The 72089-nt window shown below is 45.9% G+C and overlaps 4 protein-coding genes and 1 non-coding gene across 5 annotated transcripts; 3 read left to right on the forward strand and 2 right to left on the reverse strand.

The window, feature by feature from the left end:
* The first annotated feature begins 21678 nt into the window (after nucleotides 1–21678).
* LOC125533420 lies at nucleotides 21679–21865 on the forward strand. Its single transcript, XR_007294296.1, has one exon. It is a non-coding gene; the product is annotated as a U2 spliceosomal RNA (small nuclear RNA).
* A 115-nt stretch (nucleotides 21866–21980) lies between these two features.
* LOC125543845 (nuclear pore complex protein NUP43-like) lies at nucleotides 21981–25912 on the reverse strand. Its single transcript, XM_048707327.1, has 5 exons — nucleotides 25195–25912; nucleotides 24263–24332; nucleotides 22557–22791; nucleotides 22397–22470; nucleotides 21981–22308 (listed from the first exon to the last, which is right to left on the reverse strand). Exons 1-5 carry the CDS (start codon nucleotides 25779–25781, stop codon nucleotides 22234–22236), a joined length of 1041 nt encoding a protein of 346 aa, XP_048563284.1. The 5' UTR covers nucleotides 25782–25912; the 3' UTR covers nucleotides 21981–22233.
* A 4552-nt stretch (nucleotides 25913–30464) lies between these two features.
* LOC125532593 (BTB/POZ and MATH domain-containing protein 2-like) lies at nucleotides 30465–32051 on the forward strand. The gene is made up of 3 exons (XM_048696596.1): nucleotides 30465–30582; nucleotides 31002–31219; nucleotides 31260–32051. The coding sequence occupies exons 1-3, from the start codon at nucleotides 30465–30467 to the stop codon at nucleotides 32049–32051; spliced, it is 1128 nt and encodes a 375-aa protein (XP_048552553.1).
* Nucleotides 32052–46273: 14222 nt separating this feature from the next.
* LOC125543850 (putative clathrin assembly protein At2g25430) lies at nucleotides 46274–48503 on the forward strand. The gene has a single exon (XM_048707335.1). It carries the CDS (start codon nucleotides 46419–46421, stop codon nucleotides 48249–48251), a length of 1833 nt encoding a protein of 610 aa, XP_048563292.1. The 5' UTR covers nucleotides 46274–46418; the 3' UTR covers nucleotides 48252–48503.
* A 6212-nt stretch (nucleotides 48504–54715) lies between these two features.
* On the reverse strand, nucleotides 54716–56238 carry LOC125532594 (BTB/POZ and MATH domain-containing protein 1-like). The gene is made up of 2 exons (XM_048696597.1): nucleotides 56202–56238; nucleotides 54716–55770 (listed from the first exon to the last, which is right to left on the reverse strand). Exons 1-2 carry the CDS (start codon nucleotides 56236–56238, stop codon nucleotides 54716–54718), a joined length of 1092 nt encoding a protein of 363 aa, XP_048552554.1.
* Between the last annotated feature and the right edge of the window lie 15851 nt (nucleotides 56239–72089).

Raw genomic sequence — 72089 nt, forward strand, 5'->3', positions numbered from 1 at the left:
CAAAATCCTGAGATATTAGGACGTCCTAAATAATTTGTATATTGATCTACTGCAGTTGGAATCAGTATTTTATCGCTCTCTGGTAAAAAATGAAAATTATTCTCGTGAGCGCATACTTTCTGTTTTTTTAGCAAGATCAAATAACAATCATCCAAGCAGATCCTAAAGGCTTTACTTGGCACAAACACTAACTAAAACATAAAAAACAATCATAACAGAGGATAGATGATTTATTTATTACTAAACAGGAACAAAAAGCAAGGAACAAAAATAATATTGGGTTGCCTCCCAACAAGTGGTATCGTTTAACGCCCCTAACTAGGCATAAAAACAAGAATAGATCTAGGTATTGTCCTCTTTGGTATGCAATCCATATGTGGCTCTCATAATAGATTCATAAGGTAATTTAATTTTCTTTCTAGGAAAGTGTTCCATGCCTTTCCTTAACAAAAATTGGATCTAATATTTCCTTCTTTCATGTCAATAATTGCACCAATCGTTCTAAGGAAAGGTCTACCAAGAATAATAGGACATGTAGGATTGCAATCTATATCAAGAACAATGAAATCTACGGGCACATAATTCCTATTTTCAACAATAAGAACATCATTAATCCTTCCCATAGGTTTCTTAATGGTGGAATCCGCAAGATGCAAATTGAAAAAACAATCATCAAATTCACAGAAACCTAACACATCACACAAAGTTTTTGGAATCGTGGAAACACTAGCACCCAAATCACATAAAGCATAGCATTCATAATCTTTAATCTTAATTTTAATAGTAGGTTCCCACTCATCATAAAGTTTTCTAGGGATAGAAACTTCTAGTTCAAGCTTTTCTTTACGGGATTGCATTAAAGCATTAATGATATGTTTAGTAAAAGCTTTGTTTTGATCATAAGCATGAGGAGAATTTAGCACGGATTGCAACAAGGAAATACAATCTATCAAAGAGCAATTATCATAATTAAATTCCTTGAAATCCAAAATAGTGGGTTCATTGCTATGTAAAGTTTTGACCTCTTCAATCCCACTTTTATCAATTTTTGCATCAAGATCTAAAAACTCTGAATCATTGGGACGCCTTCTAACTAAAGTTGACTCATCTCCAATCCCATCTTTAGTAACATTCATATTGGCAAACAAAAAATTTAATAGGATACACACCAATCACTTTTAGATCTTCATCTTTATTATCCTCTAGATCTTCCGGTTTAGCTGCCATCTTATTAACTAAGGTGGCTTGCTTATCCGAAATTTGGCCTACTAAATTTTCAAGATAGGAAAACTAAGATTTCAAACCATAGAATTCCTTAGACATATCATCAAGCTCTTTATTCATGTACTCCATAAAACCTTTTTGCTCTTTAAGCTCGTTTCTGAAGAAATTATTATGCTCAAATTGCAAAGACATAAAGCTTCTAAAGTTGTTCTCAATTTCGTCCAACCTTCTAAAGTGAGGATCAACGCTTTTAGGCAAGGCCAACAAGGCAAGCAGACACACAAGAGACAAGCGAAAGAAGGCGAACGGAAAAAGGGCGAACAAAAAAGAGGCGAATAAAACGGCAAGAGGGAAGTGGGGGAGAGGAAAACGAGAGGCACATGGCAAATAATGTAATGCAAGGGATAAGAGTTTGTGATGGGTACTTGGTATGTCTTGGCTTGGCGTAGATCTCCCTGGCAACGGTGCCAGAAATCCTTCTTGCTACCTCTTGAGCATGTGTTTGTTTTCCCTTGAAGAGGAAAGGGTGATGCAGCAAAGTAGCGTAAGTATTTCCCTCAGTTTTTTAGAACCAAGGTATCAATCCAATAGGAGACTACACGCAAGTCGCCTAGTACCTACACAAATAAACAAGAACCTCGCAACCAACGCGATGAAGGGGTTGTCAATCCCTTCACGGTCACTTACGAAAGTGAGATCTGATAGAGATAATAAGATAAATATTTTTGGTATTTTTGTTGTGTAGATTGAAAAGTAAAGATTGCAAAATAAACGGCGACATAAATAGCTAGTTGACGGGAAAATAATATGATGTAAAGTAGACCCGGGGGCCATAGGTTTCACTAGTGGCTTCTCTCAAGATAGCATATATTACGGTGGGTGAATAAATTACTGCCGAGCAATTGATAGAAAAGCGCATAGTTATGATGATATCTAGGCATGATCATGAACATAGGCATCACGTCCGTGTCAAGTAGACCGAAACAATTCTGCATCTACTACTATTACTCCACACATCGACCGCTATCCAGCATGCATCTAGAGTATTAAATTCATAAGAACAGAGTAACGCATTAGGCAAGATGACATGATGTAGAGGGATAAACTCAAGCGATATGATATAAACCCCATCTTTTTATCCTCGATGGCAAGAATACAATACATGCCTTGCTGCTCCTGCTGTCACTGGAAAAGGACACCGCAAGATTGAACCCAAAGCTAAGCACTTCTCCCATTGCAAGAAAGATCAATCTAGTAGGCCAAAACCAAACTAATAATTCAAAGAGACTTGCAAAGATATCAAATCATGCTTATAATAATTTAGAGAAGAATCAAATATTTTTCATAGATAATCTTAATCATAAACCCACAATTCATCGGATCTCGGCAAACACACCGCAAAAAGAATTACATCGAATAGATCTCCAAGAACATCGAGGAGAACTTTGTATTGAGATCCAAAGAGAGAGAAGAAGCCATCTAGCTAATAACTATGGACCCGAAGGTCTGTAGTAAACTACTCACACATCATTAGAGAGGCTATGGTGTTGATGTACAAGCCCTCCGTGATCGAATCCCCCTCCGGCAGATCGCCGGAAAAGGCCCCAGATGGGATCTCATGGGTACAGAAGGTTGTGGCGGTGGAAAAGTGGTTTCGTGGCTCCCCTGGATGTTTTTAGGGTATAAGAGTATATATAGGCGAAAGAAGTAGGTCGGTGGAGCCACGAGGGGCCCACGAGGGTGGGGGCGTGACTGGCCCCCTGAGGCACGCCGCCCTACCTCGTGGCCGCCTCGTTGCTTCCTTGACCTCCACTCCAAGTCTCCTGGATTGTGTTTGTTCCAAAAAAGATCCTCGTGAAGGTTTCATTCCGTTTTAATTCCGTTTGATATTCCTTTTCTATGGAACACTGAAATAGCCAAACAACAGCAATTTGCACTGGGCCTTTGGTTAATAGGTTAGTCCCAAAAATAATATAAAAGTGCATAATAAAGCCCATTAAACATCCAAAACAGATAATATTATAGCGTGGAACAATCAAAAATTATAGATATGTTGGAGACGTATCAGCCATATCATATCACTTATATTGATTGCATGTGATGTTTATCCTTTATGCATCTTATTTTGCTTAGTACAGAGGTAGCATTATAAGATGATCTCTCACTAAATTTCAAGGTATAAGTGTTCTCCCTGAGTATGCACTATTGCTACAGTTCGTCGTGCTGAGACACCACGTGATGATCGGGTGTGATAAGCTCTACGTTCACATACAATGGGTGCAAGCTAGTTTTGCACATGCAGAATACTCGGGTTAAACTTGACGAGCCTAGCATATGCATATATGGCCTTGGAACACTGAGACCGAAAGGTCGAACGTGAATCATATAGTAGATATGATCAACATAGTGATGTTCATAATTGAAAGCTACTCCATCTCACGTGATGATCGGACATGGTTTGGTTGATATGGATCACGTGATCATTCAGATGACTAGAGGGATGTATATCTAAGTGGGAGTTCTTAAGTATGATTAATTGAACTTAAATTTATTATGAACTTAGTCCTGATAGTATTTACATATCTATGTTGTAGATCAATTGCTCGCGCATAGCTTCCCCGTTTTATTTATGATATGTTCCTAGAGAAAACTAAGTTGAAAGTTGATAGTAGCAATGATGTGTACTAGGTCCATGATCTAAGAAATATCATCATTATTGCACAGAAGAATTATGTCCTTGATGCACCGCTAGGTGACAGAACTATTGCAGGAGCAAATGCAGACGTTATGAACGTTTGACAAGCTCGGTATGATGACTACTTGATAGTTTAGTGCACCATGCTTTATAGCTTAGAATCGGGACTTCAAAAATGTTTTGAAATGCCATGGAGCATATGAGATGTTCCAAGAGTTGAAATTGGTATTTCAGACTCATGCCCGAGTCGTGAGGTATGAGACCTCTGAAAAATATTTTTGCCTACAAGATGGAGGAGAATAGCTCAACCAGTGAGCATGTGCTCAGAATGTCTGAGTACTACAATCACTTGAATCAAGTGGAAGTTAATCTTCTAGATAAGATAGTGATTGACATAGTTCTCTAGTCACTATCACCAAGTTACTGGAACTTCGTGATGAACTATAATATGCAAGGGATGACGACAACGATTCCTCGAGCTCTTCGCGATGCTGAAATCGGCGAAGGTAGAAATCAAGAAAAGAATCAAGTGTTGATGGTTGACAAGACCACTAGTTCCAAGTAAAAGGACAAGGGGAAGAAAGGGAACTTCAAGAAGAATGACAAGCAAGTTGTCACTCCCATGAAGAAGCCCAAAGCTAGACCCAAGCCTAAAATTGAGTGCTTCTACTGCAAAGGAAATGGTCACTGGAAGCGGAACTGCCCAAATACTTGGCGGATAAGAAGGATGGCAAAGTGAACAAAAGTATATATGATATACATGTTATTGATGTGTACTTTACTAGTGTTCATAGTAGCCCCTGGATATTTTATACTGGTTCAGTTGCTATGATTAGTAGCTCGAAACAGGAGTTACAAAATGAAAAAGGACTAGTTGAGGGCGAGGTGACGATATGTGTTGAAAATGATTCCAAGGTTGATAAGATCACCATCGCATAGTCCCTCTACCTTCGTGATTAGTATTGGAACTAAATAAATATTATTTGATGTTTGCGTTGAGCATAAATATGATTGGATCATGTTTATTATGACACGGTTATTCATTTAAAGTCGGAGAATAGTTGTTGTTCTGTTTACATGAATAAAACCTTCTATGGTCTTACATCCAATGTAAATGGTTTACTGAATATCGATCATAGTGATACACATAATATTGATGCCAAAAGATACAGAGTTAATAATAATAGTGCAACTTATTTTGTGGCACTGCCGTTTAGGTCATATTGGTGTAAAGCACATGAAGAAAATCCATATTGATGGGTTTTTGGAATCACTTGATTATGAATCACTTGATGCTTACGAACCATGCCTCATAGGCAAGATGACTAAAGACTCCGTTCTCCGAAACAATGGAGCGAGCCACTAACTTATTGGAAATAGTACATACTAATGTATGCGGTTCGATGAGTGTTGATGCTCGTGGCGGGTATCGTTATTTTCTGAACTTCACAGATGATTTGAGCAGATATGGGTATATCTACTTGATGAAACATAAGTCTGAAACATTTGAAAAGTTCAAAGAATTTCAGAGTGAAGTGGAAAATCATTGTAACAAGAAAATGAAGTTTCTACGATCTGATCGTGGAGGTGAATATTTGAGTTACGAGTTTGGTATTCATTTGTCGCAACTCACGCCATCCGGAACACCACAGCTTAATGGTGTGTCCGAACGTCGTAACCATACTTTATTAGATATGGTGCGATTTATGATGTCTCTTACCGATTTACCACTATCATTTTGGGGTTATGCATTAGAGACAACTGCATTCACGTTAAATAAGGCACCATCTAAATCTGTTGAGACGACACCATATGAACTGTGGTTTAGCAAGAAACCTAAGGTCTCATTTCTTAAAGTTTGGGGCTATGATGCTTATGTGAAAAAGCTTCAACCTGATAAGCTCGAACCCAAATCGGAGAAATGTGTCTTCATAGGATACCCAAAGGAAACCGTTGGGTATACCTTCTATCACATATCCAAAGGCAAGATTTTCGTTGCTAAGAATGAATCCTTTCTAGAGAATGAGTTTCTCTCGAAAGAAATGAGTGGGAATAAAGTAGAACTTGATGAGGTAATTGTACCTTCTCTCGAATTGGAAAGTAGTTCATCAGAGAAATTTGTTCCTGTGATGCCTACACCAACTAGAGAGGAAGTTAATGATGATGATCATGAAACTTCGGATCAAGTTACTACAGAACTTGGTAGGTCAACCAGAGCACGATCCGCACCAGAGTGGTACAGTAATCCTGTACTGGAAGTCATATTACTAGACCATGATGAACTTACGAACTATGAGGAAGCGATGATGAGCCCAGATTCCGCAAAATGGCTTGAGGCCATGAAATCTGAGATGGGATCCATGTACGAGAACAAAGTATGGACTTTGGTGGACTTGCCCAATGATCGGCAAGCCATAGAGAATAAATGGATATTCAAGAGGAAGACGGACGCTGATAGTAGTGTTACTATCTACAAAGCTCGAATTGTCGAAAAACAGTTTTTGACAAGTTCAAGGTGTTGACTATGATGAGATTTTCTCATTCGTAGCGATGCTTAAGTCTGTCCGAATCATGTTAGCAAATTGCCACATTTTATGAAATCTGGCAAATAGATATCAAAACTACATTCCTTAATGGATTTCTTAAAGAAGAGTTGTATATGATGCAACAAGAAGGTTTTGTCAATCCTAAAGGTGCTAACAAAATGTGCAAGCTCCAGCGATCCATCTATGGACTGGTGCAAGCATCTCGGAGTTGGAATATACGCTTTGATAAGTTGATCAAAGCATATAGTTTTATACAGACTTACGGTGAAGTCGTTTTATACAGACTTGCGGTGAAGCCTGTATTTACAAGAAAGTGAGTGGAGCACTACAGCCTTTCTGATAAGTATATGTGAATGACATATTGTTGATCGGAAATGATGTAGAATTTTCTGGAAAGCATAAAGGAGTGTTTGAAAGGAGTTTTTCAAAGAAAGACCTCGGTGAAGCTGCTTACATATGGGCATCAAGATCTATAGAGATAGATCAAGATGCTTGATAAGATTTTTCAATGAGTATATACCTTGACAAGATTTTGAAGTAGTTCAAAATGGAACAGTCAAAGAAGGAGTTCTTGCATGTATTGCAAGGTGTAAAGTTGAGTAAGACTCAAAACACGAACCATGGCAGAAAATAGAAAGAGAATGAAAGTCAATTCCCTATGCCTCAGCCATAGGTTCTATAAAGTAATGTTATGTTGTGTACCAAACCTATTGTGTACCTTGCCATGAGTTTGGCAAGGGGGTACGATATTGATCCAGGAGTGGATCACTGGACAACGGTCAAAATTATCCTTAGAAGACTAAGGAGATATTTCTCGGTTATGGAGGTGATAAAGAGTTCGTCGTAAAGAGTTATGTCGATGCAAGCTTTTACACCGATCTGGATGACTCTAAGTCTCAATCTGGATACATATTGAAAGTGGGAGCAATTAGCTAGAGTAGCTCCATACAGAGCATTGTAGACATAGAAAATTTTGCAAAATACATACGGCTCTGAATGTGACAGACCCATTGACTAAACTTTTCCCACAAGCAAAACATGATCACACCTTAGTACTCTTTGGGTGTTAATCACATAGGTGATGTGAACTAGATTATTGACTCTAGTAAACCCTTTGGGTATTGGTCACATGGTAATGTGAACTATTGGTGTTAAATCACATGACGATGTGAACTAGATTATTGACTCTAGTGCAAGTGGGAGACTGAAGGAAATATGCCCTAGAGGCAATAACAAAGTTGTTATTTATATTTCCATATATCATGATAAATGTTTATTATTCATGCTAGAATTGTATTAACTGGAAACTTGATAGATGTGTGGATACATAGACAAAACAAAGTGTCCCTAGTATGCCTCTACTTGACTATCTCGTTAATCAAAGATGGTTAAGTTTCCTGACCATAGACATGTGTTGTCATTTGATGAACGGGATCACATCATTAGAGAATGATGTGATGGACAAGACCCATCCGTTAGCTTAGCATAATGATCGTTTAGTTTTATTGCTATTGCTTTCTTCATGACTTATTGCAACTCCCGAATACCGGAGGAACACTTTGTGTGCTATCAAATGTCACAATGTAACTGGGTGATTATAAAGATGCTCTACAGGTGTCTCCGATGGTGTTTGTTGAGTTGGCATAGATCAAGATTAGGATTTGTCACTCCATGTATCGGAGAGGTATCTCTGGCCCTCTCAATAATGCTCATCACTATAAGCCTTGCAAGCAATGTGACTAATGAGTTAGTCACGGGATGATGCATTACAGAACGAGTAAAGACACTTGCCGGTAACGAGATTGAACTAGGTATGATGATACCGATGATCAAATCTTGGGCAAGTAACATACTGATGACAAAGGGAACACCATATGTTGTTATGCGGTTTGACCGATAAAGATCTTCGTAGAATATGTAGGATCCAATATGAGCATCCAGGTTCTGCTATTGGTTATGACCGGAGATGTGTCTCGGTCATGTCTACATAGTTCTCGAACCCGTAGGGTCCGCACGCTTAACGTTCGATGATGATTTGTATTATGAGTTATGTGATTTGATGACCGAAGTTTGTTTGGAGTCCCGGATGAGATCACGGACATGACGAGGAGTCTCGAAATGGTTGAGAGGTAAAGATTCATATATTGGAAGGTTGCATTTGGACATCGGAATGGTTCCGAATGGTTCGGGAATTTTTCCGGAGTACCGGGAGGTTACTGGAACCCCCTGGGAGAAGTATTGGGCCTATTGGGCCTTATTGAAGGAGAGGAGAAATGACATGTGAGAGGGGCGCCCACTTGCCCAAACCGAATTAGACTAGGGAGGGGGCGGCCCCCCTCTTTCCTTCTCCCTCTCTCTCCCTTCGCCTTTTCCCTCTTCGGTGGAAAGAAGGAGGGGGGATCCTACTTGGACTAGGAGTCCAAGTAGGACTCCCCCTTATGGTGCGCCCCCCTAGGTCGGCCACCTCCTCCTCCCCCTTTATATACGAAGGCGGGGGGCACCCCAAAGGCACAACAGACAATCTCTTAGCCGTGTGAGGTGCCCCCCTCCACAGTTTACCACCTCGGTCATGTCGTCATAGTGCTTAGGCGAAGCCCTACGCCGGTAACTTCATCATCACCGTCGCCACACCATCATGCTGACGGAACTCTCCCTCGTCCTCAACTGGGTCAAGAGCTCGAAGGACGTCATCGAACTGAACGTGTGCTGAACACGGAGGTGCCGTACGTTCGGTGCTTGGATCGGTTGGATCGCGAAGACATTCGATTACATCAACCGCGTTACTAAACGCTTCCGCTTTCGGTCTACGAGGGTACATGGACACACTCTCCCCTCTCGTTACTATGCATCTCCTAGATAGATCTTGCATGATCGTAGGATTTTTTTTGAAATACTATTTTGAAATACTATGTTCCCCAACAGGGATTGCATTTCGTGCAATAGAGCGACAACCATAAGGCTCCTGCCAGTTGCCGATAACTTTTACAAAACATGATCATCTCATACAATAACGTATATCACATCATGTCTTGACCATATCACATCACAACATGCCCTGCAAAAACAAGTTAGATGTCCTCTACTTTGTTGTTGCAAGTTTTACGTGGCTGCTATGGGCTTCTAGCAAGAACCGTTCTTACCTACGCATCAAAACCACAATGGTGATTTATCAAGTTTGTCGTTTTAACCTTCAACAATGACCGGCCGCAGTCAAATTCGGTTCAACTAAAGTTGGAGAAACAGACACCCGCCAGCCACCTTTATGCAAAACTAATAGCATGTCTGTCGGTGGAACCCGTCTCATGAACATGGTCATGTAAGGTTGGTCCGGGCTGCTTCATCCAACAATACCGCCGAATCAAAATAAGACATTGGTGGTAAGCAGTATGACGATCACCGCCCACAACTCTTTGTGTTATACTCGTGCATATCATCTACGCATAGACCTGACTCGGATGCCACTGTTGGGGAACGTAGCATGCAATTTCAAAAATTTCCTACACTCACGCAAGATCTATCTAGGAGATGCATAGCAAGGACAGGGGGAGAGTGTGTCCACATACCCTCGTAGACCAAAAGCGGAAGCGTTTGACAACGCGGTTGATGTAGTCGAACTTCTTCTCGTTTCGATCGATCAAGCACCGAACGTACGGCACCTCTGAGTTGTGTACACGTTCAGCTCGATGACGCCTCTCGAACTCTTGATCCAGAAAAGTGTCGAGGGAGTGTTTCGTCAGCACGACGGCATGGTGACGGTGATGGTGAAGTTATCTGCGCAGGGCTTCCCCTAAGCACTACGACAATATGACCGGAGGCGTAAACTGTGGAGGTGGATGCCGCACACGGCTAAGAATCAATGTTGTGTGTTCTAGCGGTGCCCCCCCCCCCACATATATATAGGTGGGATGGGGAGGGGAGCAGCAAGGGGCGCCCCAAGTAGGAGGGATCCTACTTGGGCGTCTCCTCCTAGTCGGCCTCCCCCCCCCCCCCCTTCCATATGCATCGGAGGGGGGAGGAAAGAGAGGGGGAGGGGAAGGAAAGGGGGAGGCCGAGTCCTCCCCTTTCCTTCTCCCTTCCCTCCTTTCCTTCTCCTCCTATTTCGGCCTATATGGGGTTGCCCAGAACCCCTTCCGGTGACCCGATACGTACCTGGTATCCCCAGAACACTTCCAGTGTCCAAATACTATTGTTCTATGTATGAATCTTTACCTCTTGACCATTTCGAGACTCCTCATCATGTCTGTGATCTCACCCGGGACTCCAAACAACATTCAGTCACCAAATCACATAACTCATATAATACAAAATCATCATCGAATGTTAGACCTGCGGACCCTACGGGTTCGAGAACTATGTAGACATGACCGAGACACCTCTTTGGTCAATAACCAATAGCGGAACCTGGATGCTCATATTGGTTCCCACATATTCTATGAATATCTTTATCGGTCGTACCGTAATGACAACATATGTTTTTCCCTTTCTCATCGGTATGTTACTTGCCTGAGATTCGATCGTCGTTATCATCATACCTAGTTCAATCTCGTTACTGGCAAGTCTCTTTACTCGTTTCGTAATACATCATTCTGCAACTAACTCATTATTCACATTGCTTGCAAGGCTTCTTATGATGTGTATTACCGAGAGGGCCCAGAGATACCTCTCCAATACTCGGAGTGACAAATTCTAATCTCGATCTATGCCAACCCAACAAATACCTTCGGAGATACTTGTAGAGCATCTTTATAATCACCCAGTTACGTTGTGATGTTTGATAGCACACAAGGTATTCCTCCGGTATCCGGGAGTTGCATAATCTCATAGTCGAAAGAATATGTATTTGACATGAAGAAAGCAACAGCAATAAAACTGAACGGTCAACATGCTAAGCTAACGGATGGGTCTTGTCCCTCACATCATTCTCCTAATGATGTGATCCCGTTCATCAAATGACAACACATGTCTATGGTTAGGAAACTTAACCGTATTTGATTAACGAGCTAGTGTAGTAGAGGCTTACTAGGGACACTGTGTTTTGTCTATGTATCCACACATGTATCAAGTTTGTTGTTAATACAATTCTAGCATGAATAATAAAAATTTATCATGATATAAGGAAATATGAAATAACAAATTTATTATTGCCTCTAGGGCATATTTCCTTCAACTCAGTGTATAAATGTGTCACACATGGGCACAAGTGCTCGGTCGTTTTCACGGCCATTAATGAGCACCTGAGGGCTTTCACGCCTTCTTCTACCTCGAGTCGTCCCTTCTCATATTTCATGAGCACCCGTTTCCACGTGGGGTAAGTTCACCACGTGGATAAGAGATAAGATAAATTATCTGTGCGTCCGTAACCAAACAACAACATTTTGTATCTGAGAAGAAAATGCTTGTAACCAAACAATTGTGTGTGCATTTCTTCCTAGCCAGGCTTGGGAGAATGCATGCTACCAAACTATGTTTTCTCCCTAGATGACCCCTTGGGACCAATTGCAACCAAAAAGTCAAGCAGCCTATGAAAATCATGCTTTATTAATTTCATGTAACGTGTTAAAAACAAAATGAAACCAAGAAGTTAGGTGAACTATTTGAATAATGTTTTTCCATAATTGACTGCAAATGATTGTGTTCATATTGCGTTTATATTTGCATTGGTGACGATCATTGGCCATGACTTTTTTTGACGACACATAAGCTGTTTGCTTGAGCAGGTGAATTGACTCTCGGTTTTTTCATGTTCCGACCTTTCTTCATTTCAGAATTGTTACCGATGTTCACTTATGAGATATCGGGCTACAGCACCATATTAACTTAAGAAATGAACTATTGGAAGGACCATTATGACAACGTACAATGTAAACTTATACATGCTAACATCAGCTCCATTAGATGCTTGACATAGGCACATCGATGATTGTTAGTGTCGCATGTTGATGATGTGTGCGGTTGTCAAGAACCTACGAGGCCGCCATTACCATACAATAGTGAAGAAACCTTTTTCGAAATTGATTTTTTTTCAAGAATTTAAATTATGCTCCACAAATTCAACAATGATGTTCCCAAAAATATAATTAATTCTACAATCGGAGAATGGCATGGCAAAGCGTCTGTTATCCTCGGTACTAATGATGTTTGGTCCGCACAGCACTCTTCATCTCCACAAATTGTGAGTTGCATGTAGCATGGATGATTCACCTTGAGATCCTAGCCAATGCTTGAGAGTCCCTACTCGAAGCCCATTAGCGTCAAAATGACGACCTTTCGCTGAAGAGAACCGCGAATGGACAGCCCATTTGGAGCTAGTAAATTCAGGTGCACAAAAATAAACTAGACAGAAAGCATTCGCTGAAGAGAACCGCGAATGGCCGGCCCATTTGGAGCTAGTGAATTTTTTTTAGATAAAAGGCATGTGCCTGACTTTATAGATAAAGCCACCAGGCAGAGTCACAACACAGCCAACCGAACCACACATAAGCCGAGCAGATCAAAGTTAAGAAGTGTGAGTACATGGCAACCAGCAAAACAAGGCACGCAGGCCAGCAAAGATTCCAAAAGAACCGGAAACTAAGCCATTCTGCTAGAGTGCCGCAGCAGGGAAGATGTCGTAGATCTCATCTTAGATAGCATGTCGTCGAATGCCTCTAGGTCACCTTCCTTAGTCAATGATCTCCACTACTACAAAAAGACATTGGCTTTAAATAAGCAATTCACAGGGTTAGCCGGGAAAATGTGTTCAATAGTGAACTTGTTTCTAGTAGTCCACAGCGACCAACAGATCGCTGCCCAGCCTACCTATAAAACCCGCTTAGACCGGCCTGCTAAAGTATTAACACAACGCCGCAAATCCTCAGAAGAAGAAGGATTCCAATTAACATGAAGCCAAAGTCTAATGCAACTCCAGAGGAATTTCGCCAAAGAACGATGAAAAAATATATGCTCGGTGTTTTCAAGAGCCCCACAAAGTGCACATCTATCAGAGCCCGGCCCGTTCCCTCTTCCTAATTTGATCGGCCGCAGGAAGCTTTCGCCGGAAAGCTTGCCATAGGAAAATTTTAATCTTAGGAGGAATGCGAGCTGGCCAAATATCCTTGAATTTAGCAGTGCGGGCACCCGATACAAGTTTGGAATAGGCAGATTTAACAGAAAAACGCCCCGAGGCAGAAAGAGGCCAGACCACAGAGTCCTCTTCCTCCGAGAGCAAGGGGAAGCAGGCAGTAAGACGTTGCCAATCATCCAACTCCACAAGAGACAGAGTACGCCGGAAATCAAGGACCCAGTCCTGATCCGAGAGCTCAAAGATAGAGATCTCGGGATCAGCGCAATATGAGAACAAGGTTGGATAGGCCACCGCAAGCGTGGTATCCAGACCCACCAATCTAACCAAAAACGAGTGGACTTACCATTCCGAACTACAAAGTTAACGAGGGAACGAAAAATCGGTCAAACTTTAACGAGTTGATGCCAAAACTGAGAGCCACCAGAGGAGGAGGCGAACATAGGGCTCGAGGAGGGGAAGTACTTAGCCTTGAGAAGATATAGCCAGGTGGGGCGCTCCTCGAGGAACATAATCTTCCACCACCATTTTATCATGAGGCACTTGTTCATGACCAAAGTGTTAATGATGCCTAGGCCCCCCAAGCTCTTAGGTCTGCAAATCAGGTCCCACTTAACCATCCTATATTTGCGCTTGTTATCAGAGGAGTTCCAATAAAAAGCACCCCTATGCTTGTCAAAACCAGCTTGAATCCCTCCGGACAAGAGATAGAAGCCCATTAGAAACATCGGAAGGGAGGAGAGGCACGCATTAGTGAGGGCAACCTTGCCCGCCTGGGAATTATAACGGCCTCTCCACGGAAAAACTCTATTTCCTACTTTAGTCACTGTCGGGGCAAAATCTTTTGCCAGAAGCTTGAGAGGGGAGATTGGAATGCCCGGGTATTTGAGAGGATAAGACCCTAGAGAACAGTTGAGAAGATGCGCCACTCTCTGAGCTTCCGAATCAGGCACCCCAGTCACAACAACTTTGCTCTTTGAAAAATTAATTTTAAGACCCGAAAGCGCTTCGAAGCATAATAGGAGAAATTTCAGGTTCGTGAGGCTGTCTTCATTAAGTTCAACCATAATAATGGTATCGTCCGCGTATTGAAGGTGAGTGATGCCATTGGGGAGAAGGTGAGAACTAACACGCGTAATGTGCCCAGCAATAGCTGCTCGAGAAAGAATATGAGAAAGAGCATCCGCAACGAAATTAAAGAGCAGCGGGGACGCCGGATCCCCTTGTCTAAGGCCCCTACCATTAGCAAAGAAATTACTAATCTGCCCATTCACCGCCACAGCCGTGTGCCCGCCCGAGACGAGCTGCATAAGACGGTGAACCACCGCACCCTCGAAGCCCTTAGCAAGAAGAACTTGGCGAAGGAAAGTCCAACTCACTGAGTCATAGGCCTTTTCAAAGTCAAGCTTAAGAACCATAGCCTTAGTGCCCTTGGTCCGCAGGTCATGGACTATCTCATGCAAGCAAAGCACCCCGTCCAGAATAAATCTCCCCTTTATGAACGCAAGACACAATGAGCGATCGGGGATACCCTAGTTGCCAAGCCCTTAGCCGGAATCTTCGCAAAATTGTTAATTAAAGCAATGGGCCGAAACTGGGAAATCAAGTCAGCACCTTTGACCTTAGGGATGAGAGTGAGAACCGCATAGTTCAGTCTAGAGATGTCAACAGTACCCAGCCAGAAACCTTGAGTAATAGCCTGAATGAGGCCTTTTAGCTGAGGCCAGAATTGCCGAAAGAAAGGAATGGAGAAACCGTCAGGCCCGGAAGCCACATTATAATTGGCCGATCGAATCACTTCGAAAATCTCCTCTTCAGAGGGGGGGTCATCAAACTCTCATTTTCAGCACTCGAAACCTGTTCGAGGGGAGACCAAAAGGACGGCACCAGCCTAAAACCCGTCTCAGGTTTAGCAGATAATAGGGAAGAGAAGAAGTGAACCACGTGACACATGATCACAGACTGATCAGAGACCCTGACGCCCTCGATAAGGAGGCAATCAATCAGGCATCTCCGATGTCTACCGTTGCAATGGCAAAGAAATAGGCCATGGGCGAGTCACCCTTTAAAGTCCAATTAATAGTGCCTCTTTGCTTCCAGTACATTTCCTCCTGACGGTGCATACCTAAAAGAGCCTCTTCAAGACCATAACAGGTCTGCCATTCGGCCGCGGAGAGGCCTAAATTATCCGCACGGGCATCAAGCACCTCAATTTGAGCAGCCAGCCTAGCTTTGTCCCGCCTTGACTCAGCATAATGGTTTTTAGACCAGCCTCTAAGGAATCTTCGGAGGAAATAGGAGCATTGATGCCAGTCGTCCATCGGGCCAAAAGATCGGCGATTAGAAGACAGGAAAACCGAAATCTTTCGCGCAATCAGGTCAGCGAAACCCTCCACTTGGAGCCACGAAGCATCGAACTGAAACCTCGGGAGGGCAACTAAGCGAGCACCATCATCAAGAATCAAGGGGGAGTGATCAGAACCCACTATAGCTAGTGCTCTGAGGTTGACACGGGGAAACAGCGAGTCCCACCTAGGACACAAGAAAACCCGATCAAGGATAGAACGGATGGGAGAGGCTTGGCGATTCGTCCAGGTGAAACGGGCCCCAACCCTAGGCATTTCATGAATAGCCGTGTCCCTAATGAAAGCATTGAAGGCATCAGCCAGAGGCCAAGAGAAATTACAGGAACTCTTGTCCGAAGGATATCGCATCAGATTAAAATCGCTCCCAATCAAGAGTGGCAGCTAACAAGACTCAATGTTGTTACTAAGTTCATCCAAAAAAATATAAGAGAACGAATGATCAGCCGGACCGTAAACCACCATGATTTCAAGTAAAGAGTTAAGGGATCTATGAAAGACCACCGTGCTAGCCCAAAAAATGCCATGATCAAAATTGACAAAATCAAAAACATCTTTTTTGGTGCCAAGAAGAATACCACCCGAGTGGCCATCAGGGGCCACAAAATTCCAGTTGAATCTATCTATCCTAGCAACGGCCGAGAGCTCACTAGGGGAGAAGGAGGGTTTGAGAGTCTCGACAAGGCCAATAAAATCAACATTTTCAGACTGAACCAAATCTTTAAGCTGGTCCCTGCGCCCCCTAGCGCTGAAACCTCTGATGTTCCAGAATAGGGCCTTCATCTGAAGGAAAGGTTTTTAATTCTAAGACTTGACCTGCTCAGAGCCTTGTAGGATTTAGCACGTTTCCCAACCCCATGTTTAGTAGCAGCCAGGGAAGCCTGACTCCTATCATCTCCCACCTCATCCCCACCGGCCACAACCAGTGGGGCACTCGGACCCACCCCAACCTCCTTGGCTTTTGCAATGTCTGCCTGAGCTAATTCATTCGCCCTAATAACTCCAAGTAAAGCAGTGGGAGAGCCCAAACTAGCGTCTAAGCAGATGCCCACATCATCTAAAATACTAAGCAAATGTTCATCAGATTGAGACGGAAGCACTAAATGAACCGAAGAATGCACAACGGGGCAAGAGGAGGAGGGAACTGGGCGCGAACTTGAAGGAGGCAGATCCCGAGCCGCAGCGCGCCGAGCAGCCCGATCAGCCACCCGCTCACCGCAGTTGGAGACGCGGCCACTTTTACGAATCGTGGAAGCGGGCGACCGCACTAGAATAGGGCGAGCACGGCAGGGAGACGCCGCAGCAGAGGACAGACCCGAGGCCGTGCCCAAGTCAGCATCAAGCCTGCGACAGAGCCCAGCCGTAGACTGCCTTGAATCACCAGAAGCTCTGCTCTTAGCGGAGTATTTCTTGACCGACGACTTATTCTTCTTCTTGGAGGCAGAGGGGCCAGCCGGGGGCAGATCTTCGATGCCAAAGAGGGAAGGAGAGGCAGGGCGGGCAGGAAGATTAGAGCACACCATCGAGAATGGAGTGCCCTTGGCCCCAACAGAAGCATCCCCTCCAACCAAGTCCGGCAGCGAGTCATTGGCCCCCCGACCGACCGGAGCATTCTCCTTCAATATATCCTGGTCTTCAGGGGAGAGCCCGTCCCACTCCGACTGGGTTAAGCGCTGATCAGTGCCATGCATAGAATCGCCCGGGCAACCATCCCCATCTTTGCTCTTGTCATCATTGCCAGAGGCCGGGGGCGGGGGAGGAGGTGGGTGCGACACCGGACCCAAAGCACCCTCCACCCGAACCCTGAGCCGAAAGCCACCAGCCGAAGGGAAGACATCAATGGAACCACGAATACACGGGGGGTCAACACACCAAACCCACAGATGGACCGGCCCGAGGATAGCCAAAGAATCTTGATCGACCTCAATAGGCTTGCCGATGAGAACCCCGAAGGCCATCAGAAACGCCGTGGTACGCACTGAAGGAGGCACATCTTCAACTAGAACCCATACATCAGACAGGGAGGAGATAGCCTTGGACCCGTTAGAAGCAGCCTTGACCGAAACAACCAATTGATTCAGAGGTAGCGTGAAGCTAGAACAAGAGGAAATCATGCGGAGACTTGCTTTGGAAGGGAAGGTCGCAGGAACTCGAAATCTGAAAGCTGGCAGATTTGCCAATCCCACCCTCCCTCATCCCACATTTGGAGCTCATCAAGGACCTGGTATGTAATGCGTTTGGACTGGACAAAGATGATGCCGACGTTGGATAGCGCAAGGATAGGAGCTGCAGCAGGGACCTCCCTATTTAATGCGAAAAATGAGCACCCAGGAAGGCCAAGGCCATAGTGAACGAAGGCAGGAGGTTTGGAACGATTCTGACAGTCCACCGTGAGGTGGCCATCTTCCCTACAGATGAGGCAGAAGGGGGGATTTTGGCACCGGGACTGAAAGTGACCAGGACGGTGACACGCGAAGCAGGTGAGAGTGGGGTTGGCGACCTGAGATTGAGGAGTAATGCGACCAGCACCATGAGGGGGAGGAGGGAGGATACCATCACCAGTCGCGCCAGGCCCAGATCCGACGCCCCGCCCAGCGAGAGAGCCAACGGGGCAACGGGCCAGAGCCCCCGACGCACCATGCGGAACGAAATGAGACGGCCCCCCACCAACCACCACCGGAGCCCGCACCGACCCACCACCCAGGGACACAGCACCATGCGGGGGAGGCGGCGGGACCAGCCCTGACGAGCCAGCCCGACTCCCCGCAGCCGCCACCTCCCATGGGTCGGCAGCAGCCGGAGGAGCACCATGCAAGGGCAGCGAGAGATCCGCCGGCCCAAATCCGGAGGCGCGCGGGGATGAACCAGCCGCCGCCGCAGCCGACCCCGCCTCCGGAGCGAGTGACGCCTGGAGCTTAGCGCGCAGCGCAGCTTCATACTCCAGATCAGTCGCCGCCTCGCCAGATCCGTCGCGCCCCCGCTTCTGGCCAGAGACAGCCTCATTGGAGGACCCGCGCGAACGATCCATCGCGACCACTGCCGCGAAAGAACGAGAGAGGGGAGGAGGAGCAGATCGGACGAAGGAGTGAATGGGGAAGCGGCGCCGACGTAGATCAGATGAGGAGGCAGGAAACCCTAGAAATGGGGGAACCGGTCCCTTCCAGATCCATATATACCCGGACCGAGCCAGGCCCGGTTTGACATACGGCACCAAGGGGGGCTGGGCCTGGGCCAACCGCGGCCCAGAGTCCAAGGAAGGGAGGGGGAAAGCAGACACGCAAGCCAAGGCAGGAGCCGACCTACGCCCACCAGGCCCATCGCACGGCACAAGGGCCCACATCTCCAACGCAGGCACCACCACCCGCCCCAGCGCCAGATCTAGAGCCATCCGAATCCAGCGCCCAAAACCTGTTGGCCCGGGGGGAGCGCGGAGGACGGAGCGAGGCGAGGAAGCCAGTGGGGAGGAGGAGCAGGGAGAAGACCGCGGGAAAGAAGGAGAGGGGGAGGTCGCACGAGGCGAGGTCGCCGCCGGAGGGGATGAGGGGGCGGGTGGCTTCGCCACAGGGGAGAGAGGGGGGGAGGAGAGGCCATCTGCCTTACTTTTTCGGAGCTAGTGAATTCAGGTGCACAAAAATAAACTAGACAGAAAGCAGTTGCGAGAGTGAGAACTTGAACTCGTGACCTCCCGCTAGGGGTTACCTCTTCGAAACCAATAGACCACACGAGTTTGTGCTAGGATTGCAGCGCCAGGATTTAAAAACCAATTTGTATCGGCTGATCAGTTAAAGTACTATGTACATGGCAGATCCGTTTCTTTTTTCAAACTTCTCAATATTTCTTTCTTTGGGGAAAATGAAGTTTTTGAATAATGAATGAAAATCATGAAGAAATTTATAAATTCGATGAAACTTTAAAAACGCAAAAATTATTGAAAACGTGAACAAACATTTTGAGACTTCAAATTATGAACAAGTTTTAAATATACATTGAACATTATGTGATATAGGCTGAAAAAATTTTAAATACACACTGAACATTTTGTGATATCCGCTGAACAAATATTTAAGTACACATTGAACATTTTAGTGAGATACACTGAACAATATTTAAATACACATTAAACATTTTAATGATATACGCTGAACAATATTTAAATACACACTAAAAAATTTAGTGATATACGCTGAACAATATTTACACATTATTTTTTTGTGAATATATGTTGAATTCTTTTAAAATACACAATGAACATTTTTCAAAAATATGTTGAGCCTTTTCTTAATATATGGCTAACATACAAAGACCGTTTTTTACACTTGCAATGAACTCTTTAGAATACACGAAAAATGAAACAAAAAGTAAAAAGGAAAAGAAAAGAAACAGAAACAGAAACAGAAAAAAGAAAAAAGAAATGAAAGAAACAGGAAAAAGGAAAAAAAACAGAGCAACGGTGGGCCGGCCCAAAACTGGAGCGATGGTGGCCAGGCTTCAGCGAAGCCACATCATTTTAACGCCTGCGGGCGTCAAATAGGATCTGCCCCAGCGTTCTGGGCGGTTGCTGTACCGCTGCTTACGTGCGCAGTCTCTTAGGCCGGCCCATTAGCATGAGAGCTCGCTTCGCTCGATCGCTCAACAGCAGCATTGCTCGTTCGATCGGTTCTGCTAAAAAAAATCCCTATCTCAGTCCTCCATTCATCGTTTGACCCTGGACAACCGACTGTTTGACCCTGTTGACTCTTGACTTAACAAATTTTGAAAAAAAAACAGTCGATGATAAAAAAGGGTCAGCAATTGAGAAACGAATTATGAATTTGAGAAAACAATATCACGAATACAAAAAAATCAAGAATTGGAAAAAAGATCACAAATACCATTACCATTAACTGACCCGTTGATTGTTGACTTGACCCATTGACCATTGGCTCAACTTTGGAAAAATGTTCACGAACTTGGAATGTTCGCAGATTTCAAAACAAGTTCACGAACATGCAAAAAGTTCATGAATTTCGAAAAAAAATTATCATGTACTCAAAAGAGTTAATAAATTAAAAAAACAAAAAAAAATCAATTTTCTTGATGAAAGTTTGTCCATTTGCAAAAAGTCCACGAATTTGGGAGAAAATTCACTAATTTGAGAAAATTCACGTATTAGACATTTTGATAATTTTCAGTAAGTTTGCAGTACTGAAAAAAATCATGAACTTGATAAATTAATTGGATTGAATTAAAAAATCAAAATTTAGGAAAAAGTTCATGAAATTTGCTAAAGGTTCACGAATTTGAGAGAAAAAAATAAAGAACGAAGTTCAGAAAAAAAAACAATTCATGCATTTGAAAATGAAGAAGTGAAAAGGTAAAGAAAATGAAAAAAATAAAACAAAACGAAAAAGGAAAAATAAACGGAAAATGGAAAAGACCAGGCAAAAACCAACTGAAACCAGATAACCAGGGGCTTCTTTTTTCCTGTAATTTTAAGAAGGAAGTGCAGCAAGGGTGCACCAGGTACCATTTTTCCTGTATTTGGAGCCTGAAGCGCTAGATAAGACTTGGGATTATTATAAAGTCATGACAAATTGGGCCAGGCAGCATTTGGGCCGTCATCTACTCGTTGGGGTCGTCGCTGGCTGGACGAGCGCAGGCCGACAAACGTAGAATAAGAGTCGGCAGTTTTATTTAATTTTCGAGTAGGTAGTAGCTTCGACTCGTTGGAATAATCCCATACCGGTTTTGAAGCTGAGATTAGGCGGTTCAGAGGGCAATAAAACCAGAACCAGGGACACCGATCAAAGCATACCTTTCTCGGCCTCTTGGCTAAGATCAAATGTAGTATCTGTTCTTATCAGTTTAATCTCTGATACATGGATCTACGGATCCATGATATATTAAGTTAACTTTTTTGTGGGGGAGAATCCACCTGTTGGCGGTTCTCACGCGTTGTCCAAGTGCTGCACTACTGCTTGGAACAGGCGCACCCCAACCAAAACAGAATAATAGTTTGGTCCAAATTCGTGTGCAAGGCCTTTGCCTGGATCCAAAAGATCACACACTTCTCCACTACGACAGCATAGATTCGGTATGCAGAAGTTCTGAGCTAGAACAGTAAAAGTAAGCTTCCGATTTCACCTATGCTGAACACCAATTCACAGCTAAGTATGATCCAGAGTTACAGTAAGTTTTACACGATCCGTGCTTTCACACAAAACCGCAAATGATACACGCCGAGCACGCCTCTTCCATCATTGATAGCTGATGAGCAACAAAAGGACAGCGTGAGTAGTCACGCCACGGGCCATCACAGAAAGTTATGCATGGAAATTCAATAGAATTGTTGGGGAGTGAATGCATTCATTCCTCTGCCATTGCATCTCTTCCACGTGTAAGCACACCAATCGATTCCCATTCCAGGGCACAGACGACATCCTGTGTAGAAACACAAGGAGAAAATTAAAGCAAGTACAAGAAAGAAGGAAAAATCTTGCTGTTTTCAACCTGGAGCAGACAAACTTACAGAAGGGTTCTGAGGATCGATATCAAAGGAGTTGATAGCACAGGGCTCGGCAAGCAATTCAAGAGGCCTCTCATCTAGTGACAAAATTGTCATATCATAAGCAATTGGAATAAGTCAACAATAGACACATTAATTCAATGCTTTCTGGGTAAAGTCTCACCTTGTTCGACGATTGCAAGGATTCCATCCTCTGAGCACAGCATCACAGGTAATATTCTTGTTGAGACAGACGAGATAATATCAGAAGACTGTGTGTAGTTGTCAAAAAGAACCTCCCAGACCTCACTCTCGCACACGGGTTGTGCCGTTTCGTCAAGGCCTACACCAGAGAGTGGTATTGGCTGCTGTGCCCAGCGTAGGTCCCAAGCAAATATTGTTCCTGAGGAGCCTCCCACCTACAAAAAATCAGAGAATCAGAAGTGATTTATATTTGTAGTAATGGCTCATCTAAACACTCCCATTAATTCGTTTCTAACTATCTGGCCAGTTACACGTACTCTAGACTTAACATTGTGATCCAAGTTGTGCAGCTCAATCACCTTGCCACTCGACAGTCAGCAGTTAATCCGTACCACTTCCTAGGCCCAGTCTCCCACAGTTACTACTAGGCTTACTTGCCACGTATACAAACCACAGATGCTGAATGTGCAACATAGGGGCTGGACACTGCTGGGCTAACCAACAATTCCACTACGTATATTTTGTAAGTCAGGTAGTCAAAACAACTCTGAATATATTTCACAATGAAAAATTAGAGCATCCTTAGTTGAGGTAAGTAACACTTGCAGCTCATTGTTGTTTATCACATGCAAAAAGAGTTCTGTTCAAAGCTCGCTCTTCTTTGGTAAATGTAGGAAGTGAAACTTTAAGAGCAAAGTGCAGCTAGTGCCTTTACAGTATAAGCTTAACAAAAGAGCAGCATCCAGCCCCTAAGTTGCACAATACTATTAAGCCCTTTGGTAATTCCATTTCAATCTTTTGAGTTACGCACAATATAAGCTTAACATGGAAACAATGTGCATAGCTTCTGAGGATTACGATGAAATCGGCAAAAGCATCCAACCCAAGGATATTGCAAAGATATTGGTCACCTTTACCTCTGAAAAGGCTTCAATTGTTATATACAAACCAAAACATATAGTACTTGATATACTCTGAAAGAGTAAAAGGGGTGCTATTCATAACAACTGCTGCCTCTGTACTATTTTTGACTAATATTTATTTATGGAAGACTGATTTACCTATGTATATTGATGATTTATTGACATAGGATTGCTCAGCCTCAATAAACTAAATCAGGGCCTGTTTCGAATACTGGAATTTTGCAAGTTTTGGGGATAGACGTAAATGTTCACTTAGTGTTGGATGTTCTATCCTACTGAATTTCATGTTACAAATTGGTCATATTGCTGGCTAGCCATGATGGCATTCCCTCAAAAATATTTGGTCATATTGCTGTACATTGACACTAAGTTGTTTGACTTTCAGCTATATACATGAGTTCTTACGATGGGTAGTCCCACTACCATATCCCTGTGTGTATATATACCATATAACGGGCCATAAGGGGGCAGGTGTACACAAGACTAAGAGGGCCATACCTAGCACCACCGACCTAGGCAGCCTATGCTCTGGGTGTAAAACAACGATTCTTGCAGGTACTCATATCCGGTCCAGACACCTAGGCATATACGACGAGGATATCCTCATGTACAAGAATGGAGGTTATGTTTTATGGTCAACACGAGGCTAACAAATTTCATAGGAAATTGTAAAAATGATGATTTATTTAACTACCACGCGTAAACTGAAGTGAACATTCATTTGCCATTTGCCAGTTCATGTAAAGAGAGATATTGACCATACCACACAGACATGCTTTCTTGATGGATGTATATCAATGGAGTGCACCATGCCGGTGGCGACACCACGACCCCTAAAAAATCACAGTTCATCAAGTCAGCATAAATAGCACTACATGGTGCAGTCGGGATGATGAAAACTCAATGAAATGAAGTTTAACAGCGCAAAGACAATGATCATTTCTGAGTTCTTAAATTTTATCACAGGTTAGCAGATATGATCTTGAACAGCTGATGTCGAGAAGGAACAGTTCAAAGAGGAATGTGCGTATCAATTGTGGACTAGATATCGACAGTAGACTATTGGTTCAGCCACCAGTTGAAATTTGTAAGAACTACAATCAGTGCCATATTAGAACACGTGAAAGAACCTTGACCGTACAACTATATATTTGCTGGGAGGCTACAGCTGAAGCCACACGACTTGCGCGAGTAAACTTGGACCTAAAAGCCATAAATTGTCTGAATATCCTCGGACGTCCAAACTTTCCACATCTCATTTAATAGAACCAGAACCAGCTAGCACACACATTTGAGAATATCTTAGTGGTACAATATGCTTCAAACATAGGCAGACATGACTGCAGCTTATGAAGTTTGGCACCTGCAAGCTTATGTGTAGCTACTGATCGACGAATAAAATGAAAAAAAGAATGAGCAATAGCCTCCAAGCATTTACATAATATTTTGAATCAAACTGCTACCAAACATAATCATCTTGACATGAGACCATAACACGAACACATAGGTATCTGGTTGAAATGAAGTATCCGTGTATCAATGCATTGCCACTGAGATAAAATTTCCCAACCAACCATACCCAGACAATAACAGAACTAGTGAAGTATAGATCCCTGAACTTCAGAATAATCGGTGGAAACTGAGCGCTTTCGAGCGATCAACCAAGCAGCAGAAAGTGCAAGAGCCGGCACTCACCAGACGCCCTTGCACTGCGCCACCACGGCGTCCCCTTTCCTGCGGTCCCACCACTGCACGCCGCAGCCGGCGCCGCCGGTGGCGAACTCCGCCGACGAGGCCCATCTCGCCGCCCCGTACCCTGACATGCCCTTCCCATCCCACACCCTCCTGGCCACCACCCTGCCGTCGCCGCCGTCCGACACCACGTGCACCCTCCCGTCCTCCCCCGCCGTCACCCACCCCTCGCCGCCGCAGTCGAGCCCGCGCACGGGCCCCACATGGAACCCCGCGCCGCCGGGGACGGACACCGCCGAGTCGGTGTCGAAGGAGGAGGGGAGGAGGTGGAGGGAGCCGGAGGAGGTGGCGGCGGCGAGGACGGAAGGGGAGCAGCGGAGGGCCGTGGGCCGGGAGGGGAGCGGGAGGGAGGCGAGCGGGGAGGCGGGGTCGTGGAGCGGTAGGAGGCTGAGGCGCGAGGAGGCGGGCACGGAGGGGTCGTGGACGGCCGCCGCGAGGTGGCGGCCGGAGGAGGCGGAGGACGGGAGCCAGCGGACGATGTCGATCGAGAAGGGGAGCGGGTGGCGGCGGAAGGAGGGAGAGTCCGCCATTGTTGGCTGTTGTTTGGAGGGTTTGGGGCGGTGGTGCTGGCTTGGAGTCGCGCTCCCAACGGCGGCGGAGCTAGGTTTCACGGGCGGCGGCGCGAGCTGTCGTTCGTCTATGGGGAATTCTCTTCGTGGGCTGCACTGCACGGCCTTTAGACGTCCCTGGGCTGCAGCTGCCGAAGTGAATAGTGAAAATGGTCTATCCTAAAAAAACAGTAATGAAAATGGTCCCTATCTCTCTTTTGCATCTCCGTCTTTGTATATCCATATTATTTTAGTTCAATAAATATTTTATAAATATAAAATAAATATTATATAGTACTCCATCTGTAAAAAAAATATAAGACCTTTTAGATCCCTATATATTTTTACAGGGAGAGTATATTTTTATTATTACTTTCATATTATTACTTAAAATATTCGTGTTTCAATCTCATTGACATATATTGCATTCAATTCCCACAACAACGTATGGAGTATCCTCTAGTTTGTCTACAGAAACAAGGATATGTAAAATGTAATCGACATATATAGTGTGCAAGAGTTTCCCACACTAATGTTTTGTATATTTAGAATTTAGCTAGATGACGCTAAGACCCCCTTGATCTTCTCTACATAATGAGCTCTTTCGTGCAGCTCATCGTGTATGCATTGTGGATTACTAAAATGAAAAGTACATTCATGTATTTTTCATGTGTGTGGGCATCATGCATGTCATCCATGCATGTACATGAATTGCATACTGGAAGCATGACTGAAGGGTCTATAAATTGAGGTTGTGTTCAGCAACCTATGCATCAATCAAGAGGATATATATGAGGATATGCGGTCATCTAGAAAAAAATGGGTTGTGTAGGTATTTTTGTAAGCCCTACATGTGAGCTGGGATATTAGAGAATAACTGAGATGTTATTACATGGAGCTTGATTGTGGGGTTGTTCATGTGAGAGATGCTTTCCCCCAATGTGCTTTGCTTGTAAACCCTAGCTAGCACACCCCTGCTATTCTTGTGATTCTATGAATGAGAAGAGACTGCCAATGAATATCAGTGGAGGATGATTAGAAAGATAGACTACAAATTGTAGAAGAATTGGTTTTTGACATCCTCAAGAAATGCACTGACTCGTAGAAAAGTTAGCTTGCTAAAAAAATATTGGATGGAAAAGAATAGAATGTCATTTTTCCATTCTTGAAAACTCGCATGTGCATTGCTTCGCGTCTTCCTAGCTCTTAATTTTTGCGAGGAAAAAGAGAATTCATTCATCAAGCGGCGGCCAAGTCTGCATTATATAGGTTAGGTACCTCGTCCGGTCCAGACTGAAGCCACACTGCAGTGCACTTCTGTATTCTACCATAGTTTGCTAAAAAAGTGGCTAACAACGTTTTGCTCCGGCCTAACATGCTTGAATATGAACTCCCTATTATCCTGATGAAGTGACGATTTAATCTCATGGACCATCATCATATATACTGATCTGTTGTCTCCCTGATCAGTGGTCATCTGAATAAGCTCTGGGCAATCTGACTGGATAACGATTGGCAAAGCTGACCACTAGATGGCTAAGGAGATGCCTTCCACACAAGTTGCTAATTCAGATTGCAACGGCGTTGCACAGTGTTGTAACTCACAGCGGGAGGAGTATATAATTGCAGCACCACTACTAGGGAAAACCCTAGTAGTAGCGCTTGAAATATGCATAGCAGTAGCGCTAGGTCCAGAGCTACTGCTACCGCACTACAGCTAAGTTGTAGCAGTAGCGCTACTGGTAAGTATTGTTAGCAGTAGCGCTGCCTGGACTAGCGCTACTGATAACTATCTGTAGCGCTTGTCCATATGAAGCGCTGCTGCTAAGCCAGCGCTATTGCTAGGTGATTTCCAGCGCTACTGCTAATGTTCCTGCTTTCGCTGATCCGCACCCCTCTACATATTTGTGTTGTATTTATACAGGCTCTATACAATAGTTTCATCGGATCATACTAAACATACACTATTCTCATCATATCATAGACATACAATAGTCTCATCATACCATCATCATCATCATCATCATTCAACACAAATATCATCACATCTCGAAAATAGCGATACACAAGTGTGATCTGAAGGAAATATGCCCTAGAGGCAATAATAAAGTTGTTATTTATATTTTCTTATATCATGATAAATGTTTATTAATCATGCTAGAATTGTATTAACCGGAAACTTAGTACATGTGTGAATACACAGACAAATAGAGTGTCCCTAGTATGCCTATACTTGACTAGCTCGTTAATCAAAGATGGTTAAGTTTCCTAGCCATAGACATGTGGGATCACATCATTAGAGAATGATGTGATGGACAAAGACCCATCTGTTAGCTTAACACTATGATCGTTTAGTTTATTGCTATTTCTTTCTTCATGACTTATACATGTTTCTATGACTATGAGATTATGCAACTCTGGAATACCGGGGGAACACTTAGTGTGCTATCAAACGTCACAACATAACTGGGTGATTATAAAGATGCTCTATAGGTTTCTCCGATGGTGATTGTTGAGTTGGCATAGATCGAGATTAGGATTTCTCACTCTAATTGTCGGAGAGGTATCTCTGGGCCCTCTCGGTAATGCACATCACTATATGCCTTGCAAGCAATGTGACTAATGAGTTAGTTGCAGGATGATGCATTACGGAACGAGTAAAGAGACTTGCTGGTAATGAGATTGAACTAGGTATGATGATACCGACGATTGAATCTCGGGCAAGTAACATACCGATGACAAAGGGAACAACATATATTGTTGTGCGGCTTGGCCGATAAAGATCTTCGTAGAATATGTAGGAGCCAATATGAGCATCCAGGTTCCGCTATTGGTTATTGACCGCAGATGTGTCTCGATCATGTCCACATAGTTCTAGAACCCGTAGGGTCCGCACACGTAACGTTCGACGATGATTTGTATTATGAGTTATGTGATTTGATGACCAAAGTTTGTTCGGAGTCCCGGATGAGATCACGGACATGACGGGGAGTCTCGCAATGGTCGAGACGTAAAGATCGATATATTGGAAGGCTATATTCGGACATCGAAAAGGTTCTGAGTGGTTCGGGTATTTTTCGGAGTATCGGAGAGTTATGGGAATTCGTCGGGGGAAGTATTGGGCCTTAGTGGAAAGGAGAGAAGGGCCACAAGGGGAGGCCGCGCGCCCCCCATGGGCTGGTCCGAATTGGACTAGGGAGGGGGTGGCACCCCCCTCTTTCCTTCTCCCTCTCCTCTCCTTCCTTCTTCTCCTACTTGCACTAGGAAAGGGGGAAACCTACTCCTACTAGGAGTAGGAATCCCCCCTTTGGGCGTGCCCCTTGTGGCCGGCCTTCCTCCTCCTCCCCTCCTTTATATACGGGGGAAGGGGGCACCCCATAGACACACAAGTTGATCTTTAGCCGTGTGCGGTGCCCCCCTCCACAGTTTTCCACCTCGGTCATAATGTCCTAGTGCTTAGGAGAAACCTTGCGTCGGTAACTTCATCATCACCGTCACCACGCCGTCGTGCTGACGAAACTCTCCCTCGGCCTCAGTTGGATCTAGAGTTCGATGAACGTCACCGAGCTGAACATGTGCAGATCGCGGAGGTGTCGTGCGTTCGGTACTTGATCGGTTGGATCACGAAGACGTTCGACTACATCAACCGCGTTACTAAACGCTTCCGCTTTCGGTCTACGAGGGTACGTGGACACACTCTCCCATCTCGTTGCTATGCTTCTCCTATATAGATCTTGCGTGTTCGTAGGAATTTTTTTTGAAATACTATGTTCCCCAACAGTGGCGTCTGAGCCAGGTCAATGCGTAGATGTTATATGCACGAGTAGAACACAAAGAGTTGTGGGCGATAATAGTCATACTGCTTACCAGCAGGTCATACTTTGATTTAGCGGTATTGTTGGATGAAGCGGCCCAGACCGACATTACATGACCGCGTTCATGAGACTGGTTCTACCGTCGTGCTTCGCACACAGGTGGCTAGTGGGTGTCTATTTCTTCAACTTTACTTGAATCGAGTTTGACTACTCCTGGTCCTTGTTGAAGGTTAAAACAGCACACTTGACGAAAAATCGTTGTGGTTTTGATGCGTAGGTAAGAACGGTTCTTGCTAGAAGCCCGTAGTAGCCACGTAAAACTTGTAACAACAAAGTAAAGGGCGTCTAACTTGTTTTTGCAGGGTATGTTATGATCTGATATGGTGAAGACGTGATGAGATATAAATTATTGAAGAAAGAGGTAATAATAAAGTTGTTATTTATATTTTCTTATATCATGATAATTGTTTATTATTCATGCTAGAATTGTATTAACCGGAAACTTAGTACATGTGTAAATACATAGACAAACAGAGTGTCACTAGTATATCTCTACTTGACTAGCTCATTAATCAAAAATGGTTAAGTTTCCTACTTATAGACATGAGTTGTCATTTGATGAACGGGATCATATCATTAGAAAATGATGTGATTGACTTGACCCATCCGTTAGCTTAGCACTATGATCGTTTAGTTTATTGCTATTGCTACGGCGCCCGCACTTGAAGCACTCGATATCCAGTGCCTCCTCCACTGTGATGGGCTTCTCCGCCGTACCCTTGGACACACAGGGCAGCGCCACCGCTAGTGGATCTGCAGGCGCACGCGGCTTCTTGGCCATTGGGTCTCCATGGCCCCCACCACAGTTGGGGTGAGCCTCATGCTTCCTCTCAAGCTCGTGCCGCCGCTGTTGAACCTTCTTCTTCTTCTTGCGCTCCTGTTGTTGGATTATCTCGTATATAAACATGGTATAAATACATACAAGAGATATACCTACCACGTGACACATGCGGTAAGCAATTTAAACAATTAAAAAAAGATATACCTGGAAATAAACCCAAAGAATCTTAACGATAAATGGTCTGATCGCATGGTACAATAAGACTCTGCAGAAAAGGCGCAATACGTTGGGGACGATAATAGATCGAACTCTAGGGACCCAGGAGCGAGCCCAAACATCTGGTGGACGACGGCTCCGGCAAGGACCGCGGCGACAAGCACGGCCGGTAGAGCAGCATCACCACCGACGGCCACCGCCAACTCTGGCCGATAGCCAGCCGCCAGTGAGTGCCCTCTCGTTTGGATCGTCTAGTAGTGTCTAATCTTTTCTTTCGATCTCCAGGTTTGAGAACTGGTGTACTTAACTGTTCGATATGATCATATACAGTGAGTAAAAAAGAAAGCACAAGAATACCAGTACCGCCGGCGTCGACGACCACCACTGCCGTGGATTCTGCTTCCCTCCACTTCAAGCTAAACTACGAGCAAGTCAAGCACCTTGCCATCGGCGAGGTCGTCTCCGTCGGCCAACACCTGTGGAGGATCGACTGTTACCCGCGGGGACCCGTGTTCTACTCCAAAAATGACATAGGAAATTACGTTTCCATCTTCCTTAAGCACATGGGTGATTCCAGTACGCTCCAACTTCGTCGCCTTCATAAAGGATAGAGATGACAATCCATCAGAAATACGAGTAAAGACTTACCTTCACAAGTTCACATTCATGGGCGACCCCGCCAACCTTGACGACTGGGGGTGGCGTCGGTTTGTGGAAAGAACGGTCCTCGAGGAAAACTATGTTATTGAAGGACACATCACGTTCGTATGCACCATCATGGTCACGCGTTATACTACCCCTCATGTCACCGTGCCGCCATACGACATCAAGAACCATCTCGGGTGCTTACTGGATCAGGCATATGGGACGGACGTGTCATTTACTGTCGACAGCGAGAAATTCCCCGTGAACCGAGTGATTCTTACAGCCCGCTCACCCGTCTTCAAGGCAGAGCTTTTTGGGTTCATGGCTGAAGCTACAATGGGATCCATCACGCTGCACGATATCACACCTTCAACATTCAAACGTATTCTTCGGTTCAAATACACGGATGAGTTTCCTACAACAGAGGATAACCTTTCCAACGAGGTAGTGTTTGATTTACTCGCCGCTGCAGACCGGTACGCACTAGACCGGCTAAAGCTTATGTGTGTCCAAAAGTTACGGGATAATGTGTCAATGGATACAGTTACGGATATTCAAGCTTGCGCTGACATGTACAATTGCCTCGAGTTGAAGAACAAGTGCATTGACTTTATTGCAAAAGAGGAAAAAGCAAAGAAGTCTCTTGTTTCAAAAACGGTGCGAAGAAGCCCACGACTTCATCAGGCTAAGCACAGATTTCATAGATTATTTTTGATGAGTTTAGACTTTAATTAGGACAGTAGTGCTGGAACATAATATACTGAACTATTTCACATTTGTGTTTTCTTTTGTCTTTTACATTGGTGCATTGGCACCCAGGATTCTATTTGCAGTTTGGCAAGAACTATGGTTTTCTTGCGTTTGACAAGTGTTTTACGTAATACAAGTATCGTTGTGATTCTTTGAAAATGTGTACAGATGGGGATTAATTTATTGTTTTTGTGTTTGCTAAATTCCTATAGTAGATATGATTTCTAGTTTGTTAGAAGACTTCTACCAAGTAAGACTATGTTGCATTCTGGAGAGAGAAAATGCTACCAATAAATAGTTGGACGCGTCTAACCCGCGGCTAGCTGCCCATTAGTCCTCCGTGATGGCCGGCCGAAAAAGATAAGTTTTTGTCTCCGTGACTCATATTAGAAAAAGTAAACAGGTGTGGATATATGTGAAGAGAATAAATAATTGCAAATCATACATGTGAATGAATGTGAACGCATTTAATTCATGTTTTCAGTTTTTTTAAAAAACCATAACTTTTAAACCGTGCATCGAAATTAAGATTCATTTTCACTGTTGAAACACTCGCGACGTGCTCTTCAAAAGTAGATCCCACATAGGGATGTTTCGACGAACTAGTCTTCTTGCCAACTAAACATCAATGTCTGTCTAACTAGACTACATACCGCGCCAACTTAGCATATGTGTGTGCCAATAGTCGCGACAACTAAACATCAATGTGTGTGCAACTAAACTACATTGCCGCGCCAACTGAGTATGTGTGTGCCAATAGTCCTGTCAACTAAATATCAATTTATGTGCAACTAGACTACATTGTCGTGCCAATTGCTCATACGTGTGTGCAACTAGTGCCCTGCCTACTAAACATCAATGTGTGTGCAACTAGACTATATTACAAGCCAACTAAGCATATGTGTGTGCAACTAGACTATATTACAAGCCAACTAAGGATATGTGTGTGCAACTAGTCTTCATGCCAGCTAAACATCAATGTGTGTGCAACTGGACTACGTTACAAGCCAACTAAATATCAATGTGTGTGGAACTAGACTACATTACAAACTATGACAATTCATATGCGACTATGCGGACCAGATTGTGCAAGTACATGTGCCAACTAGGACTACTATGTGTGTAACTACAACTATTGTGGATGTAGCTCCAAAAAACTGGGTTTAAAAAAAATTGCACCATGTAGTACTAAAGTTGCACAAAACAGTACTAAAGTTGCACAATATAGCGCCAAAGTTGGCATAAAAAAATTTCGTCGAAACATACCCATGCGGGATTTAGTTTCAAAGATCTCGTCGCAAAGAATTCAACAGTAAAGACGGATCTGAATTCCGACGCACGTTTTGATAGATATGGCTTTTTAAAAATTTAGAAAATCAAAATAATTGTACGTGAAGCTGTTTTTTTCAAATCGAACTATTAAATACTGATAATGACATGCACTAGCAGACAAAAAACAACTCATGCATGGCTAGAAAGCGCGGCTCAGACGCCCACCAAATTGCATATCAGTTTGTATTAAGAAAATTTCTGGAGAAAGCCCTAAAAGTTACATAATCCAGTAGAAAACAAAGATTACTAATAGATGGAAAATACAAAGGCATTTAAAGTAATTTGTGACTAATTGTTCTTCCGAGATTTTTTACCGCAACTTCGTGATATGTACTACTCCAACGAGAATAATATCCTTTCATCTCCAAAGAAACTGGAACATCCTCATGCACTGCTATCAATATCTCTCGCGCAGGATACATGCATACATCCAAACAGAACGACTTAAAATATTTGCATCACTTCCTTGAACCTAATCTAGGAAGCAAACAAAACAAGCCTTCACAATTACATGGGTCTTAATCCGTGTGGCATCGCCTCTTCTCCTGCCATTTGCATGTAGCCCATGCACTGCTATTCGCATGCTGTCAATGCATTATGATTTCTGTCATACATACAGAACTCGGAAAGTGATGTGCAGAGTATGCACTCCATGCACAAACAAAGCCTTTTCATTCTAGCATGTTGCCTTGTTCGATGCACCTCTGCCTTCAGATATTGTAAAAACACTAGCACATATGCCCGTGCGTTGCAACGAGATAATAAAATTATATACCTCTAGCTCAATATAAGAATGAATTAAGACCCTCACATATCCGTATTCTCTAGTTCAACATGGCACCCTTTAATTAGGGCCAAACTAGTATATTCTTTTTTATTGACACATGCCTATAATTTGTTTCAATTATAATTAACCAGCATATTCTTTTTTATTGGCACATGGAAGCTACCACTGTCAATAACTTATGGTGTCCCTTATTCTGAACAAGCCGACTTAACTCGATGCGCCGGATGCAGAGCATGCCCAATATGGGAGTGATCGACCTCACGACCTCAAAGACCCGACCACATGTTGCTAGCCACTCAAACAAACGTGTTCTGCTAACCAATGGTCAGCATAAATATAAAAGAATATAATGCAACACGAGATTCGACACTTTTTTAAAAAAAATTCAAAAACCGATAACTATGAAATCCAAATATACATGGCAACATGAACAATTTTCCAAATTACACGCATTTTTAAAATGACGAACAAAAAAATTGAATGGAACATTTGTTGAAATCCACAAACATTTCTTAAAACATGAACGTTTTATAAAAATACGTTTTTTTAAGTTGTGAACAATTTTTGGAAACGGGAAAATATTTTGAACATATAGAAGAAATTTAGAAATGTGTCTTTTAATGCAAATATTATTTTCAATTTTTGAACATATCACTAAAACAATAATTCTAATTTGTAACATTTTTTAAATCTTGAATTATTTTTTGAAAAACCCAAAAAAATTCAAAAAATGGGAATAATATTTTATAGTCTGAAAAAAATCGGAATGAGAAAAAATTATAATTTCAAACATATTTAAATAGGAACACAATTCTGGAATTCATAACATGAACTACCGAATATACTTGGCAACTTGAACAATTTTCCAAATTATGGATGTTTTTTTTGAAAATTCCAAACATTTTTGAACAAATCAAGAACAAATATTTGAACAGAACATTTCCTGAAATGCACATACATTTCTTAAAGACATGAACCTTCTTATAAAAATACGAACATTTTTTAAGTTGTGATTTTTTTAAAATGGGAACATGTTTTAAAAATGCAGATTTTTTTTTAGAAAATGTGTTTCTTTAATTCAAACTTTATTTTCAATTTTTAAACATATCGTTAAAACAAGAATATTTTTGAATTTGAAACATTTTTAAAATTCATTTGTTTAGATGTTGAACAATTTTGAAAAATACAAACATTTCTTGAAAAATGGGAGTATTTTTGTAATTTATATTTGAATAAATTTTGGCATGACAAAAAAATCCAAACATTTTGCAGAGTAGGAACACATTTTTGTAGTTTGTATTTTTTACGAAATTTTGAATAAAAATTGAAAAATTACAATTGCGAACATTTTTTAAAAATTTTGAATTTCTGAAAAAATGGATAAAATAGACTTGCAGTAGGAACACATAAAAAAATGAGCTGCCGAGTCTTGGGCGCCCTGTGCGTAGTTTAAATTAGTTTCCGCATTGAGTGGGAAATATAATTTTTTTTTGAGACAACCTCGCGAAGCTTTTATTAAGACGTCACAATGTTTACAGGGACGAACGAAAGTTCTGCGGGGTGCCCTAACCAAACATGGCGGCCAACCCTGAGGGATAAAGCATGCTTCGCTAAGTTGTGAGCTTCAACATTCGAGCTCCTAAACTCATGACTAAATTTACGTATCTCAAAATCATTCGATCGGCGAACTATCTCATGTATAATGGCACCATAACCCGATGAGTTTTCCTCCTTCAGATCGTCAACCACCACCTTGCAGTCAGATGCAACATGTATCCTCCTCTGATATAAATCATCTGACAAAGCTAAAGCCTCCCTGATGGCCAGTGCCTCGAGTGTCTGGGGATCAACAATATACCTGAAAAACATCGTAGAGGCTCCTTGGAACGTTCCGTCCGAGCTTCTGCATACCGCCGCCACAGCTCCGAATCTTGCTTGACCAAAAACCGCTGCATCTACATTCACCTTGACACACCTCTCAATCGGAGCCTGCCATTGTGTCGGTCTTGCTTGCACCACCGTTGCCGGTCTTTTTGTTATGCCATTGACAACCTGAAGATCTGCGAGGTAACTAGTAATGAAACCATCTGTAGCACTAGGTGATTTGAAAATGTCCTCATGAATCGCCTTTCTTCGTGCTCCCCAGATGGCCCATATGGTAACAATTAACCTCACAAAATTGTTGCTGTCTAATATTTCATGTAAAGCAAACAGCCACTCTTTTGGATTGACTTCCTGCCTCTCCACCAACTGTTGCACCAAATCTTCTGGCGCCAAGGCCCATATGCTGCTCGCCATGGGGCAAGTTAGTAGAGCATGTCTCCAAGTATCAACCGCACCACAGATAAGGCAAGTCTCCTCTGTCGCCGTGTTACGATGCTTCAAAAGTGTTCCGGTTGGCATGGATTGATGGGCCAAACGCCACACAAACATGCGCAGTTTAGAAGGTACCTGTATATGCCAAATGCTGCTCCATTTATTCTGCTCTTGCTGGTCATTGGACGCTCCCTCCTCTTCATTTAGCCATGCTTCCCGGTGCAATTTTGTTCTTATAATCATTCTGTATGCCGATCGCACACTGAAAACCCCCCTGCTCTCCTCATGCCAGGCCCAGAAGTCGTCCACATTACGTGTACACAGTGGGATTCGCAAAATCTCCTCAGCATCAAATTGAGTGAACGTCGACCTAACCAAGTCCTCCTTCCACGAAGCAGAAGTAGCATCAATCAGTTGTGCCACCTTCATCGGCGGGTTCTGCTGTAAAGAAGCGATGGGCCTCTTGACACTAGCCCTTGGAATCCAATTTTGCGACCAGATCTCCGTGGTTTTTCCGTCCCCAATTCTTCTAATGACCCCCTGTGAAAGGATATCGCGTCCATCCAGAATTGAACGCCAGATCTGTGAAGGTCTGTAACCCAGCTCGGCCATAGGCGCGCAGCCCATGTACGAAATTCTGCATAAATCGTTTTTCCTTTGCCAACAGATGGAGTACGAAACTTTAGTACCACCTCAGATATAGGGAAAAAAATAATCTTTTAGCGGTGAACGGATGAAAAAATCGGAGAAACGCACCTTGCTTTATTAGTAGGTATAGATATAGATTTCCAGCAGATCTCCTAACCTATAATCGTATAATGAAAAAGCATATGCCTTTTCATTCACGACCTAAAACTCTCAACCCTAGAAAGGCTCCCGACCCAAGCTCTCGCGGCCGCGCCGTTCCACACGGGGTCTCTCAACGCCGGCTGCCAACAGTCCTCCCCGCGACGCCTCTCCTCCCACTGCCGCCGAGGTCATCACCGGGCAAAGCCTGCGCGGCGCGGCGGTGGCGGATCTCCTTGGTCGACGATCTGGATCGCGGCAGCGGTGCCCGTCCCGGCCTCTTCGGCAGTAGTGCTGCAGGGTTGCGGCGGCCAGCATGGCTCGACGTGCTTGCGGCGACGAGCGGCGTAGACGGCAGTGGGTGGCCGCGAGGTGCTGCAGGCGGGCCCGATCTGGGCCCAAATGGATTTGGGCGCGCGCGCAACCTACACTTGATTGCCCCTTCTGCATCTTAACGGCTCCGACGGTGGTACGCGGAGGTGCTCCTGGGTTAGTCCTGCAGCATGAGGAAGCCTCAGGTAGCGGCCCAAACATGGCAGTGATGGCCTACTCCTCCGCCGGAGTTGGTGTGCCGACTGGTTGTGGCGGACCTCTTGGTCCCACATCTAGTCCCGGCGGTGAGTTGGGAAGGCATAGCTGCCAGTGAAATCGAGCTCGGATTACGGTCATGGCAGGTGCGGCATCTATGGCTTGTTACCTTGTTGAAGGCATTGTTATTGCAGCCACCTTCTACCCACTCGATATGCTCCGGGGAAAACCCCAGATCTGACTATCCCGGATTGGATGATGGCGGCGCTCTCGGTGTCGCTCTCCCTCGTGAGGGCATTGTTTTGGAGGAGCTGCTGGATGGAGGACGCAGAGAGTGGAGCAGTGTACATCTACCGCGTCGACGACGGTGTGTCTCAGTGGCATGGCACATCAGGGTTCGACAACGAACGTGAGATGATGGACTCACGCAGGGCAGGGGCACTGTCTGGCATCGTGGTGGCATTGACGGCAGGCATGGCAATGTCGATGCGTCAGTACTTGCTCTGAAGATGGATCAGTGAAAGACGGTGGTGACGTCCTCTGCAGCGTACGCGTGCGGTGCCTGCTGAGAGTGCGCCAGACCGATATGTGCCCCAGACCTAGCATTATGGCTTGGCTGGGGCCTCCAGCTTTAGATGTTAGGTTTTGGCGCGAGGTATATTTGGTATTTGACTCGGACTTTCGGCACCCCTTCATCAAGAGTTTAGGAGTTGCGACAGATGTTGCCATGAATGGTGGCTTCAGTCTTACTGATATATAACTTTTTAAGGTTTTTGTGAATAATTAATAAAATGCCTGCATGCAACGCCCAGATGCAGAGGCCGAGGGTCATCCTCCTTTTCAAAAAAAAACGCCTTATGCTAATAATTTAATTTATTTAAGGGATTAAACTTTTCTTCATCTAGCAGATCTTTTTTTGAACCGGGCTATACCCCTTTCCATTGCAATTGAACGGAAATACAGAGTTCAGAAACATTTCAGGAGGAGGGAAAGAGGTAAAGCGAGTCCGGGCACCGCCAGGAAACCCACTACATTCGCCTGCCATCGAAACGAATGTCATGGGGCGAAAACCTAGACAGCACCAAATATCCACGGCAAACACCCATAAGTTTTAGCTACAGACCGAGACATGAGACATTCGCAAAAGAACCAAAAAACCACCACATGATCGTACGGGCGCCCAACTCCAGCCAACGAGGTATTGCAGCCCTTCAATCTCCTCCGATCGCCACCCTCGCCGCATTGCACATCTCCATCATGCGCATCGTGCTCGACCTGATCATCTCAGCACCGCTTCCCAGCTCCTTGGCGCCCTCCTCTTCCTGCAGTCCTGTCCAGTACAGTAGGAAAGAACACATGGAGAAAACAATCTCAAAAGGTGTTTTGATAAACTTTTTTTTGAATGTAGCTCGATTTCGAGCTAGCCAAATGGCCCAGCAAGCAGCAGCCAAGCCCACCGTATAGTACTTTTGTCCATCAGGAAGAAAAGTGTGGCACCAAGCAAAATATTGCCAGTAGCTATTCGGGCACATCTCAGTACCCAGAACCATCCCAACGCATCTCCAGATCACTTTAGCAACAGGGCAAGTAAAAAACAGATGTTGGGAGTTTTCCAACTCATTACAGAAAGAACATGTGGGATTCCCAGTCCATTTCCTCGTTCTCATAACTTGTCTAGTGAGCACAGCGTCCTGGGACAGTTGCCACATGAAGATTTTGATTTTGAGAGGGATCTTGGCTCTCCAAATCCATCTATAATGACAACCACTAAGAGGGTTTTCAAGCCATTTATACACAGATTTGGTGGAGAATTTGCCATTGCTATTAAGCCCCCAGTAGACCCTGTCCACACCCTGACTCAACTGGATATTATTGATCATTTTGTTTATTTCCTCCCATTGACGAGATAATTCAGGGGTGAGTCTTCTTCTAAAGAAAGGGTGGACGTCCACAGACTTGAAACTATCAATAGTGCAATCCTGATTATTGCAGATCTCAAACAGCGAAGGGTAGAGGGTCTGAAAAGGACTCATCCCGTTTATGGAATCTTTCCAGACTCTAACAAGGTCACCAGATTCCAAATGAATTTTCCTACCTACCAAATAGATATCTTTGACTTTAAGCAGGGCTTTCCAACAGGGGGAATCAGAAAATCTAGGCTTTACCGACGCCATAGATTTATTAGTCAGGTAACGCGCGCGAACAATATCTTGCCACATACCCGTTTGGGTCTCTAGTTTCCACCACCATTTGACCATCAAACTAACATTCTGCTTGTGTAAATCCTTAACACCCAGGCCACCCTTATCTCTGGATCTGCAGATCCTATCCCATCTAACCAGATAGTACCTCCTCTTCTTATTGCAACCTTGCCAGAAAAACTTTCTTCTGTGTTTGTCTAAGCGCTCAATGAAAGTCTTATTCATGAGCCACATAGACATATGATATAAGGATAGTTGGGTGACTACCGAGTCCAGTAAGGTCAGCCTCCCCCCCATCGAAGCTTCATTGCCTATCCAGGCTTCAAATTTTTTCATATATTTCGTAACAATGAATTCCCAATCTGAATTTCTAAGGTTGGTATAGCTGACAGGCATCCCTAGATATTTAATGGGGAAACTGCCCACTTCGCAACGAAATAGGTCTGCATACATTTTCACCACATTATCATCGCCTCCCACAGTGAGGATCTCACTTTTCTGGAAGTTCACCTTAAGACCAGACATCAATTCAAATATATGGAGAAGCATTTTCAAGTTAACAGCTTTGTCAATGTCATGCTCCAGGCATATGATGGTGTCGTCCGCATACTGAAGAACTGCTACTCCATTAGGAATTAAATCAGCGGCCAGCCCCACTATCAGGCCACTTTTTTGGGCATTTGTAATCATTTTAGCCAAACAGTCCACATCTAAATTGAACAGGAAAGGGGAATGGGGGTCACCTTGCCGGACCCCTTTCGCACTTTGAAAGTAAGGGCCAACTTGGTTATTCAACTTAATGTTCACAGTCCCATTGTGCAGGATACTTCTAATCCACCCGCACCATTTTTCGTTAAAGCCTCGGAGCTTATGACACTCAAGAATAAAATCCCAGTTGACTTTGTCGTAAGCCTTCTCAAAATCAAGTTTCAGAATCACCCCCACTCTCTTTTTCACGTGAGTATAGTTAAGAATTTCATGCAGAGACATCACCCCGTCCATGATATTCCTTTTTTTCACGAAAGCGTTCTGGGCCCTATTTATGAGCTTATCATCATATTTTTCAACTCGCCTATCTAGGACTTTAGTGATAAGTTTGTACGGACATCTCAGGAGGCAAATCGGCCGGAACTGTTGAATCTTGTCTGCGCCCGCGGTTTTGGGGAGAAGAGTAATCACTCCATAGTTAAGGCGTTGTACGTCCAATTCCCCTTTATGAAAGTGTTCAAACAGGAGCATAATATCATCCTTCACGATATCCCAACACACCTGATAGAATTCTACAGGAATGTTGTCCGGCCCAGGTGCTCTATTGTGTGCCATAGCAGACAGAGCTTCCTGAACTTCAGTCTCCGTAAAGACCCGACACAAATCAGCATTATGCTCCTCATCAAGTTTTTCATTAATGGTCCAAGTATCAGGATCCATATGGAACTCATTGCCGGGTGCAGGTCCGAAAAGGTTTTTGTAGTACTCTGTTGCATGAGCAATAAAATTACTAGTCCCTTCTATTTCCACATCCCCAACTTTCAGGGAATGTATCATGTTTTTCCTTTTACGCCCGTTCGCAATTTTATGATAGTAGTCAGTATTGAGATCCCCTTTCAGCAGCCATCTTTCATGAGATTGCTGCAACCAAAAGATCTCTTCGTTCACCAAAAGCTCATGCAGTTCCATACTAATATCCATTTTGTTACTGTACATCTCAGGGGATAGGGGGCCATTTTCTTCCAATTCTTCCAATAAGGCTAACTCCAACCTAAGCTCTTCTTTCCTTCTCTTGTCATGACCATACTTATTGGACCCCCACCCTTTAAAGTAATTCTTAAACCTCTTAAGTTTGATATTTAAGATATCAATAGGGTCCGAGGAGTGCACTTTCCTCGACCAGATCCTACTCACAGTAGGAAGGAAATTTTCATCTTTAATCCAAGGAATGTTGAAACGAAACTCACGAGGCTTAGGAGCTTCACGCCCCTCTTCTCCATCAGAGAGAAGTAAAGGATTATGGTCTGAGATTTCCCGAACCAACTTCCTGACAGATGCCATAGGAAACAGATCCTCCCATCCTTCAGACATCAAGATGCGATCCAGTTTTTCCAGGGTAGGGTGAGCTTGGTTATTATACCAAGTGTATTTCCCCCCACTGATATAAATCTCTCTCAGGGCCAAGGCATTGATGATGGAATTGAATATGTCAGTAGCTCTATTATTCTGCATCTTTTTATTTTTCTCATCACCATGGCGCAAGACATTGAAATCACCCCCTACAATATAAGGCACAGTCATGCTACTACAACTAGCAGCCAGTTCTATTAGAAATTCCTCTTTAAACTCCTCATGGGCTGCCCCATAGACCACCAGCAGGCCCCAATCAGCTTTCTTCTTCTTATCGTGCAGGTTTAACTGCAAAACATATTTCCTTTTTGCACAGGAGGTGATTTCCATAGTATCTTGCCTCACTCCTCCTAAGATGCCACCAGACTTCCCCATAGATGGAATCCATTCCCAATGGAAAAGACCAAAAGGGTCAATTCTCCTAATGCATTTAGGAGTAAAATGTTCCTTCATAGTTTTTTGCAAACCAATAAAATCCAGAGAATGGTCACTAATCATGTCTGAGAGGCAGGCGGCCATTCCTTTCTTGCCTACCCCTCTACAGTTCCAAATGAGCCCTCTCATTTGGAACGTTTTTTATGAAAATAAGATCTAGTAGTCCTGTCAGGAGGCAATGCAGGACTACATCACACATCTTCAGAGGATACTGCCTTATTCTGGCTCCTATTCACAGGCCTAGAGAGCTTAACGGCAGATTTCTTTTTATGTCTCCTATTCTTCAGTTTACCAGAGGTTTTTTGTTCAAATACAGTTTCATCTTGGTCAAGCCAGGTCAAGTTAGCAGGAACGGATTTTCCTAGTCCATTGGTAACTAAAATATCATCCTCAATATCAGCATTATTGTCCCCAATATTCTTTTTACTATCTAGATTTTCTTTCACCCTATCCAGCTCTCTAAGCACATTCACACATGTAAAATCATTATCAGGTATTTTGACCCCCATACAAGTGGCTCTATACATTAATTCTTTATCAGAAAGAGCACCGGAAGAATTCTTGCAAGATATACTGATGTTACCTTCCAGGTTCTTCTTCTGAGCCAGGTTAATAGCTTTAGCTTCAATATGCTCCTGTCCCCCTTGTGTATTGCGCTTGCTGAATCTTAGTGCCACTTCAGGCGCAAGGGGAGGTGTGAGGATGATCTCATCGTTGTGATCAGAAAGAGGAAGCTGTACCATGTAGTCACTTGAGGTCTTCAGATCTGGGTATACGTCACCATTCACCTCCACAACCTGAGCAGAGTTAGCCCCAGTAACATCAAAAGACAACGAACGACGAGTTGCGGGTATATCATTTACCTGCACATCTTTAGGCTCAATTACATGTTCCAGCGGGGCCATATGTATATCAGTCTCCATAGCCACCATCCAGCGTGAGGTATCCAGAGTTGACTTCATCTAGCAGATCTAGTAAACTTAATCCGTCAAACCAACTTGACCAAAAGTTCTCTTCATCTTTTTCTTCCTTCTTCCTTCTTCCTTCTTTCTTTCTCTCCCTTTCACGTGGCCACCGACGACTCTCGCCACTAGATGATGTACATCAGCTAGCTAGGGCTTAGAACAGATGATCCGCAAAAGTAAATGGATAAGGCTCGTCGAGCGCGATGTACACATGCGAAGATGGAATCGAGAAAGTAGGTGAATTCGTACTTCACAGGCCATGGTTTGGACACCTGTTGTTCAGAATGAGTTCTTCGCATCTTCCTTCTCCTATTGGCACGATGGTGTGAGCCAAAACTCAAGAAATCACTGGAATCGGCATGGGCTACCATGTTTCTCTACATGTGATGTTTCTAGTCCATAGGATTTGACAGTTCATGCCGTTGCTCTGTTGGTGGTCGGCAACAACGGGTAGGGCGCCGTCGAGCCGTTGACGCTGAGAAGAAGCACCACAATGGTCAGAAACGTCTGGAAAGGCGAAAAAGGTAAAAAAAATGTTTGTCGTAATCTCGCTGGAGACATTGAGGAAGGGAGGTGTGGCTAAGGGGAGGCACTGTGGGCAGCGGGATGGGCCGGGGGGCGACTCTTGGTGAGGTGAGCGGCGGCGACAGTTGTCGTGGATAGCATGGTCGTCTCTCTACTTATCTTGAGAGATGCCCTTCTTCGGCCGAAGTATAGTCTAAAGGGTGTTTATGTAAAGGATGTGAACTTGTAAATTTAAGGAGCTAGACATTTAGTGTATCTCCCGGTTAAGTTAGGGTAGTCTTGGAGAGCACGTCACTGCATGATCTTTTCCACCTGCCGCTTTCTCCCGAAGCCTTATTGGAAGTTCGAGACCTGCAGTCCTTGTCCATCCACATGCGCCCATCCACGACTACCGCTGATGTTTGGCACTATACCTGGGGGCAAACAGAGTTCAAAGCGGCTGATTACTACAGATTCTGTTTTAGACTTGCCCCAAAGCACCCAACCTTCAGGTTGCTCTGGCGTTCCAAAAGCACCATGAAAATCAAAGTTTTCGGCTGGCTGCTCCTTCTCGATCGTTTGAACACAAGGAACATGCTGAAACGTCGTCATTACAACATTGGTGAAGTCTTTGACTGCCTTCTGTGTGGACAACATATTGAAGAAACCGTAGACCACATGATCTTTACCTGCCCCTTCAGTGAAGCTTGTTGGGAGAAACTTGGCATTGACTGGCCTGAGTTTGACTCCAGACTTGATCTGATTGCACAAATCAATGAGTCTGAGCATCGACCTCTCTTCATGGAAATTTTTCTCACAGCAGCATGGAGTTTGTGGAAAGATCGCAATAACAAACACTTCAGAGGGGTCGACCCCAGCACTGGCTCTTGGTTGACACGTTTCAAGAGAGATTTTGGCCTCCTCCAACACAGGGTAAAGGAGGCGCAGAGGACATTTGTAACTACTTTTTGTAACTCTCTTACCTAATTCCCTCCTTGTACCTTCTAGATAGTAACCTCTTTTTATTCCTCCACGACCCCCCCTCCATGTGATGGGGGTGTGGTCGAACACCCCTTGTAACACTACTGTAACTCACATGTAACCTTTTCAAAAGGTAGAAATATATACACACAGTAGGAGCCTCTCCTACTGTCTTACCCCTCAAAAAAAAGTTAGGGTTAATTCCCTTCAAATATAGCTTTTATGGCATCTGCCTGAGATGCTACAAGCTCTCATTTTTTCTTCCCGAGTGCCTCCTAGCACTGCCACATGTCAAGCAAAGATAGGTTTTCTTTTCTTCTTCTTGAGAAATAGGATTGGCCTATGTGGAGAGAGTGATTCATGCGGATCAAATCCAATCGATAAGAGAACCCCCAACTCCATTGCATTGTCGGAATACATGATTCATATTTGAAACATGTTGACCTTCATGTTTCTCTCGTGGTGTAATCCCCTCCTAAGAGTACTTTAAACACATACTCCCTCCGTTTCATATTACTTGTCGATGATTTAGTACATAGTTGTAATAAATCAGCGACGAGTAATATGAAATGGAAGGAGTACCTTGTAAATCACACTCAATTAATGCTTGAAATACATTTCCACCATCCGAAATATTGTATTTCGGCTCATTATTCTTTGATTGAAGAAACTGCACTGCAGCATGATGTCATCATCTTATTATTCTGTGATGTGAAGAAACAGACGTTACTGCAGCTAGCATATTTTCACCAGGTTATTATACTCTTTGAACGAATCGTACGGCAGCATATTCTCATTGGCAAATCCCACGGTATACTCAAGAGAGGCATGGCCTTTCGTAATATGAGATGACTATATCCCATCTAGATGTGATTTAGCAAATCTGTATGTAGTAATAAAAATGCATCAAGACGTACTACTAACTCCTAGCGGGCGGACCGAAACTCGCCGCCCAAATGGAAGATATGGATATTTCGATGCTGGTTCAACCGGGGCGTTCTGATCCCATTTTCCTTAGCATGAAAGCTACCGGATTTTCCCAGAAACGAAATCTCGTCTGTGTGCCGCATTCTCCGGTCCGCCCGAAGGAAACGCAACGACGCACTCCATTTTTCCAGAAAGAAACGCGCAGCAGCAGAAGAATCAACGCACCGCACCGCAGTCCCTCCCCCTCGTAGACTCCGCGGCCGGGTCCCCCACGTCAGCCGCCGCCGGCAGCCATTGACTGGCCCTCCGACCCCTCAATCCGCCGAATCCCAGCCGTCCGCGCACCCCCACCGCTCCTCCTAAAACCGCGTCCTCGTCTTGCTCCGTCCCTGACTCCGCCCCCCTCAAGAACCCCGCCGATCGACCGTCTTCTTGAATCTTGGATTCTTGATCGCGAGCTCTCCGGCCGGCCATGTCGATCCGGAAGGCGCTGGGCGCGGTCAAGGACCAGGCGACCATCGGCATCGCCAAGGTGTCCAGCGCGGTGGCGCCGGACCTGGACGTGGCGATCGTGCGCGCCACGGCGCACGACGACGGCCCCCCCGACGAGCGCCACGTGCAGGAGGTGCTCCGCCTCACCTCCGGCTCGTCCAGGATCCACGTCGCCGCCTGCGTCGCCACCGTGTCGCGCCGCCTCGCCAGGACCCGCGACTACGTCGTCGCCGCCAAGTGCCTCGCGCTGCTCCACCGCCTCGTGGCCGACGGCGACCCGCACTTCCGCCACGAGCTCGTCCGCCCCGCCGTCTCGATGGGTCGACGTGGTGGTGGGGCGCCCGTGCTCGCGGCGCTCTCCGACTTCCGCGACGAGGCGCACTCCGCGTCCTGGGACCACTCCGCCTTCGTGCGCGCCTACGCGCTCTACCTCGACGACCGCGTCCGCTTCCTCCTCGCCCTCCTCCCCGCGCCCCGCACCGTGCGCTTCGCCGACGACGGGTACGGGTACGGTGGCCGCGCCGGGGGCGCCTCGCCGCCTCCGGACATGACGGTCTCGGTCCACGACATGGACGTCGAGGGGCTGCTGGCGCGCGGGCAACAGCTGCGGCAGCTCATCGACCGCTTCCTCGCCTGCCGCCCCACCGGAGCCGCCAGGCGCAGCCGCGTCGTGCTCGCCACGCTCTGGCCCGTCGTCAAAGAGAGCGCCAGGCTCTACGAGGACGTGGCCGTCGTGCTCGCCGTCCTGCTCGACCGCTTCTTCGACATGGAGTACCCCGACTGCGTCAAGGCCTTCGAGGCGCACGTCAGCACCGCCAGGCTCGTCGACGACCTCCTCGCCTTCTACTCGTGGTGCGACGACGCCGGCGTGGCGCGGTCCTCCGACCTCCCGGAGGTCAAGCGCATCGACGACAAGCTCCTCGAGACGCTCGAGCAGTTCGTGCGTGAGCGCGGCAGGGCAGTTCAGAACTCGCCGCCGCCGCGACAGCTTCAGCACGCTGTTCAAGAAGCTTCCCCGAGCGAGGACGAACACCACCAAGCAGAGTACGACATGAACGGCATCAAGGCGCTCCCGGCCCCAGAGCATGTCAAGGCTGCGACGGTGGCGAGGCCCGAGCCGGCGAAAGCTAGCGCCGCGCCGGTGTCCAGGGCACCCGATCAGACTACTGACCTGGTGGACCTCAGGGAGTCCGTGGCAGGAGCCGACGAGCAGGGGAACAAGCTGGCGCTCGCGCTCTTCTCGGAGCAGCCACAGTCCGCGAACAGCAGCTGGGTCGCGTTCCCGTCCGATGACAGCGCCCCCAAGGCGACGACGACCTCCGCGTGGCAGACGCCGGCGGCCGAGCCGGGGAAGGCCGACTGGGAGCTGGCCCTGGTGGAGACGGCGAGCAACCTGTCGCGCCAAACCGCAGCGCTGGGCGGCGGCATGGACCCGCTCCTCCTGCACGGGATGTACGACCAGGGCGCCGTCCGGCACCACGCGCGCGCGCAGGCCGCGTCCGGGAGCGCGAGCAGCGTGGCGCTCCCGGGCGCGCCCGCCGCACACAACATCCTGGCGCTCCCGGGCCCCGACGGCGCGGTCGGCGGCGACCCGTTCGCGGCCTCGCTGTCCGTGCCGCCGCCGTCCTACGTGCAGATGGCGGAGATGGAGCGGAAGCAGGAGCTGCTGGCGCAGGAGCAGAGGATGTGGGCGCAGTACCGGCAGGGCGGCCTCAACGGGCTCGCCGTCGGCGGCGGCGGAAGCGCGTTCGCGTCGAGCACCTCGGTGCCGATGCCCATGGCCTACCACGGAGCCGGCGGGTACTACTACTAGCTCCAGTCCTCGAGCTAAGCGGCCTCTGCTCATTCCCCCGTCGAGCTTTTATATGTGAATAATACTCTGGACTCTGATGGTGATTTGCTATGAAAATTTTTGTAACGCGAACTGATTTGATCCTGCTCGATCGCTGAGGTTACCATGGCGATTGAGAATTTGAGATTGATTGTGAAAAATACTTATACGACGCAGTAGTAAACTACTGATAAGAAATCAGTTCTTCCCCCCTTGAGATTGATTGATTGTTCATTCATCCTTGATGTTTGGAGTTTGCTGGCGTACGAAATTTTCATGCCAATTTGTCACTGTCGTGATAGTGATAGAGTGTGATGTACGTATATGATGGTGATTTTGGTTTGGTACATGCTAAAACTGAAAGGTATATTGAAATCCAGCTGGGGGCTAGCATCAAAAGCCCCAGAATATGTAATGTCATACCTCCTCTGTTGAATGTTTCTTCACATCACAGAATAATAAGATGATGCTTCAATCAAAGAACAATAGGAGTAAGCTGAAATGCAATATTTTGGATGGCAGAAATATATTTCAAGCATTAGTTCTGATAGTGTTTCCCCCCCACATTCCCATTAATTGACTGTGATTTACAAGGTACGTATATGTTTATAGCACTAACTCTGACTTGGTTTATTGGTCCCCTTTGTAATTTGTGCCAAAATTTAATCAAATATTTAACTAAAAAATGATAATGCATGTCAACAAAAATTATATCGTTGGATTCGTATTTAAATATAACGGATAATGATATAATTTTTTGTGACATGCATGAATATTTTATTAGTTAAATTTATGGCCAAAATTTGACACAAAATGCAATGAAGACCAATAGACCAGGACGAAGGTAGTCCTCTAGAGAGTCTCTGGTTCGTACGAAAAATGGTTCGCACTCACTACAATAAAGTTAATCTTTCTAGATTTTAGGAGGGGATTACAAGATGGGAGAAGCATGGAGGTCGACCAGCTTCAAATATGAGTATATTTGAGAGGATTTTTTTACGTTTAGGGAATTAACCCTAACTCGAAGATCCATTAAACGTCTAACTCCTTAAAATTACAAGTTCACACCCTTTACAAAAACACCCTTCAAACTATATTTAGGCCAAAGAAGGGCATCTCAAGATATGTTGTCCACGGCAAGTGCCGCCGCCGCTCACCTCGTTGGCGGCTGCCCACCGTCCCACCCCGCTGCCCGTGGTGCCTCCCCCCAGCCACACCTCCCTCCCTCAATGTCTCGGGCAAGATTATGACAAACATTTTTTTAAACTTTTTCGTCTTCCCAAAAGTTTCTGACCACGTTGGCGCTTCTTGTCAGCATCGACGGTTCGGCGGTGCTCCTCCCCATCGTCGCCGACCACCAGCAGAGCAGCGAAAGAGCTGACAATGTCCTATGGAGGAGAAACATCACGTGTAGAGAAACATGGTAGCCGGCGCCGATTCCATTGATTTGTTGAGTTTCGACCACACCATCATGCCACTAGGACAAGGGAGATGTGAAGAACTCATTCTGAAGAACAAGTGTCCAAACCATGGCCCTATCCATTTACTTTTCCGGATCACCTATCCTAGGCCCGATCTGGCTGACGTACATCCACTAGTGGCGAGAGTCGTCTTTGGCCGCGTGAAAGGGAGAAATAGAAAGAAGGAGGAAGAAGGAAGAAGAACATGAAGAGAACTTTTGGTCGAGTTGGTTTGATGGATTAAGTTTCCCGGATCTGCTAGATGAAGAAACGTTTAATCCCTTAAAATAAATTAAATTACAGGATTGTAGGACAGGAGATCTGCCGAAAATGCTTTTACAATATCAGAAGGCAGAGGTGCATCGAACAAGGCAACATGCCAGAATGAAAAGGCTTTGTTTATGCATGGCGTGTATACATCACTACTAGAAAAATGGCTATAAATAAAATAGATACTAATAGCGCACCTGACATGTGGTGCGTCACTACAATATAGCAGTGGCGCACCATGTGCAGATGCGCCATTAGTGTGGAAGACACTAATGGCGCCACTAGTAACAATTTTTTTTCATTTTTCCAAATGTACTAATGGCGCATTATGTAAACAGTGCGCCATTACTAAGTTTTTTCCCCTAGCTAATGGTGCACCGCCAGGGGGTGCGCCATTAGTAATCTTCCCCCTAGCTAATTCACCCGATCCCTTCGTCCCTCCCTCCACTCCCCCCTCGCTCCGACGACCCCCGCGCCCCGCCTCGCCGTCTCGGTCCTCGCCGCTGACCCACTGCGCCGCCGCCCCGCCTCGCCGTCTCGGTCCTCGCCGCTGACCCACTACGCTGCCGCCCCACCTACTGTGCCGCCGCCCGGTCTCCTCCGCCCGTAAGCCCCCCTCCTCCTCTGCCCGTCCATCGCCTTCGGCCTCCTGCCCCACCCGCCGCCGCCCCACCCGCTGCTACGCCGCCATCGCCGTCGTCCTTGACCTCCTCTCCCCTCCTCTGAAGAAGCACTGAATTTTTGGCCCTTCTCTCTCTCACGCTCGCTCGGCCCCTCTGTTAGGTTTCCCCCCACCCCACCCAAGCGCGCCGCCGGCTGTCTCCCTCCTCCAACTCCGACCCCTCCACGCCTCGCCGCCGACGCCGCCGTCCCCCGACTCCGCCCCGCCCTCACCGCCTGACGCCGGTGAGTTCCTCGTCTCTCTGTCTCCTCTCTCGTGTGTACTGCTCTAGTGTGAACTACTAGGTTGGATTGGTGGCTGCCAGTGAAACAACTTTGTATGGTGCTGGCAATGTTGTTGGTACTGTCAATGCTTAGTGTGATTTTGTTGGTACAGCCAATGATCCTGCTAGTGTGAATTGGCTGCTGCTGCTAGTTCGATTGCCTGATGTGCTTCTGTATGGTGCGTGGTAGATAGTGGCTACTGTGACATTAGATTAGGAATTTTTGGACGACGACATAAATGAATTTTTGGTCTAACACCAAGATCTCCTACTCCTGATCAATTGAACGAAACCCACTGTTGACTGTACCAATTGAACAAAGCTGCAGGGTACATTATGTTAAAGATTTCATACTTTAGTGATTTTTAGGAAGAGCACTTAAAAAATTTAGTCAACATTGATTTCCTACTTTAGTAAAAAATTATTTGAATTAGTTTTAGTGCAACAGAGGCAACTCAGAGTTTGAAAATGGCATTAAAGGAATTTGTTTTTGGGGTAAATTCTATTATGAAATAATTCCTACTGTTATTTAAAATATAAATGAAATGATTTGGAACACCAAGCAAGAGTTATGTTTCAAGTTGCCGAACCTTTTCATATAAGTTTGCAGAAGATTTAATTGATCATACAGAAAATGAAAAACCAAGGTCATACCGATCCTAGTTGGTATTATTTTTCATGGCTAGAAGATATATTTTTGTACCCCGAGTGAAGGGAAGGAGTTTGCTGGGTTTTGTCTCCGACCATCGTGTCGTAATGATTTTGCAGGTACCCCGAGAGGGCCTTGAGTTTGTCGGAATGTCGATTAACTTCCGTTCCGGCAAATTCGGGTACTCCATATGTCCTATTTTCAGCAAAGGTCATGCTGAAATTTTTCGTGAATTTTAGCATGACTTTGCTAAAAATAGGACATATGTGGTACTTGCGACAAATGCATGGGCTGGGGTATCTTAGTACTTAATTAAGTAGGATCAACTGCCTCTTGTGTTATACATATAGAAGTGTGATATCAACTCATAGTTATTACTAATGTCAGTTGCTCGTCATCGATAAACCCTAATCTGGAAGAGGAACCACTCATCCTATGTAGTTTTGAATTATGAATGTAGGAAATGTCGTCATCGGACGACGAAAGTCTCCCGGGGGAATGCGGCTGGTGCCACGACGATCGAGGTCTGTGCGACATGCCTCACCTGGATGATGATCGGCGCTTCAGCATTAAGCTCGAGGAGACCTTCGAAGTTGAAACGATACGCAACGACGACAATTGTTTTTTTCATAATTAAGCATGACTTCAACTATTTCAACGTGTAATTTTCATCTTTTACAATTCGAGTATAACTTAGCCCATGCCATGCAAGACGCTATATCTTGGAGAGGATGAATTTTGAAGACCATGAAATTTCTGAAACAAAAAAAATTCACCTAAGGACTCATCACGATGTGGACTTTGAAGTAAATCTGAGAGCGTAACCCATTTTGGTTGCAAAAATTGGGAAGCATTTTGCAAGATGTATGGTTTTGATGAGGGTATGCTTATCACCATGGATCTTGGTAATCCTGACATCGACCAAGACAATATGGACATTTGGGTCCTTGTTGATACGCCTCCAGTTCTACCGCTATGTGAGTTTCTCAAACATAGTTATTAGCTAATTTATATTGTTTATTTCAAAATAGTTGACAGCTTATTTCCATTGACAGCTTATTTTTATTGTTTAAAGAATGTCCGGGAGATGGTAGACAAAACCCACTACACCGATGGCTCCGAATTAACAACTTACAAGGAGAAAAATCATCTAGTCAGATTTTGTACTGACATTGAGAATTACAATATCCACAATCAAACTCCTCAACATTATGGTCAATACGTGCCACTTGTGCATGTGTTCAACTACGGTAACTACCATGGAGATACCCTGGTAAGATTTTTACTATTACGACATCCGTGCATCTTTTGCATACTTCTAAAACTAGTACATCATTGCTAACTATGAAGTTATTACCATGTTTTTCAACAGATAATCCCAGAGAATTGTGTGCCTCATTTGATGTATCAGAAAGGTAGTCTTAATGTTTTGAACATACAGCCAGGTCATCCTACGAATCTCAACTGTCCATACGAGATTTCTAAAAGAAGTGGAGACATGAAAATCAAAGGATGGAAAAAAATGTATGGACAGTCGTAAGGAGGTTCTTGGAAGCAAAAGGAAGAGAAGCGCAAGAATTGGAGACAGGATGTTCTCCATTCTCCATAATGGAGAGTCAGGGTCTATATTGTTTTATGCTATTTTACCTTAAATAGGGTATTTAGGCCCTGCATAATACTGATGATCATGTGCTAAGAACAATTAAGTAGGGTTGGTTCGATGACTATCAGGATGATGATCGTATGACTTGTTATTAATAACGAGTAGAAGTTGTATGATGATGATTAGTAGGACTTGTTAGGATTAGTATTACTTCCGACAAACTCGCTACTCGCGGTCTCGAGACTTGTAATGTTCTATCTTTGTTCGGTCTTTTGAATTCAGAAACTAATATGATGAATTGTATTCGAAGACTAATTTTCTATTGTATTCGATGAATCTCCTCTTGCTGTGTGATGCTGTCTATATTCTGTCCAATAATATATTTTGTAACCTGTGCAAAAATCAAAAAAGTAAAAAAACACTAATATTCATACTAATGGCGCATCACCCCACAGTGCGCCATTAGTATGCCAAAGCACATGGGTAAATATGCCCCCTGGGAGGCATACTAATAGCGCATATTAGTCTATACTAATGATGCACGGCGTGGTGCGCCATTAGTATATAATACTAGTGGCGCACCTGTGGTGCGCCATTAGTATATAATACTAGTGGCGCACCAGTATAGCGCCATTAGTAGGCAAAGCTGATACGCCACTAGTAGGCCTTTTCCTAATAATGCGCTGCACATCATGCCCTGACTAAATGCGTAAATGCGAATAGAAGTGCATCGGCTACATGCAAATGGCGGGAGAAGAGGCGATGTCACACGGATTAAGACCCCCTGTGATCGTGAAGGCTTGTTTTGTTCGGTTCCTAGATTAGATTCAAGGAAGTGATACAAATATTTTAAGTGGTTTCTGTTTGGATGTATGCATGCATCCCGCGCGAGAGATATTGGAGCATGGGGATGTTCCAGTTTCTTTGGAGATGAAAGGATATTATTTTCGTTGGAGCAGTACATATTACAAAGTTGTGGTGAAAAGTCTTGAAAGAACAATTAGTCACAAATTGCTTTAAATAGCTTTCTATTTTCCATCTATGAGTAGACTTTGTTTTCTTAATACAAATTGATATGCAATTCCGTGAGCTTTGGAGAAAAAAATTACATTGATGGCATAAGCGATTATTTACAAAATATATTATACATTTTCATCTATGAGGATAACTATTTATTAGTAGCAATTTTTTTCTTTAAAATGCAACTACGTCTTACTTAGTGAGAAAAAAAATCCTCTAACAAACTAGAAATCATATCCAGTATAGGAATTTAGCAACCACAAAGCAACAATAAATTAACCCCCCTCGACACACCTTTTCATAGGAAAACAATGATTCTTGTACTACGTAAAATACTTGTCAAACGCAAGAAAACCATAGTTCTCGTCAAACCACAAATAGAATCCCGGGTGCCAATGCACCAATGTAAAAGACAAAAGAAAACACAAATGTGAAATAGTCTAATATGTAATGTTCCAGCACTATTGTTCTAATTAAAGTCTAAACTCACCAACAAAATTCTATGAAATCTGTGCCTTAGCCTGATGATGTCGTGGGCTTCTTCGAATCGATTTTGAAACAAGAGGTTTCTTCGATTTTTTCTCTTTTGCAACAAAGTCAATGCACTTGTCCTTCAACTCGAGGCAATTGTACATGTCAGCACAAGCTTGAATATCTGTAACTGTATCCATTGACACATTATCCCATAACTTTTGGACGCACATAAGCTTTAGCCGGTCAAGTGCGTACCGATCTGCGGCGGCAAGTAAGTCAAACAATACCTCATTGGAATTGGATGTGTTATCCTCTGTAGTAGTAGTAGGAAACTCATCCGTGTATATGAACCGAAGCATACGTTTGAATGTTGAAGGTGTGATATCGTGTAGTGTGATGGATGCCATTGTAGCTTCGGCCATGGACCCAAAAAGCTCTGCCTTGAAGACGGGTGAGCGGGCTGCAAGAATCGCTCGGTTCACGGGGAATGTCTCACCGTGGACGGTAAACGACACGTCGGTCCCATATGCGTGAGCGTGATCCAGTAAGCAGCCGAGATGGTTCTTGATGTCGGATGGCGGCACGGTGACAACAGGGGTAGTATCACGCGTGACCATGATGGTGCATACGAACGTGACGTGCCCGTCAATAAGATAGGTTTCCTCTAGGTCCTTTCTTGGCACAAACCGATTCCATCCCCAGTCGTCGAGGTGGTCAGGGGCGCCCATGATTGTGAAGTCATGAAGGTAAGTTTTCAGTCGTATTTCTGATGGCTTGTCATCTCTATCCTTTATGAAGGCGATGAAGGTTGCGCGTACGCTTTCGGAATCGCTCATGTGCTTAAGGTAGATGGAAACATAATTCCCCATGTCATCCTTGGAGTACCCTACCGGTCCGCGCGGGTAGCAGTCGATCCTCCATAGGTGTTGGCCGACGGTGAGGAGCTCAGAGCAGACGACCTCGTCGATGCCAAGGTTCTTGACTTGCTCGTAGTCTACCCTGAAGTGGATGGAAGCAGAATCCACACAAGTGGTGGTCGTCGACGCCGGCAGTACCGGAGTTCGGGTGATTCCTTTGCTCACTGTATGATCAGATCAAACAAGAGTTAAATACACCGGTTCTCAAACCGGGAGATCAAAAGAAAAGTATACACAGTAGACGATCCAAACGAGAGGGCACCCACTGGCTGGCTAGTCTCCGGAGTTGGCGGCGGCGATCGGTGGTTCCGGCCCCGTCACGGTCCTTGCCGGAGCCGTCGTACACCAGATGTGCGGTCGCCTGCTCGCTTCTCGTGGGTCTCCTGGATGCCTAGGGTTCGATCTACTACCGTCCCCAACGCATTGCGCTTTTTCTCCAGAATCCTATTGGGCCTGCTGTTATTTAGTACCATGCGATCAGACTATTTATCGTTAAGATTCTTTGGGTTTTTTTTAACATAAGATTCTTTGGGTTTGTTCCCATGTATATCTCTTGTATGTAGTATCGACCATGTATATATAGGACATACACTACCAGAATAAATGACGCTGCCGACGGCCCCCGTCGACATAGATGGAGATACGCCGATGGCCGGGGAAAAGCCGTAGGCGTACAGAAGCCATCGGCAAAACTTCGTCTATGCCGACGGGCACCGTCGGCATAGATTAGCCGCCGGCATCTCCCCCACTATACCTACGGGGACCGTCGGCATATATACGCTGTCGGCACACATATGGGCCCGCCGACCCAGGACCGGATGGGGAGTTGACGCTGTCACCACTATGCCAACGGCCCTGACGGATGCCGTCGGCATAGTTAGTACACTTTTTTTAGTTGTCAGAAAACACGTGTGCTATCTACGCCGACGGCCTGGCCGTCGGCATATCTGTGGTCTATATATGCCGACGGCCAAACCGTCGGCATATATGTTTAAATCTAATTTATATAGACTTAAACATACAGAAATTATATGTTTTTTATTTTTGTGGTCTATATATGTTTCTTATTTCTTATTTTATAATTTTAAAATTTAGACTTGATTAGTTTAAATCTAATTTATATAGACTTAAACATACAGAAATTATATATATATTTCAGGCAGAATTTTCCCTATATTATGAATTTTCGGTTTGTTTTTACTTTTGAGTACGTTAAAATGTAACCTCATGTAATTTTGCATATAGGTCCTTATACTTAGTAAAAATCACAAATAATTCATACTTCCATAGATTTTGACAACTTTTAAATGACTTTTTTATCATAATCTGGCACCGCCTTGTAACAATGCCATCGAAACACCGTACCAGGTCCTGATGCGTGTGTGAATGTGTTGTGACATGTGTAGATGCCCTTCTTGGGCTCCGAGGTGTGCCCCCCTCTACGAACGGCAGAGCCGCCGTCACTTGGAGGGGGGAATCGTGCGCGTCGGGTAGAACCGGAGGGAATATATTAGTTGGTTGGGTCCAGACCGTGTTCAGGGTTGTTCCTATGGGCTGACCAATCGCAACCAGGTGGAAGAGTACACTGGTCAAAGACCGTCCGGTGAAAGTCAAAGGCTAGATCATCGTGCCGACGCGTAGACCCGACGCGTCCGTTTCCCCCTTCAGGTGCCGGCGGCGGCGCCGTCCGTGAGGGGGGGGGCACACCCCGGAGACGCGTGCCGGGCGTTTGCAACCGCCACAACACTTTCAGACTTGTGAGAGGCCGCCCACGCAAGATTTGGCGGCATGCTATCCCCCGGAGGCCACCGGCCACAGTCGTAGACGCACGAAGAGCAATCCGCGTAGAGGGAATTTTTCCGAAACTTCTGCATCACCAAAAAATATGAAAAATTACCATCGTTCCTATAGCACATGTGCCCACGTCGTGCAAAAAAAACTCATGATTTTATCGCGCTCCGAGTACTTAATAATATTCACGCCGCATCGTTACCACAAAACGTCTACTACCGTGTCATCGCCGTTCGTGAGGGGGCCACACCCCGGAGACGCGTGCCGCCTCTTTGAACATGCCACCACACCACCCCGCATGTATGAGGGCTCGGTGCGACGCTCCGGCGGCATTGCTACCCCCCAGGGCCCCCGTCCCGCCTAACCCTGTAGCGTTTGACCACGGGATCTAGCCCTTTGACTTTGCACGGACGGGCTTTGAGCAGTGGACCTCCCCACCCGGTTGTGTTAGATTATCCCATTGGAACACTTTGGAGCAACATCCGGGCCAGTACCACAACAATATCCCCTTCGTGTAGACCTGACGCGTCCGTTTCCCCCCTCCAGGTGCCGGCGGCGGCGCCGTCCGTGAGGGGGGGCACACCCCGAAGACGCGTGCCGGGCGTTTGCAACCGCTACAACACTTGCAGACTTGTGAGAGGACGCCCATGCAAGATTTGGCGGCATGCTAGCCCCCGGAGGCCGCCGGCCACAGTCGTAGACGCGCGAAGAGCAATCCGCGTAGAGGGAATTTTTCGGAAACTTCTGCATCACCAAAAAATATGAAAAATTACCATCGTTCCTATAGCACATGTGCCCACGTCGTGCAAAAAAAACTCATGATTTTATCGCGCTCCAAGTATTTAATAATATTCACGCCGCATCGTTACCGCAAAACGTCTACTACCGTGTCATCGTCGTCCGTGAGGGGGGCCACACCCCGGAGACGCGTGCCGCCTCTTCGAACATGCCACCACACCACCCCACATGTATGAGGGCCCGGTGCGACGCTCCGGTGGCATTGCTACCCTCCAGGGCCCCCGTCCCGCCTAACCCTGTAGCGTTTGACCACGGGATCTAGCCCTTTGACTTTGCAAGGACGGGCTTTGAGCAGTGGACCTCCCCACCCGGTTGTGTTAGGTCAGCCCATAGGAACACTTTGGAGCAACATCCGGGCCAGACCCACAGCAATATCCCTTCGTGTAGACCCGATGCGTCCGTTTCCCCCCTCCAGGTGCCGGCGGCGGCGCCGTCCGTGAGGGGGGCCACACCCCGGAGACGCGTGCCGGGCGTTTGCAACCGCCACAAAACTTCTAGACTTGTGAGAGGCCGCCCACGCAAGATTTCGCGCCATGCTAGCCCCCGGAGGCCGCCGGCCACAGTCGTAGACGCGCGAAGAGTAATCCACGTAGAGGGAATTTTTCGGATACTTCTCCATCACCAAAAACTATGAAAAATTACCATCGTTCCTATAGCACATGTGCCCACTCGTGCAAAAAAACTCATGATTTTATCGCGCTCCGAGTATTTAATAATATCCACGCCGCATCGTTACCGCAGAACGTCTACTACCGTGTCATCGCCGTCCGTGAGGGGGGCCACACCCCGGAGACAAGTGCCGCCTCTTCGGACATGCCACCACACCACCCCGCATGTATGAGGGCCCGGTGCGATGCTCCGGTGGCATTGCTACTCCCAGGGCCCCCGTCCCGCCTAACCCTTTAGCGTTTGACCACGAGATCTAGCCCTTTGACTTTGCACGGACGGGCTTTGAGCAGTGGACCTCCCCACCCGGTTGTGTTAGGTCAGCCCATAGGAACACTTTGGAGCAACATCCGGGCCAGACCCACAGCAATATCCCCTCCGTGTAGACCCGACGCGTCCGTTTCCCCCCTCCAGGTGCCGGCGGCGGCGCCGTCCGTGCGGGGGGGGGGGGGGGGGCACACCCCAGAGACGCGTGCCGGGCGTTTGCAACCGCCACAACACTTCCAGACTTGTGAGAGGCCGCCCACGCAAGATTTGGCGGCATGCTAGCCCCCGGAGGCCGCCGGCCACAGTCGTAGACGCGCGAAGAGCAATCCGCGTAGAGGGAATTTTTCGGAAACTTCTGCATCACCAGAAAATATGAAAAATTACCATCGTTCCTATAGCACATGTGCCCACGTCGTGCAAAAAAACTCATGATTTTATCGCGCTCCGAGTATTTAATAATATTCACCCCGCATCGTTACCGCAGAACGTCTACTACCGTGTCATCGCCGTCCGTGAGGGGGGCCACACCCCGGAGACGCGTGCCGCCTCTTCGGACATGCCTCCACACCACCCCGCATGTATGAGGGCCCGGTGCGACGCTCCGGTGGCATTGCTATCCCCCAGGGCCCCCGTCCCGCCTAACCCTGTAGTGTTTGACCACGGGATCTAGCCCTTTGACTTTGCACGAACGGGCTTTGAGCAGTGGACCTCCCCACCCGGTTGTGTTAGGTCAGCCCATAGGTACACTTTGGAGCAACATCTGGGCCAGACCCACAGCAATATCCCCTCCGTGTAGACCCCACGCGTCCGTTTCCCCCCTCCAGCTGTCGGCGGCGGCGCCGTCCGTGAGGGGGGCGCACCCCGGAGACGCGTGCCGGGCGTTTGCAACCGCACAACACTTCCAGACTTGTGAGAGGCCGCCCACGCAAGATTTGGCGGCATGCTAGCCCCCGAAGGCCGCTGGCCACAGTTGTAGACGCGCGAAGAGCAATCCGCATAGAGGGAATTTTTCGGAAACTTCTGCATCACCAAAAAATATGAAAAATTACCATCGTTCCTATAGCACATGTGCCCACGTCGTGCAAAAAAACTCATGATTTTATCGCGCTCCGAGTATTTAATAATATTCACGCCGCATCGTTACCGCAGAACGTCTACTACCGTGTCATCGCCGTCCGTGAGGGGGGCCACACCCTAGAGACACGTGCCGCCTCTTCGGACATGCCACCACACCACCCCGCATGTATGAGGGCCCGGTGCGATGCTCCGGTGGCATTGCTACCCCCCCAGGGCCCCCGTCCCGCCTAACCCTGTAGCGTTTGACCACGTGATCTAGCCCTTTGACTTTGCACGGACGGGCTTTGAGCAGTGGACCTCCCCACCCGGTTGTGTTAGGTCAGCCCATAGGAACACTTTGGAGCAACATCCGGGCCAGACCCACAGCAATATCCCCTCCGTGTAGACCCGACGCGTCCGTTTCCCCCCTCAAGGTGCCAGCGGCGGCGGCGCCGTCCGTGAGGGGGGGGGCACACCCCGGAGATGCGTGCCGGGCGTTTGCAACCGCCACAACACTTCCAGACTTGTGAGAGGCCGCCCACGCAAGATTTGGCGGCATGCTAGCCCCCGGAGGCCGCCGGCCACAGTCGTAGACGCGCGAAGAGCAATCCGCGTAGAGGGAATTTTTCGGAAACTTCTGCATCACCAAAAAATATGAAAAATTACCATAGTTCCTATAGCACATGTGCCCACGTTGTGCAAAAAAACTCATGATTTTATCGCGCTCCGAGTATTTAATAATATTCACACCGCATCGTTACCGCAGAACGTCTACTACCGTGTCATCGCCGTCCGTGAGGGGGGGCACACCCCGGAGACGCATGCCGCCTCTTCGGACATGCCACCACACCACCCCGCATGTATGAGGGCCTGGTGCGACGCTCCGGTGGCATTGCTACCTCCCAGGGGCCCCGTCCCGCCTAACCCTGTAGCGTTTGACCACGGGATCTAGCCCTTTGACTTTGCACAGACGGGCTTTGAGCAGTGGACCTCCCCACCCGGTTGTGTTAGGTCAGCCCATAGGAACACTTTGGAGCAACATCCGGGCCAGACCCACAGCAATATCCCCTCCGTGTAGACCCGATGCGTCCGTTTCCCCCCTCCAGCTGCCGGCGGCGGCGCCGTCCGTGAGGGGGGGCACACCCCGGAGACGCGTATCGGGCGTTTGCAACCGCCACAACACTTCCAGACTTGTGAGAGGCCGCCTACGCAAGATTTGGCGGCATGCCCGTCCGGTGAAAGTCAAAGTGCTAGATCATCGGGTCAACTGGGCTTCGTGGTGGCCTTCCGGGTGTAGCTATGCCACTGAAACACCGTAACGGGTCCTGATGCGTGTGTCAAAGTGATGTTGCATGCGTAGACGCCCGTCTTGGGTCAACGGGGTGTTGCCTCCCTCCACGGACGGCAGTACCGCCATCACTTAGATCATCGGTCAACTGGGCTTCGTGGTGGCCTTCCGGGTGTAGCATTGCCACCGAAACACCGTACTGGGTCCTAATGCATGTGTGAAAGTGATGTTGCATGCGTAGACGCCCGTCTTGGGGCTCCGGGGTTTGGCCCCCCTCCGCGGGGGCTAGATCACCGCGTCAACGGGGCTAGGATATAGTCCGGTCGGGTGGCGTGCAGGTACGACCGAATATATTTTTAATATTTTTACTGTACTTTAGAATGGTGCCGAACTTGTCACATGGATAGCTAGTTTATGTATAAATAATAATTAATTTTGTAAGGACATTCCTAAAATAAATTAAATTTAATGTAAAACAGGTATGCCGACGGTATAACCGTCGGCATAGTTCGGCCCCACCTATGCCGACGGTGTAACCGTCGGCATACCGCCCATCTTATCCAACCGGCGTCTCACACTAAAAAAACCAAAAAAAACCTCATCCAATCGTCCACCTTATCCACCCCGCCGCGCGCTTGATCCAGCCCCGCCGCCGCTCGATCCCCGCCCTCCGCCCCTCAATCCCGCCGCCGCCAGCCATCCCCGCCCCGCACCGCTGCCGCCCTCTTCTGCGCCGGCGACGCCCCCGCCCTGGCCGCATCACGCCGTCCCTGCCCCGCACCCGCTCGGCCCCCATCGCTCCCTACCCCGCACCACGTGCCCCCGCTCTGCTCCGCCGCCGGCCGTCCCCGCCCCGCACCGCCTCCGGCCGTCCCCGCCCATCCCGCATCGCCGCCGTCCGTCCCCGCCCGCCAACGCCCCCGTCCCCGCAGCGGCCCCGTCGTCCTTGTCCCCTCCTGCTGCTGGTGAGCTGGGCACGCTCGCGGCCGCGACCGCTGCTCCGGCAGTCCGGCGCCCCCTCCACGGCCCTTCTCTATTGCTGGTCCGGCGCCCCCTCCCCAACTTGAGCAGCAGCTCGCCCCGTCCCCACCCCGACCAGCCGGCCCTCTCTAAAAGTGAGGATTTTTTCCTTTTTCTTAGTTTTGTACCTCCCTATGATTGTTGCTGTGTTACAGTTCAATTTGTGATCGAGTTAGTGACGACCTCTTGTTGAAAGAAGTTAGTGGCAAGATGCAAATGCAATATTATTGACTGTCCTAATAAAAGAAAACATGCACAGGACCTTACCTTGGAACGGGAGCAGTACATGTTGGTAAGCATAACGGACTTTTCGTTCCGACGTTTGTGGTAAATTTCATTGTTTCATGTTCACATGCCATTATGCTTCATTATGTAGGTGGCTCCTGATTGGTGCTATCGCCACCCTGAGGGATGGGCGGGATTGGTGGATATGTGGGTCGGCGCGGACACAGAGTTTGCTGCCAAGAGCAGCATAAACAAGGCTAATCGAGGACGTGACGGAACACACGGTCAGGGAAACCGAAACCACTGGCACACCAAGAAAATTCAGGTATATCTATGTACATGAAACATTCTTGATCTTCTATTTGCCGTATTTTCTTATATGTATGACTAACCTTTGTTTGGCGGTGCAGGAGGAGAAATTGAAGCGGCCGCACTCAGACATCGAGTCCTGGAGGCTCGCTCGTGTGCGGCCTAATCGCAAGGATGACGAGAGTGAGTACTATGGCAAGGCCGGGGAGAACCTGGAGTCCTACAAGAAGGAGTTTAAGAAGTGGAATCCTGACAAAGAAGACCCCATGTCTGCGGATTCCGACGAGAGGGCGGTGGTGAGCATAGGGCCGAGGAGTCATGGTCGGTCGGCGGTTCTGGATTCGGTGATCACCCCTTCTATCTCCTACAGACGGATCCGAGCTACCAACCCGAGGCCGAGCCCGCGCCCGAGCATGTCCACCGCACAGGCCATCCTAGCCCAGCGCAACTCTATAAGTATTTTCCCTCTTATCTTCTTTCTTTCTACTTTTATTTTCCGCTTTGTTATGTATTATGAGTTGCATCATGTCATATTGTAGGCCTACATGGAGTTCCAACGTCAGCAGCTCTACGACTGGAACTAGAGAGTTGCGGCAGCCATGGAGCACAACAGTCGCATGACGCAGCTTATGTTTGCGTCTATGGCAACCGGGCAGATTCCTACAATGGAACCACCACCACCACCTCCTGGACCACAACCAGTGGTGCCTACGTTTGAACAATTTCTGGCAGACCACTACAATGTCACTCCGGTTAGTACATCACCAACCTATTCAACCACAACTTCTCGTTTATTCAATACAATCATATATTATCTTACCATCTCTTTCCAAACATGCAGGGAACCGGTGGTGGTGCTACTGATGGTTCCACTCCTGAGTCACAGAGCCCAGTCACTCCGGTCTGGCTTGGCAGCGGCGGTGGCGGTGGCGCTAGCGCTAGCGGTAGTGGTGACGACCTCGGCTTTGGCGGCCTCGGCTTTGGCAGTGGAAGTGATGCCACTTAAGCCTTTTATTGTGATCATGTTGGACTTGCGATGATGATGCTTCTATGTTGGACTTGCGATGATGATGCTTCTATGTTGGACTTGCGATGATGATGCTTCTATGTTGGACTTGCTATTATGTTTATCATGTGGGACTTGCGATGATGATACTTTTATGTTGGACTTGTGAGGATGTTTATCATGTTGGACTTGCGATGATGATGAACTTGTGATAATTATCTTCTCTTTTCTGTTGTGATGATGATGATATATATATGCTGTTATTTGAATTGAAATGTAACAAAATCAGAAAAAAAGAAAATAGTGCATAACTACGCCGACGGTTAAACCATCGGCATAGCCCCCGACGTGTTACCAGCGGGCGACACGTGGCTGTTTCTGGGAAGCCTGGCGTGAGCTACGCCGATGGTTAGGCCGTCGGCATAGACCCACAAGCTATGCCGACGGCCCAACCGTCGACGTAGCTGACACGTGGCAGCTTCTGGGCGACCGTGGCCTGGCGATACGCCGACGGTTAGGCCATCGGCATAGCTCAATAGCTATGCCAACGGCCTAACCGTCGGCGTATCGCCAGGCCATGGTCGCCCAGAAGCTGCCACGTGTCAGGTGGTGCCGTCAACGTCCATCAGGTGGAAAATGTTGCCGACGGGGTATGTATGCCGACGGTGGTACGGCCCCCGTCGGCTTAGCTCACTATGCCGACGGTTTTTGTATGCCGACGGCCGACCTGAGGTACGCCGACGTACTAGTTGCCGACGGGGATATGCCGACGGGGGCCGTCGGCGTAGCACTTTGCCGACGGCTTTTGGCCCTATGCCGACGGTCATGGGCCGTCGGCAACGTATCAAATTCTGGTAGTGATAACAGGAACATCACATGTGTAGCGAATTTTCCGAGAGCAGTTTTCCGGCGATGCACATTCAGTGGAAGGAGACGTTCCTGTCGATGACGAGATGCCTACGGTGACTTCATAAGTTTCAAGATGATATGCCGGTTCAGTCTTTCGGAGGTGCTCATAGGGGTAAGGTGTGCGTGTGTGCGTCCATAAAGGTGGGTGTTGCGCGTGTATGTGAGTGCTTGTGTCTGTACTGATGTTCAAAAAAATAGTGCAGTTTTCCCATACCCATACAAACATCTTCGGCCTATCTAACCATCGAAACTAGTTCAAGACTCGTGCATGTATGTTTTGCACTTTGAGCCTTGCATGGTTGCATCGCACCGTGAGATAGTTGCCTTTCTTTTTTAGATAAGTACGAGAGTTGCCTAGCACATAGGTCTAAGAGCATCTACAACTGCACCCTTCATACCTGTCACAAACGACCGGACGGGTTGCCCAGTCAATGCCCGGTCGCAAAACACCACACCAAATCATGGCTGACAAATCCAGCCCAAACGACCGGTTGTTCCGGAAGTCCTCATATCCACCCAGATACGCCTGGGCACTGCCGCCACGTCGGACTGGCCGCTCTGGCCCACACTGCTCCCATCATCATCCCCACAAAGTTCTCATCCATTCAGACGAACCCTAGTCAAACCCTCACTCCTCTCAGTCATCCCGCCCTCTCTGTTTCCCTCCCATCTCCTCCAATTCCTCTCCAATCTCTCTGCCCCCTCCACCATGGCCTAATCCGGCCACAACTCCAATAGCAACACCGGTCCCATGGACCGGGATGGCCTCGTGAAGGAGGAGGACGCTGGCTCTAGCAGCAACGCGCGGACGATGAGGTGCTCACGCTCTGCATTACCATCCAACACTCGTGGCTGGACACCGGCGAGAGCTTGAGCTGCGCCATGTCCGCCGACAGTTCCTCCGCTTTAGCAGTCGCAATGAGGGCTGCGGTCGCCCTTCCCACGCCAACCCATTGTGCTCCACGCCACTCCAGATCCGGAGCAGGGAGGCCATCTCCCCTTCCCCTCCGGCCCCTACACCGTCTAGGCAGCACTAGGTGCTCGTGCCCATCACTCCTGTGCACATGCACAAGCCAGAGTCGAAGGCGAAGGCGGCCCGGGTGCGAGCGGCAACGGGTGGTAGCCGCGGCACAACCTAACTCTTCCCGCTAACATGCATGCTCCGTCCCCGTCTAACTGGAGGAGGCTCTCATCCGCGAGGTCATATGGCGCTCGCTGACCATGGCGGAGTCCGACGCTAGGCGCTGATACTTCCCCAATGTATTTATAATTTTTTATTGTTCCATGCTATTATAGTATCAATCTTGAATGTTTATTATGCAATTATATATCATTTTTGAGACTAACCTATTAACCTAGTGCCCAGTGCCAGTTGTTTTTTTTGCTTGTTTTTGTCTTTTCAGAAAATCAGTACCAAACGGAGTACAAACGCTACGGAACATTTTGTCGATTTTTTCTAGCCAGAAGGGACCATAGAAGCTTCGGGAGAAGACCTGAAGTGTCACGATGTAGCGACAAGCCAGCCAGGCGCCCCCCCAAAAGGCATGTGGGCCCCTTGTGGCACCTCTTGACCTAATTCCAGATCTGTAAATTCCCAAATATTCCCAATACATCAGAGAGCCACCCAAAATACTTTTTCCGCCACCGCAAGTTTCTATTCTTCGGAGTTCCCATCTGGAGACATTTTTCGATACTCTGTCAAAGGGGGAATTGATCACAGAGGGCCTCTACATCACCCTTGCTGCCCTTTCGATGATGCGTGAGTAGTTTACCTCAGACCGGCAGGTCCATAGCTAGTAGCTAGATGGCTTCTTCTCTCTCTCTCTCTCTCTCTCTCTCTTTGATCTTCAATACAATGTTCCCCTCAATGTTCTTGGAGATCTATTCGGTGTAATCTTTTTTTGCGGTGTGTTTGCCGGGATCTGATGAATTATGGTTTTATGATCAGATTATATGTGAATATTATTTGAGTTTTCTCTGAACTCTTTTATGCATGCTTGTTATAGATTTTGTATTTCTCTCCCATCTATCTGTTTGGTTTGGCCAACTAGATTGATTTATCTTGCAATGGGAGAAATGTTTTGTGATGGGTTTGATCTTGCGTTGCTCAATCCCAGTGATAGAAAGGGACATGACACATACTTGTATCATTGCCGTTAAAGATAAAAAGATGGGATTTATTCATATTCATCGGGTAAATTTTGTCTACATCATGTCATCTTGCTTAAGGTATTACTCTGTTCTTTATATATGAACTTAATACTCTAGATGCATGTCGGATAGCAGTCGATGTGTGGAGTCATAGTAGTAGATGCAGGCAGGAGTCGAACTACTTGTCTCGGACGTGATGCCTATATACATGATCATTGCCTTGGATATCGTCATAACTATGCGTCTTTCTATCAATTGTCCAACAGTAATTTGTTTACCCACCGTATGCTATGTTCAAGAGAGAAGCCTCTAGTGAAAACTATGGCCCCCAGGTCTATTTTAATTATATATGAAAATGAAAAATACTTTGTTGCACTTTATTTACTTTTATTTTATTTTTGTTTTTGTTTATCTACCTATCACTACGAGATTTGATCATTGCAATTAACCACCAAAGGATTAACAACCCCTTATTTGCGTTGGGTGCAACTATTTGTTATTTTGTGTGTAGGTGTTTTTCATGAGGTATTTTTTGGCTCTCCTACTGGATTGATAACCTTGGTTCTTAACTGAGGGAAATACTTATCTCTATTATACTACATCAGCATGTCCTCTTCGAGGAAATCCCAACACATCTCACAAGTAGTAGGAAGAATTTCTGACGCCGTTGTCGGGGAGACATCACCAAAACCTATCAAGTATCATCGCATAAACTTTCATCTCCTTGCATTTACTTCCATTTTCCATTTGCCTCTTGTTTTCATCTCCCTCACTTCTAAAACATTTTCACAAAAACACAAAAATATTTTTGTTTGCCCTTTTTGCTTGTTTGCTCGTTTTCTTGCTTTTTGCCTTCATGTCAACACTCAAAAGAATAGAAAAGAAATAAGAAAAATAAGAGGGATCCTCATCCTCTTGCTAATGTTGTTAAAATATCCAATTATGATGAACCAATTGCTAGTAAGTTGAGTGCACTAGATTATCTTTATGAAGTTTTGCTTTAAATTCATGAATCTTGAAATTGTGATGAAGTGTTAAAAGAAGAAATTTATAAAGTGATTCACGATAGCTCCTTGAATGAAAAGAATGATTGTAATGATGTTATTATAAATTATATTAGTGTCAATTGTGTTAATTATATGCAAAACCCCAAGCTTGGGGATGACGATTTTGTTATGTCCACTACTCATTGTAATGATCATGATTGGGGTGATGCTTCCTATGGTCTTGAAAATTTATTTAAGCCTCATGATGAATATGAAATTGATAATAATGTTTGCAATAATATTGAAGGTGGGTTTGGAAGAGTGTCAACTTTAGGAAAAAAGAATCCCACATATTTGGAGTCTTCAATATTATTAAATTATTGATAAAAGTGGGTTTGGAGAGGTCATGAATTTAGTTAATATTAATCCCACTATCTCGGAGGATTATAAAAAAAATGCATGTGGATCATAAAGGGAATACTATTTATGATAGATATATTGTTGAATTTGAGTATGATCCTACATGTAATTATTATGAGAAAGGAAAATATGGTTGTAGAAATGCTCGTGTTAATACATTACCGCTTGTCATGTTGAGAATGTAAATGATTTATTCTTCTTCCTTGCATATGCTAGATATTTCTTATCTCGATAATTTGTTTACTTATAAAATGACTATGCATAGGAAGTATGTTAGACTTAAATGTGTTTGTCACGTGTATTATGATGCTCTCTTTGTGCTTCAATTCTTGTCTTTTATGTGAGCATCAAATAAATCTCAAGCCTATCTTAATGGCTATAAAGAAAGAGCTTGTTCGGAGATAACCGAATATTTTCTTCTTCTTTGTGTGTGTCTACACAATTATATTGCTGCTATGGTTGTGTATTTGTGTTTAAATTAGTGTTTGTGCCAAGTAAAGCCTTTGGGATGATTTGGATGATAGTTGTTTTGATTATGTGAGAGAACATAAACTTTTGTGCCCAGTAGCAGAATTGTTTAGATTCACTGGAACGTGATAAATTTTTGAATTGTTTACATATGATTGATATACAAAGTGCCCACGTTATCCTAACTTTTCAGAATTTCTGGAGTTACAGAAGTATGGTCATTGTTCCTATCATTACAGACTGTTCTGTTTTATAAATTCTGTTTTCATTGCATTGTTTGCTTGTTTTAAGGAATCTATGGATTGTATCGTGGGTATAAGTCATGGTGAAGTTAGAATATAGTAGGTATTATGCAATAATAAAATATGTATGGGTTTACAACAGTACCTAATGTTTTTTTATTTGCTTGTTATACTAACGGATCTCACGAGTTTTCTGTTGAGTTTTGTGTGTTGAAGTTTTCAAGTTTTGAGTGAGATCGCGATGCATGAAGGAATAAGGAGCGGCAAGACCCTAAACTTGGGGATGCCCAAGGCACCCCAAGGTAATATCCAAGGACATCCAAGACTCTAAGCTTGGGGATGCCCCGGATGGCATCCCCTCTTTCTTCTACAAACCATCGATAAATTAATTGGAGCTATATTTTTATTCATCACGTGATATGAGTTTTGATTGGAGCGTCGTGTATTATATGAGTCTTTTCTTTGTTTGCCTTTTAGTTTTCCACAATCATTTTTTCCGGACACACCTTTTTAATAGGGACACACATTATTCATGATTTGTTAGAATACTCTATGTGCTTCACTTATAACTTTTGAGCTAGGTAGCTCTAGTACTTCACTTATATCTTTTAGAGCATGGTGGTGGTTATATTTTAAAGAAACAGTTGCACTTTCATGCTACACTTGTTGGGGAATGTAGTAATTTTTTTAAAAAATCCTATGCACATGCAAGATCATGGTGATGCATAGCAACGAGAGGGGAGAGTGTTGTCCATGTACCCTCATAGACCGTAAGTGGAAGCGTTATGACAACGCGGTTGATGTAGTCGTACGTCTTCACGATCGACCGATCCTAGTACCAAACATACGGCACCCCCGTGATCTGCACACGTTCAGCTTGGTGACGTCCCATGAACTCACGATCTAGCAGAGTGTCAAGGGAGAGCTTCGTCAACACGATGACATGATGACGGTGATGATGATGCTACCGGAACAGGGCTTCTCCTAAGCACCGCTACGATATGACCGAGATGGATTATGGTGGAGGGGGGCACCGTACACGGCTAAGAGATCAATGATCAACTTGTGTGTCCATGGGGTGCCCCCCTCCCCCGTATATAAAGGAGTGGAGGAGGGGGAGGGGGAGGCCTCCTAAGCGCGCCCCAAGAGGAGTCCTACTCCCATCGGGAGTAGGATCCCCCCTCCCTAGTTGGATTAGGAGAGAAGGAAGGGGGAGGAAGGAGGAAGGAAAGGGGGGGCCGGCCCCCCTCCAAATTCTGATTGGGCTTGGGGGGCGCCCTCTCCTTTGCTCCCTTCTCCTCTCTCCCACTATGGCCCAATAAGGCCCATATACCTCCCGGGGGTTTCGGTAACCTCCCGATACATCGATAAATGCCCGATCTCACCCGGAACCATTCCGATGTCCAAATATAGTCGTCCAATATATCGATCTTTATGTCTCGACCATTTTGAGACTCCTCATCATGTCCGTGACCATATCCGGGACTCCAAACTACCTTCGGTACATCAAAACACATAAACTCATAATACCAATCGTCACTGAACGTTAAGCGTGCGGACCCTACGGGTTTGAGAACTATGTAGACATGACCAAGACTTACTTCCGGTCAATAACCAATAGCGGAACCTGGATGCTCATATTGGTTCCTACATATTCTATGAAGATCTTTATCGGTCAAACCGCATAACAACATATGTTGTTCCCTTTGTCATCGTTATGTTACTTGCCCGAGATTCGATCGTCGGTATCTCAATACCTAGTTCAATCTCGTTACCGTCAAGTCTCTTTACTCGTTCTGTAGTGCATCATCCCGCATCTAACTCATTAGTCACAATGCTTGCAAGGCTTATAGTGATGTGCATTACCGAGAGGGCCCAGAGATAACTCTCCGATACTCGGAGTGACAAATCCTAATCTCGATCTATGCCAACTCAACAAACACCATCCGAGACACCTGTAGAGCACCTTTATAATCACCTAGTTAGGTTGTGATGTTTGGTAGCACACTAAGTGTTCCTCCGTCATTCGGGAGTTGCATAATCTCATAGTCATAGGAACATGTATAAGTCACGAAGAAAGCAATATCAACAAACTAAACGATCATCGTGCTAAGCTAACAGATGGGTCAAGTCAATCACATCATTCTCTAATGATGTGATCCCGTTAATTAAATGACAACTCATGTCTATGGTTAGGAAACATAACCATCATTGATTCAACGAGCTAGTCAAGTAGAGGCATACTAGTGACACTCTGTTTGTCTATGTATTCACACATGTATTAAGTTTCCGGTTAATACAGTTCTATCATGAATAATAAACATATATCATGAAATAAGGAAATAAATAAGAACTTTATTATTGCCTCTAGGGCATATTTCCTTCAGTCTCCCACTTGCACTAGAGTTAATAATCTAGTTCACATCATCATGTGATTTAACATCAATAGTTCACATCTTTATGTGATTAGTTCACATCTCCATGTGACTAATACCCGAAGGGTTTACTAGAGTCAATAACCTAGTTCACATCACTATGTGATTAACACCCAAAGAGTGATCATGTTTTGCTTGTGAGAGAAGTTTAGTCTATGAGTCTGCAACATTCAGATCCGTATGTATTTTGCAAATTTCTATGTCAACAATGCTCTGCATGGAGCTACTCTAGCTAATTGCTCTCACTTTCAGTATGTATCCAGATTAAGACTTAGAGTCATTTGGATCAGTGTCAAAACTTGCATCGACGTAACCCTTTACGATGAACCTTTTGTCACCTCCATAATCGAGAACATATCCTTATTCCACTAGGGATAATTTTGACCGTTGTCCAGTGATCTACTCCTAGATCACTATTGTACTCCCTTGCCAAACTCAGTGTAGGG

Source organism: Triticum urartu, chromosome 1, assembly GCF_003073215.2.
Source record: "Triticum urartu cultivar G1812 chromosome 1, Tu2.1, whole genome shotgun sequence".
In the NCBI taxonomy this organism is placed as follows: Eukaryota; Viridiplantae; Streptophyta; class Magnoliopsida; order Poales; family Poaceae; genus Triticum; species Triticum urartu.

Coding starts and splice junctions, on each gene's coding strand:
- LOC125532593 (XM_048696596.1), top strand. CDS start 30,465: ATGGCCCCCACCACAGTTGGGGTGAGCCTCATGCTTCCTCTCAAGCTC. Junction 30,583..31,001: donor TTATCTCGTATATAAACATG/GTATAAATACAT, acceptor GATCATATACAG/TGAGTAAAAAAGAAAGCACA. Junction 31,220..31,259: donor ACATAGGAAATTACGTTTCC/ATCTTCCTTAAG, acceptor GTACGCTCCAAC/TTCGTCGCCTTCATAAAGGA.
- LOC125543850 (XM_048707335.1), top strand. CDS start 46,419: ATGTCGATCCGGAAGGCGCTGGGCGCGGTCAAGGACCAGGCGACCATC.
- LOC125543845 (XM_048707327.1), bottom strand. CDS start 25,781: ATGGCGGACTCTCCCTCCTTCCGCCGCCACCCGCTCCCCTTCTCGATC. Junction 22,471..22,556: donor CCTTGCAATCGTCGAACAAG/GTGAGACTTTAC, acceptor TTTTGTCACTAG/ATGAGAGGCCTCTTGAATTG. Junction 22,309..22,396: donor TCGATCCTCAGAACCCTTCT/GTAAGTTTGTCT, acceptor GTTTCTACACAG/GATGTCGTCTGTGCCCTGGA.
- LOC125532594 (XM_048696597.1), bottom strand. CDS start 56,238: ATGTCGACGGGGGCCGTCGGCAGCGTCATTTATTCTG. Junction 55,771..56,201: donor CGGCAGCGTCATTTATTCTG/GTAGTGTATGTC, acceptor CTGATCATACAG/TGAGCAAAGGAATCACCCGA.